Below are 72,089 nucleotides of genomic sequence, written 5' to 3' on the forward strand. Positions count from 1 at the left end.
AAACATTTAAATTAGGGATATAAAATTGATGACCCTATTCATGATATGAAAAGATCAGTGTCTAAAAATTACCACACATTATTTAATTTCTGAACTTAAACATACTTGGGAAGATAAATGAGGATATAGTGTGCCAGAAAACCTCTCTGATCATACACAAAAAAAGTAAACATAGAACACATAGTAATATCACACATAGTGCTTTATATTTAGACCATAGTAGTGACTACCAAGGAAAATACAAATTAAAAATATATTGAAATATAGCTACACACACACAAATACACACAATTCCAAACTTCTGAAAGGTCAAACTCTTTACTGAAAGGTATTATGATAACTCTTAACTCAGTTGGTCAGTAAATTTTAAATACTATTTCACACAAAGACAAAGAACATTGTGTTTTTGAAAAAGCATATACAACTGGGTGTTTGGGGGAACTACAAGAGTCCTAATGTAGTATATTGAGCTAGAGCTAATGGATCTCTTTTCTTTAATACTCCACTGCATTCAATATGGTGCTCTCAGTTTTAATACAGTGCTGCTTCAGCTGTGGTATACTGGGAATGAATGCCCCTACTTGTGATCTCAGGCAAATTATTTAGACTGTCCTAATCTCTGATAAATGGTAATACTGTAATTACCAGTTATAGATATACTTTTTGAGGACAGAATTAAATATAAATGGTGAAAACATGTTACGTAAAGCCTATCATCAAGTAAGTGATGGCCAAAAAATTCACTGAGTTTAAACCTATTGTACTTTCCTGTGAAATCCAAAGGTAAAATGAGAAGGTAACATGTACAGGTCCAACAATAGACTAGTAATGAGGAAGCAGTCAACAAACTTATAGTCTTCACTATAATATTTATCATAGTTTTAAAAACTTGATCACTGCCTTCAATTAATGCAGAACAGAAAACGCTCATGCTTGGAAAATTAATGACCAAAAAAATATCATTTTAAACCTACACATGCAATAGAAATTCAGAGAAAAATCTCAGTTTGAGTCAGAATAATTAAACCAGGTTTCACAAAGACATGCAACTCCAGTACAGTAACTATCAATCCCAGAGCATTTATTGTTCTCCAAATGTAGGTTCTTTCACTAACCAAAGTAGCCAGACTAAAATCCTGAATTTTAGAAAGACATTTCCATACAGAAAAGTTATATCTGATCCTATGAAACTGGCAGCAACTGAGTGGTTTCTATGTGGTTTCTATGAGAAACATATGATGTTTCTCAAAACTTTTAAATGAGTTATTTCATTTGATGTTACTTCACAAGGGAAACCAAATAGAAATCAAAACTGAGTATGGGCAGATGGCGTAAATGCAGAGAAGCTAAGCAAAGAAGGCATTTCTGGCTTATAAGCCAGGCGGAGAAAGACAAGTACCAAATGATCTCACTCATATGTGGAGTATAACAACAAAAGAAAACTGAAGGAACAAAACAGCAGCAGAAGCACAGAACCCAAGAATGGACTAATAGTTACCAAAGGGAAAGGGACTGGGGAAGATGGGTGGGAAGGGAGGGATAAGGGTGGGAAGAAAAGAAAGGGGGCATTATGATTAGCATGTATAGTGTTGGGGGGGACACGGGGAGGGCTGTGCAACACAGAGAAGACAAGTAGTGATTCTACAGCATCTTACTATGTTGATGGACAGTGACTGTGAACGGGGATGTGGGGGGGACTTGTTGAAGGGGGGAGCCTAGTAAACATAATGTCCTTCATGTAATTGTAGATTAATGATACCAAAATTTAAAAAAATTAAAAAAAAGAAGGCATTTCTGGAATCAAGTTCTGTCAGGAGAAGTGAAAAATGTTTCATTTACTTCCAAATATGAGTTCATCCTTTGAGAATACTGACTCTCGTGTATGATCTTTTGGCTAAGATTTATCTTCAATTCGCCTTTTGTCTGCCTTCAAATATTAATTATTCTTTTCCATAAGAAATATGTTTAAGTTATAAGTGATATCATATTTTAAAATATTGACTGCTAATACTTCTTCCTAATATTTATGATTTCTAATAGTCAGTAAACTTCTATGTGTGACAAATTTGTGTTCACTGAAAGAAAACAAAGTTATTTCTTTATGCAAAATCTTAATCTATTGAACTCTCAGGATCAATACAAAAATAAATAAGGTAAAAATGCTGTTATAGCTTGTGTAAACATTTTCAGGAGTTGGTATATTACTAACTCTTAGTTCAGGAACCTAATCAAATGACTCCCTTTTTGATCAATTTTCAGGTAACATGGATATAAAAGAAAATGTTTGATCTACTCTTAGGACTCAGATGTGCTAAGCGTACATTTTTCAGGATTAGAAAAGTCTCTATGGAGTCAGGAGAGATAAGGAAGATGTGATTAGAAGCACCTCCATAGTTCACCATTTCTCTGTTCTTTGCTGTGCAGGAAAGATTCCTACATTGCTAGCCTGTGCTGTCTCCATCTCTAGAGATTTGTCCAGTAAGGACTGTAGGAAAAGTCACTCTACTTGTATAAAGTTCTGCTTGTATGCCAAAGACCTGTTTCTACTTGTTCTTAATATCCTGCAGCTATCTGATGGAAAGAAAGCTTGTAGTGAAGCATTCCTTAAAAAAAAAGGCCCACCAAGCCAACTAAACTCCAGAATCATATGTCATACCCCTATCCAGAGAAATGTAATCTTAAAAGCTACCACAGGAGAATTTATAAACTCTGGTTCTGAAATCATACCAAAATGGATATGGTAGAATTCCAAGTTGACCTACTGACCATGTTACATGATCACTATGTACCATTCCTCCGTGTTTTTATCCATAAGTACAATGATAAAATGCACCTGATAAAGTTACTATGAGGATTGAGAAAATGCATGTAAAGTACTTAATGTAGGATACTTCACATAGAACTCAATATTAGCATTTATTTTAATATTGTTGTTAATAACATTATAGTATAATCTCATCATTCTCACAGTTATGCATTATAAAAATTCCCTTCAAAACATTTGCAGTAAAGTATGCTCCTGGTAACTAACATAAGAAATATCACTATCCCCCTCTCTCAGACTTAGAAAGGTAAAATTTGATTACAGTCTCTTCTTCACTAATTCTTAGTACAGAAAATTGATTTAATGGAGTCCTATCAACAATTTTTTTTCCTCTGATAAATTAGAGAGATTGAGTTCTCTTGGTATTTTACCTTGGCGGTCATGAAGTGCAAATTCAAGAAAGATGTTGTAGAGATAAACCTTAAAGATGTATGACTAGAAAGAAAGAAAAGGAAACAAAGGAGCCTAATTTTAAAAAGCATTAGAAATGAGGAAAAAAGGAAAATTTTGTGTTGTAAAAGAAGACTTTGTACTAAAAGCTAAAATAACTGCAGCATGGCAGTTGCTGAAAAGGAATTGGAATACCTTGTCACATATGTATAGCTACATATGTACATTTACCACTTTAAATTTTGACCAAGTATTAGTTTTATGTTGATAAATAGCATTAAAAAGTTATATTATCATGAAATCTGTAAAATAGTGTACTTTTGCAAATGAAAGAAGAGGATTAATTATATAATTATGTCACATTTTACAACTGAATGTTATAGAATATAAATGTATGTAAATATATATATGTACATATTAAATTAGGTCCAGTCTTTCCAATTTCATCAATACTCCCATATGACAAAAACATTAAATCAGTGTAACATAATACTTCAGTATTCAGATTGTGTACATTTATATATGATTACACCATTCCTCTTGGGGACATTCTCATGGACTAACTTTATTAAAGTAAGCAAATACTAGTGATTAAAAGTAGAGGATATAGGGAAAATTTCCTAATTGCTAGTATTATGACTTTAGATAAATCACTTACATTCTCTGATCCTTGTTCCTTTAAGATTTAAATGCTAAGTATTTCCAAATAATTTAAATTTATATCCAATACAAATTAAATATTTTTATATTAAAAAATGCCAACTTAAGATATATTAAATCATATATTTTGAAATTAATGTAAATCAAGTTTCATATTATGAGGACATATTGATTAAAGGGAAATATAATTTGTTTTATACACATTCTTCAGGATTACATGAATGTATTCAACAAATATTCATTATCACCTATTTTTTATTATATGCTACATACTATGCTAAGAAGTTGGGAAAATATTTTTTTATAGTAAAATAAAGAACTAAAACAAACAATAATATAGTTCAAAATAAATTAGCAAATAATATGTGGCACACTTTTTACTTATTAGTATTATAGTAAAAGCTTGTTAATCAATTCCTCCTCAATTTTTCTTCATATGGATTTAAGAAACTCTAACATTAGAAGACTTAGCATAATGAATTATGCCAGCAGGAAAGGAATGCTCTCCGTAATGTTCTATTGCTGGGCCATTAACATTTCTGTGCCATTAAAAGCCTTGTACTGTAATATTGAACATTTTTAAAATATGAGTGATATATAATGTAAAGGTTAAGAACAGGTCCAGTAATTATAATAATAAGAATAATATCAATATCAATATCAACATTTACCAAGTGCCCTTTTAGTGCAAAGAATGATCTAATGAAAATACAGGAATTATCTTATTTAATCTACATGATAACCTAGCTTCTCATGTCATACTTAGAAACTAATTTTACACCTGGCTCACTCACATACAGGGATATAAAAAGAACATGTTTATTGTCCTCCCCATTTGACATATCACAACAATTTCTTTCTTTATATACAGTTTCTCACAGGTGTACAATAGTTGAATCACTATATTGTATACCTGTAATCAATATAATATTGTATATCATCTCTATGTAAATAAAAAATAAAAATTATCATAAAAAATGAAATTACATTTTAAAGCAACTTAAATATCACATTTTCTAAATATCTCTGGCTCATACTTAGACATTAATAATTCAGTATGCATAGAGAAATCAGGTGGCATTTGATCAAATCTCTCTCTTGAAAGTACTGATGGTGGTGACAACAGCTAAAGGAAAAAGATCTCATCAGTAAAAAAGAATTTCTAATTTGGCATTTCTACTGCTAATAGCATAAGCTGAAAGAATAACAGAATAGTAACTTTATTCTTACAGAATGATTACAAAAATACACCAGGGTACAGGTTATAGGAAAATGCTATAATTTTGATAGTTACTATTATTTATTTGTTTTAAAAAGAATAATTATATAAGCACTAAAAGTCAGAATACCAATTCCATTTAGGAGAGAAGAGAAAAAGCAAGAGTTTGTGGGAAGTTGTGCTGTGAATTTTTCTGAAAAAATTTTAAATAAACTCCAAACTCATTTTGTTTTATGTTAATCAGCATAGACATGCTCATGAATACTTTTTGTCCATTTATGCAGTTTGTTCATTCAATAAATAGTTATTGGGGACCAAATATTTGCCCAATTACCATGGCAAGGAATACATACTTTGGTGAGCAAAACAGAACTGTCCTTAATCAAAAGGCCTATTGTCTAATGAAAACAGATAGGCATTAATTAATACCAAAATAAACATAAAATTACAAATATAATAAATGCTATGAGTGAGAGGCACATGGAACTGTGAAAAGTATAAAATAGGAGAATGTTTCCTGGTCTGGATGGTTAGGGAAGACTTCCCTAAAGAAATGGTTTTTGAATTGAGATTAACAGATTGTGTTTTCTAGGTAAAAAGAAAAGTTAAAATTTTTATCTGAAGAACAAATAGAATATGAAAAGGCCTATAACTCCAGGGACTAGATGATTAGAAGTAATACAAGGAAGACAATTATATCTTAAGCAAAGCAAAGAAAGTCATCAAAGTATGATTTAGATGAACCAGAAGAATAGAGAAATAGCCTTCTATTCAGGACCCTGTTGGCCACATTAACAACTGATTATTAAAAGCAATGGGAAACAATGGAAGTGCTTTATGAAATGAAATAATCATATTTTTTATTTGATAAAAGCCACTCTGAAGGAGTCAAGACTGAAGAAGGTAGAACAGTTATGAAATTAAAGTCTAGATGGTGGGTATGGATTTCAAGAGAAGGAGACAGAATCAAGAAAATACTGAAAGTAAAATTCACAAGGTGATGGGGCTTGGATATGCAGTGACTATGACTGAAATGTCAGAGTTGACTCCTAGGGGTTTTCCAGCCACTGAACACAGAGTGGTTTTATTTGTCCAAGAGGAATATTTCATAATGATGAAAAGGCAGAGAAATCCTAAATGTGTGCACACATAGTAACAGAGCTTCAAAATATATAAAGCCAACATTTAATTAAAATAGAGACATCCACAATGATATGAAAGGTAGAAAGTCTAACATTGCTTTTCAGTAATTGAACAAGTAGGTAAAGAGTCAGGAAAGATAAACAATCTAGTGATAGATGATAATCCCTGATGATAAGGTGAGTATTTTTGGTGTAGTTATGTTGGCAGAAATCAGCATATGGCTTCTTTAAATAATTTAGTGATACCCTGATTATCCAAATGATTTCCACATGTTTTAATATTCTGTGTTCTAAACTTCTGCTATTTTGCTACATTTAATACAGAAGCCAAATCTGAAAATTCAGAGCAAATGGAATCACAGTAGCACTAGTTAACCCTGGGACACAAAAAAGCTAATCAGAAAATCAGCCCCAAAACCAGACTCAAGGAAATCATCCAAAAAGGTTAAAAAACAAGCATTATCTTATCAAATCAGTGTAACTCTCTGGGGATGTCTTCAATGAGCTAATATTTTCAAAAGAATTTGAATAAAACATGAATGAATGTTTCTAATGTGATAATGATGTTTCAAATAAGCAATTGAGAAATACCATGGGCAACCTAGAAAGGTTAGACAAAGAATAACTCTCTAGCCCACAAAATAACAATGTAGTCATAATTTCCAGTATTAGTACGTGTAAACAAGGGAGAAAGGCACTGTGAGAAAGGACCATGATCCTTAACAGAAATAGAAAATCTGTCAGCCATGAGGTAGAACAGGTAGGTTATGTTAAGAATTGAACAGACACAAGGGATCAAAAGTGTCAGAAAGGATTAATTAGGCTTCAACATGACTTAGGAAAATTATCATTCAATACTATCAATTCATCTCTTTTTGTTCCAAATCACGACCCACACTCTGCTTACTTACTCAGCTTCTCCAATATCATAATGCTAGGAAAACAGATGCCATGTATACTAAACAATACAGTCACTAGCAAGGATTACCTATCTGCCTTGGACATTTAACAAATTCGTATTCTGTTTGCAGTAGCGGTCTCACATAAATTATGCTAACAGTGATCTTTCTTTGTATGACAGCTCACATATGAGTACTCCAATTAACCTTTTTTACCTATACAAGTACTAAAACCTTAAAAAATCAGAACCTTAGAAAATTCCATAAGAGATGCTGACACAAGAGATATCCTAGTAGCCAGACTTTCTTAATGACATTTTGATGATTCAACATACATCCCCCCTTAAATTGTCTATAGATAAATGTCTAAGAACTAATACAGATGAGCAGCAAAAATTTCTCAAGAAACATTCAACAATACAAATATACAAATGGCCAAAATTATTAGCCTTGATTTTCAAAGAGACAAGGTGGGGTACAAATGGAGGAGGAGTAAAAAAAAAAATGCAGTCCCTATTTATATGTTGTCTTCTTCCCTGGGGACATTATTATGCAGACTAAAATGTGTAAGAAAAATACTGATAAAAACAAATGGAAGAAAGTGTCTAAGATATTATAAACAAATTCAACTTTTAGGGACTTAATTATAACTCAGGGTACTGAGAAAATTCTCAATATCTCTGAAATGCGATGAGTAATTTTTGAAAACTCATGGAAAGCATGTAAAGAAGCAAGAAATATAAATGAAACTTCAATAAAAATGGTGTGATGCTAAAAAATATACTATGGTAAGCATGAAAATAAGAAGGAAAGAAATTCATTGAGTGGGGCTTATGAACATACAAAGAAAATTTGTATCAAAAATTATAATGAAGTTGCTAAGTCAATTATAAGAAAACATTTTCTTCTTATGCACTGTTACTAGACTTGGATATTAGAAAAATTAGGTATATTTTTCATTTATAAATATCAGCAGGATGCTCAAAAATTCTGGAAACTCATACCCCTTCGTTAACATCAAGCTCACTGAACAATTGTCTGATTATAGTTTAGATTGCTGAGTAGACTACTATACTGAAAAAGAATATGTGGATCAGAAATTTCAAGTATTTGGGCATTTTGTGTATAATTCTTGTTGCCAGTTGTTCTGTACATCAGTGGTGTGAGACCCTGGTTCATGAGAGCTCATTCTTGGGAAGCAGACCTAATCTCATGTACGTTCAGAAAGGGAAAAAAAAAATCTGAGCCTATAATGCTGAGTACTAATGTGAAAACCAACATGAATTCTAAGACAAAAACTGTCGTATATTCTACAGGCAGTCAGTCATCTGACTTTTCCTGTCTGCTTGTTGAATATTAACTTATGTTGGGTAGCCTTATAAGACTGTCTCGTTACTCTTTAAATTAAGGTCTTTAAAATAAAAGGAGCCTAATTCTTGGATGAGTAGACAAAAAAAAAAAAAAAAAGAGGTAGGAATGGATCCAATTCTATTGTATCCTTGAAATGAAGGTAGAAAATTCATTGCTCTGGGCTTGCTTTGCTGTCTGTTGGATATGGCTTGCTTCTCTTTCCCTATGGCATCACTACTTACTGCCTCTCTCCAACCCCAGATAGAGCTGGAAGACTAGAGCCACAGCCAAGTCCCCATCTATTGATGGTTGTAGTCAAATAGCAGCAGTTTAAAGATTGCCAGGACTCAGAAATTTATAGTGACTCTCACTGCTCTCCGCCACATTAGAACTGATTTCTTCTGTTGTCTCTTCACCAAGCAGTCACTTCAGGCAGGTGGGTGGATGCATGCAAGAGACAGAGAGAGACCAGGGTGGGGCAAGGAGGTGCGGAGGTATTTCAAAAGAGGGAGTTTTTCTGAATTGTCTTATTTCCTTTCAAGTACAAGATGACAGGATAGAAGTCTTAATACCATTAGCTCAAATACTTGATCTTCCACTACTTTAAGCTCAATATTAGTATAGCCTTAGTCTCCATTTATACAAATAGAACACCCAATACAAAGTATCTTACTATTTCCCCAAATCTCGATATTAAATAAGCACAAGAAATTTTAAGTTTCTAAATTTCTAACATCAATTGACATTTGTGCATTTAAGTAAACTGACTACTTAACTGTCCCATACTCAAAAGTTGATATGGAATCACTGCCCATTTTAATAATGGTGGAAAGTCACGGAGCCTCATCTTCTTCTATTTTATTAATGACTTTCATTAAAATATTCAAGGCAAGCTCAGAAAATGTGTGTGATATGAATTTGGGAGGCCTGATGACAGAATCATGCTCCAAGATCCTGACAGGCTCAAGTGATGGGCCAAATTTAACAAGACGGATTTAATCAAAATAATTATAAGGTTACACAAGGGATATCTTTTGTCCAAAAATCTAATTGCACAAAAAATGATTGGAAAGAAATGTGATTTAGCAGCAAAAAGGGTGGTAGAAAATTATAAGCAGTTTAAGAGTTTCAATATTAATTGTCAATGTTATGAGGTAGACATATTCATCTTTTTCTTTATGGTTTAAAAAAAACATCTATAACTTGACTTTACTATGGTAAACCATACCTAGGTTGTTTTTTTTAGTTATACAACGTGTCTTTCAAAAAATATGTAAGTCAAAAGGAAATCCATCCAAATATCAGCTATTAAGACAACAGGTTTGAAAAATGTTATAAAAATAGTTGATGATCTCTTAATCTTTATCTTAAATGAACGTATTCCTGCGGATAAGGTATTAATATTGTACAACCATGAAAGGAACTAATAGTTAAACACTGAAAAGAAATTGATTTTAACTTCTTAAAGTAAAAAAGGTGGTAAGTCAATATTTGTAGATTGCTTGCTTATGTGCCAGGTGTTATGTAATTGAATCGCAGAATAATTGTTACTTTATTTGATACCGAGATTGAGGGCTCAATTTAGTTTTCATACTCAGATATGACCATATCCAAAGTCTTTGATAATTCCAATTAACCTTTTTCTTATTATAGAAAATTTTTCTAACTCTCAGATGGGCCCACAGGTGAAATGAGCCGGCTCAAAAGGCAATGTTTCCAAACACTGGAAATGTTCAATCATGGGGTGAAAAACTATTTGCTACTTAATGAATTCTACTAAAAATATCTTTCTCTGAACTTAACATCTTTACAAATGCAGTACTTTCTCTACTAAGTGTGCTTAAAACATCTCCATTAAGCCATGGTTCCTTGAAGATTCTATGAATGTCATAACTAAACAATAATTCTATTCAACCAGAGCAGGTATTCAGTGTCAAGCCATACACTAATGTTGATTCACTACTAACTGAAAATAGAAATTAAGAAAATACAATTTAAGCTCATAGACTTCAGAACCTTGGTTAGAGAAACTTTATAGCACATGACATGTGTGTGTATGTGTATAAATCTCACACATATATATACATATGTGTGCATTCCTTAGGATTGCCTGATGCTTCCTAATTTTAGATGATAATAATTACAATGCTTATAGATTATCTAATATGTGCCAGGCATTATAATTCTACTTATATTAACATGTTTAATCCTCACAATTCCATGAGGCAGGTTTTAAAGATGAAGTAACTGTGAGATAGGAACATTGAATTACTTGCCCAAGACCACACAAATAGAAAATGTCCAAACATATTTAAACAAAGAAGTCTTAGTGCCCTTAACCACTAAGGATATTGCCTCTCATAATTACCTGTCACGGTAATCAAAATAAAAATACTTAAATATAAGTGTCTTAATTTTTGAATTTTACTTTTCATTGGGTAAGCATGTAAAAAGCCTAAGTATTTAACAGATACATATATTTTAATAATATAATTAATTTTAGGTAAGTTCCAATTATTTTGTTTTATATTTTCAACTTATCTTTTAACACCTTTATTTATTTAGCCATATGATATGGATCCCTCATGTATATAATGGGTATAATTTTTACTAACCTATCTTACAAAAATCCAATGAGGTGATATATGCTTACATAAAATACACAAGTACTTACAGTATGTTAGTCACTCCACTATATGCTCAAAGATTTTCAACAAGATTGCAGGGTCACTGCATGCAAGGACCATATTGTCTACTTGGGTAGATAAAACTTGTAAAATATTGCACATCAATATTATATATCCCATAATTATATAAAAGTACAGTAACAGAACAGTGTTTGGTGATGGGCATGTCAGGCACTGCACTGGGAAATGGTCCAGTGAAACCTCAGCAGTGTGTCGGCTGAGTAAGGCTTTGAAAAATAGATGTGGGTTTAGCAACCAAGAGAGACTTCTTGGACATTAGGAGAAGGGAATTGTATTTATAAAACTCTGAAGGAATGAAACAGCTGAGTAAGCAGTGGAATTACATATAGTTCAGCATGAGAGTAAAGAATGAGGGTCAGAGTGTTGTGGAGCACTAGCCTACAAAGACTTGCATACTTTTGGGACGCCATAAGGAGGTACTAGTACTCTGCCCTACAGGTAAAGATCCATACAGTGTCCCAAACGGGAGAATGATATATGGTTACTCTGCTGGCAGTAGGGACTATAAGACTGAGGTGGGGAGAGGGAGCAGACAGCTGTAGTAAGAAGTCTTTGGAGGCTATGCTATTTATAGTTTGTGTGAAGTATTTTGAGGGCCTGAACTTAAATACTTGTAGGAAAGATGAATAGAATGGGCATTGAGGAAATTTAAGGAAGTCTGGAAGACCTAGTTTGGATAATTAATGAGATGGTAGTACCACAAAATAAGATCTCTGCTTGGGTAACTGAGGGGATAGTGGTGTTACTAAATAGAATTCTAAACACAGAGCAAATAAATGTTCTGTTGTTGGGGGGTGGTGGGAATGAAAATACAAGCTCAGAAGTAGAATTTGAGATAACTTGGGTCATCTATTAGAAATTTGAATATATGAATCTGTCATTCAGGGGTTTGGCAAAACAGTACTTTTAAACTTGTGGTTGACAATTTAAAACTATGCAAGTTATTGCAATCACTCAAGGAAAGTAGATGAAAAAATGAAAGCCATCCAACAAATACAAACTTATACACCAAGGCTAGTTGATGATATCATCATTTGCCCAGTGGGACTGATAACAGAACTAACTAACCCTTGGCTCCTCTGGCAGAGACAACGCTATTGTAAAAATGATAATAAAGTGGAAGTATTTAAGTTGCAGATTGAAGCAGATGACAAGACAGGTGATTTGTTTTGCCCAAATTTGGGTTTACCCTAGGGTTACCATGGAAGAAATTGGCACTAAATTACTATCAGATTTAGGTCAAAGAAATATCATGAGCTGTTTTAGGGCAGAAATTCACTGAATTTTGTGGACAGCCTACAGAATCTTTTTTTTTTTTTTCACTTTCCAGAACAGACATGGGGAGAGCAGATATTTTTCTGTTAGAGCTAATTTATCCTGTCACTTTCCCCATTAAGTTAATACTTCAGAAACATTTCATTTCAATCTACAATGATTAATTAGAAAGTGTCCAACTGCTAGATACTTGGTCTCAGACTGTGCAAGCTGACATCACAGTAGGAGACTAGCCATTACTATCTCATAGAATAAAGCTGTTCATTTAAAAAATAATAATAATCTCTGGACTGCTTAGAAAAATCCTTTGATGGATTTATATAACCACATTTCCACGAGGTTTCCTTACTTACACAGAGCAAATGCTGTGATCATTACAGAGAATTTCTTTGGTTCCTTCCTACAATTGTGGTGACAGGAGCCCCCATTTAATTAAACAACCTCATAGGTGTAGCCGAAAGTTCTTCACCAATCAATGAGTAAAAGTAGCTAGCTATCCTTTGTACTTTGTGCTTAGTACCATTTTGCCTCTTTCAGCAATTGTGGAGCATACACATACTGCAATCTTATGTGGGAAATGTCTAAAATTCAGTATTATAAAAAAATAAGTCTGTATATGAATACAGATGATAGGTAAAATCAGTTCCATGTAAGTTCAGTGGAGAAACTTCAAAAGACAATTAGAAGAGCCAGAGAAAGCTTAGTGGTACAGACATTGGGAAATGTTTATATAATGTAAAAGGAGAGCAAAAAAAGAAAAAAATCTCAGGTAAAAACTTGATCAAAGGTTGGTTCAAATTATCAGATTATGGTGGATTTTGAAAGCCACTTTAAGAGATTTATAGTTGATGCAGTAAAATATTTACTTCTCTCAGATTAATTTTTCTGAAAATTTTATTACATCTCTGAAGAACTTCATTTGATTTCCCCTAAAGCAATGCAAACTCCACTCCATGGCATACAAGTTCCTCAGAGACATAAATTTTGTTTATCTCTAAACTATCATTCATATACACTCTAGAACAGTCAATAAGTAATTTACTCATAGCTTCATTAAACACAATATGCCCTAAATATCTTTGTTTTCCCAAGATATTGGGAAATATCTTTCTGAGGGCACTGATAGCATCTACTACACACACTCTGTATGGAATATTTTTCTTGAAATGTTCAATCTATACAAATAATATTTCCTGAAAAGGTTCAGTTCTAATGCCACCTATATATTATAAAAATTTTGTTTCCCATAAGTTATATTTACTTCCTTTGATAGAATATATTCATTTACATATTTGTGTATATGTAAAATACTCATGTATATATCTAAAATGTTTATTCAACTCAGAAATTCACTTGTTAATTCAGCTTATTAATTCAGCTCAGCAATTCAACTGGGAGTTTGTGTGTTGATTTCCTCTCCTATATCACAAATGAAGAGACTCATAATATTTTTAAATTATTTTCTGTAGCCCATATACCTAACACAATTTCTCCACATGAAGCACTCAAAAAATGTATGTTAAACAAACACATACACACACACACACACACACACACACATTAAGAGCAGACTTTAATTCATGATGTTTTCCAAAACAGACTTAAAAACAAGCAAACATAGGCTTTACCAGTAGGACTGTTTATGATGATTACTGATACAGATAAATCTATGGTGTTCAGATAGAGAGGAAGACACCACAGTCCATGGTCCCCTTCCATAGTAGAGAGTTAATACTAGGAAGTAGTTTCCTGAAAAAGTACTGTATTTCCCAGCTCTTTAACATTTAGGTCTGACTTTGTGACTGGTTCTTGTCAATGTAGTACAAATGGAATTGATATGTGTTAGTTCCTGATTTTAGAGGCAGGTGTTCCTTCTCTATGATTTCCTTCTTTTTTCCTTCTACATGCTTGAAACTGAGGTCAATAAAGCCTTGTGAGCAGCAAAGCTGGGTCCAGAGAATGCTCTCATGGAGAAAGGCTAAGGCTTACTTTGATCCTTCAGTGAAGTGTAGAGTGTAAATTATACTTTGCTGTGTAATTCTGGCCTGTTACATTCCCATATAGTCCACCAGCCAGCCATAGGTTCAGGGCAACCCATGGGTGATCTAGCTCCGTCAGACACTTCTGACTCCCTGTATATGTAGGCAAAGTGGTTCATTTACAGCCCTTGGAAGCAGAAGAACATAAAATGTAGGGGAGGAGTGCATATAAACAGTAAAAGAGACCTGAGGGCATTGATAGCATCTGCTACACACACTATGTAGCCAAAATTCACATGGCCATAACTAACGTGACTAAGCACTGGTAGTATCTCTTTACTAGGATATTCTAACCAGGTATCAAGGGTCATCTATTATACCAATCTCAGAGCTATCAGGAGGAACAGAAATAATAACTGAAAATGATAAAAGGCATGATTTTTCACATTCACAAACATCCTTATAGATATACACAGGAACAGGTCATGTGAATCTACCCTAAAAGTAGCACAAGCAGAATTCATTATTTAGGGATTACTCCTAGTAATGGGACCTCTCCTGTGTCAGAGACCTGAAGAGGGGAGGGTGACTATTAAAACCAACAGTGATTTCAGAAAGCCCTGTTAGACTTCTGGTTGCACTTCCACCAAAAATAAAATCTAGCCTCAAAAATTCAGACATATCAAAATGTAGAGGGTGAGATGGTTCAAAATTAGTCTACAGAAAAGGACAATAAGAAGGCGTTCCCTAATCTACTCTAAGACAGACAAAAGTCTGGCCTTCTTTAACAATGACACGATCAGAGAGTGACTACATCAGTACGAATGATAGTGACCTTAAGTGAAGATGCACATAAGCCACAGATACAACATCAACAATAGCAGAATTAATGACCAGGACTCCCTTCAATACTGAAGACTGGGACACAGCTGGGACTCTGGGAAGGGATGGTGCCAAGCCAGCAGCACCAGCAGCTTCAGAGACTGAGGGAGTGTCATTAAGCATCTAGATGTGTTTTTCAGGAGCCAGTTGATCAGAATCCCAGTCACATACACACGGATATTCAGAGACTTTTTGAATGATGATAGAGGCCTCTAAAATAATGTCATTGACAAAATCTCTTCATCAACTTTAGGAGCCATGAAGGTAGAGACAGAGAGTTATTGACTGTGAAAATAATGTAGCAGGACAAGAGTAGAACAGAAGCAAGGAAGAGTAAGTGCTTCCTGACAGTGACAATAAAATAGCATTGGACCGAAAAAGAAAGTTTCACAAGGGTGGCCAGAAAGGGCAGATATCTAAGAAAAGGGTAATATTCTGGTGGGATAGAATTGCCTTGCTTTCAACTAAAATCACTGATCAGATCACAAGGGAGCCATTAGATTTCCTTCCAACTCTTTAAATATGGGGTTTTACACAAAGAATTAATGAGAACCAAGAACATACGAAAATCTCAAAAATATATATGAACGTCTGGGGCAAAATATAGCTGTAATGGCTTGTTAGTAAAATAAGCCAGATGAAAATCTCTGTTTTCTAACTTATAAAACGGTGCTTTTTCATGTTTATGATACTATTCATTATTTTCCTTAATTTTGGTTCTGAGGAGATGTTTTACTTAAAGGAAGTGAAATAAAATAAAGACTGGCAGAATCCAGTGAGAGAAACATGCAAAAATTTTTAACCCATAGCTTGCCTTCCTTTTTCACATTAACTTTGCAGAAGGAAAAGTTAGAACAAAGTATTTTTTATTAAAAAAACTATGCATATTCATACAGTATACCATGTTTACCAAAGAGAAATCTAATTGCAATTTTCTTAGCTGAATTTTTCAGATTGCAATACTATTAAGTATTATTAATACTTTAATTAACATTTAATAAATATTAAGTATTATTTTAACTTTTCCTATTGAGCAAAACTGGAAGACAGAGTCATATATGAAAACAGTTATTTTGTCACTTAAATTCTTTGGACTTAATCCTCCATACTTATTTTTTACATTTCCTAGAATTTATCATTAAAATTCTTCTCTATATTGTTTTCACATGTATTTACCCAATAATTTTAGGTTTTATTTATGTCTTCATTGTTGTATATTCTCATATTATACATTCATGAACTCTCACAGACTTTATTTTCCTATTCTATTCTACAAATCTTGTAACTCATTTATTACTCAGTGGTTAGATGGAATTAACCTCTTCATGAGCAAAGCCTTCATAAATTAGAAAATCATTTTTCAAAACTGATAGTCATTTGAATTTTTAAATCAAACACAATAGGCAGATTATCTTAATATACAATTGTTTACATCAGTTTTGTTAAAAATTATATACATATTTATGTAATGTAATACCACCATCACTCTTCTATATCACAAAAAATTTCATCTACATCCCTACTTACTTATGCTCCTTCTTAACAGCACATGTGTTCCAGAGAACACAAGATTAGGTAATGAACAGTTATCTCAAAGAGCTAGCAACTATTAAAGTTCTACTTTAAACCAACTCAGGAGACAGTGAAATAAATGAATTAAAGATCAAAAGAAAATGCTATTACATACCTGTGAGTGTACTGGAAAAGCTCATTTTATTAAAACTATTTAAAATATCCACTCTGAAAGTTGCAATGGCCCTGAGTTATATATATATTGGCTCACCTACTCCAAGCACGATAGACTGAATTGAGCATGAGATTGGTTGTTTGAATGAAGAAAGAGACTTCATTTCTTTTTCTGAACCTAAGATACCTTAGGCAAACTAATTCACCTTTTTCTAATATGAATTTCTACAACCACTATCTTTAATTTTATATGTGTAAGAATTTATTTAAAAACATTATTCAGAAACAAGTTATGAGATAGAACATGCTGACAGCATTTTTTAATCTTGCAATATTGCCTTTTGTCTTGAGCGTTTCTGGTCCACCCTTTTTTCATCTCTCTCACATTTGCATAATGTTTGGCAAGTATCCAAAAATTTCAGAATTCAGGCTTTATTAGATATGTTGGATCCTCTGATAAGATTTGAAGAATCCACATTTTTTTAGTTTAAATAGAGTAAGGACACCTGCTTTATCCTCATTTCCCTAGCCATGTTTAAAGTGTGATTCTGGAGTCGAGTCTAAAGTCTAGAAAGGAGATGTGTTTCTCAAATAGGATACTCTTATTAATAAGCTGCGAAGTAAAGGAAAGAAAGGAGAGGTCATTTTACAAATTAGTCAGAGTTTGCTGTCTTCAAAACATAACATGTCTACCTTTTCTATATTCTATTTGCTACATGTGGTTAAGGTACAGTTGGAAAGAGAATGAGGACATGGGAGAGATTTTAGTAAAATTTGCACATACTAGAGCTCAAAAGTCTTTGTGAATTCCTCACTGTCTGAATTATGTTTGGACCAGGATATTATCTCTTATGTCATAGGCTAGGATTATGTGGCCAATTAAACCTATGAAGATTCTTCCAGTGAAATCTTCTTTGTCTTAATTTTCTTTAATATAGAACATAGTATACTTTCTCTAAAGAAGTCAAAATATATATTCTTGCATAAAATAAAAGTGCTTTAGACAACTAGGCTCTTATAGACATCGAGGTGACTTGAACTGACTTTTCATGTTTGCGGTTCTTGCATTCTCCTTTTCAACAGAGCTTCTGTCTCTAAGCAAAAGACTGAAATGGGAATATGGAATGAAAAGCTATCATGGGGATCTCAGATACAAGCCCTTACTTATTCTTCCTATTGACTAGAAAGTGTCATCTAATATTTATTCTTTACAAAGGGGTTGGTATGTGAGTGTAGTAGTGAAATATTATGAAACTGAATACACCCAAATAATATTTTGTCAGAGTCACGGAAGATCCCCTGATTTCTAAGAATAATATATTTGGGCTTAGAGCTTATAATTAGTTCAGGTGGATTTGCTAGTAGTGTGTGTGTTTGTTTGTGTGTAAATACACATTTTCTGTTGTCTTGCCTTTCTGTTTACAAACAATATCAGAAATCACAATAAAAGGAAGTTTAGCAAACACACAGAGAGGTAGAAAAATCCTCAAGTTGACCAAGAATATTAAAATTAAACTATCCACCTCTTTGGCTTCTTTTAAGCTTATTTTATAGCTCTACAGAGGAAAGCTTTTCTTGGATACCTTTCATTTGTTTGAGAGGTGATACTCTCACATGTTTTCCTGATCTTTCAAATACTTTTTTTTCCTGAATTTACTTTTTCCTTTATGTATTAACATATATATATATCTTTATAACCAATATAATATTTTATGCACTTATTAAACTATTTATTTTTAAAGTGATTATATCTAAACATGCAATTCAATGATAATGTTACATCTTAATGTCTATTCTGTGCAAAGACATAAACATATTCAACGTCAATCTCTAATGTTACTGTACTTATGAACCTGTTTCATGATGTTCCACTCAATTCTTTCTTTATCCTTCATTAAAGCACTATAAACTACAGTGTGTAGTGATCAGCTAAGATAATGCCTATTTATTACATCATTGGCAATGGCACTAATTATTCGTCACATTGCTAACCTTGTATTCATTAGTATCTCTATCTTTCATTTGATCAGATAAAAGAGACTAAAATTTAGACTGGTTAGAATAATATTTCTGTAGCTTAAATTAAAGTGCTATTACAAACTAAAAAGGGAACATAGGCAAATATATGGATAAGAGAAAGCTCATAGTGATTTAGAATGAAAGCAATATAAATAAATGATCTGAGGTTAAGGAATACAGAGGTACATGCTTATATAGACATTTTAGGTGAGTGGATTCTAAATAATTTAAAACTTTTAAATTCAGGATAATTCACTTGAAGTTGTACAGATAGAGAATTGTACCAATGAAGAAGATTTCAGGTTTTTCTTTTTGAGAAATAAAAATCACATGTCAGCTCTATGAAAGATGGGCTAGAGATACAACAGAGATGTAACAGCAAGATCCCTTAGAAAACTTTTACTTTTGTAGGGGAGATAAGTTTTTACCTCTACTTTCTTAGGGTCTTTAGCTGGGACTGAGAATTAAATTGACATATGACAAATTAAAGGGAGAAAAGCATAAACATTTATTTAATATAAGTTTTTAGTGACAGAGGAGCCTCACAAAGAAATAAAGTTCCAAAGAAGTGGCAAAACCTATGTGCTTTCATATTAGGTTGAACAAAGGGAGGCAATTGTGGAAAACTAAAATACATGAGGAGGGTAAAGGAAGGGAAGAGTTATTTTAACAAGATCTATTTGTACAAAATTCTTTGGCCTCGACTCCCTGTCTCTGGTAATGAGAATGTTTCTTTCATCCTCATACAGGGAGGACATCTTTCACTTGGGAGTTTGATTTCCTGCTTTCAGGAAGAAAAGGAGAGGTCAGGAACACTCTCCTTATACCTGCTATTTTTCAAGTGCCTTTAGCTCAAAATAATCCTTATGCCAAAGGAGCATATTTTGAGGTGGTATATTTTGACACCCTTCACTTTAGTAGGACACTTTACAGAAGCTCAAGTTAAGAAAAACAGGGGGTCTGGCTTAGGGCAGCAGCAATGCAAGTGAAAGGGGGAGAGACATGTGAGACAGGTCACAGCTGTAAATACGGTTATTACTGAAAAAATAAGGGTGATTAAGATTATACATAGCAAACGATTACAAAGGTTCTAATCCAAATAAAGGAGATTGGATGCTGCACTACAAGTTAAGATAGGGAACACAGAAAGAGAGAACAACTATTTGTAAATGTGTCCTGCCTCAGTATGCTACCTTTAAGAGTAAGAAAGTTTTGTGGATTTATACAAGTTGCAGAGATTGTCAACTAGTTATTCCAGTTAAAAAGCACAGGTGCTGAAAGTCTTAAGTAATTTACCCAGTAAAAGTTTATCCTCCTAACTTTTAAGAATGGCAAAATCAAGCCATATCACAAAGTAATGTCCCCTTAATATCTAATAAATGAAGGAACGCTATTGTTTAGGGACAGAAGTTCTGTTGAAAAGGAGAATGCAAGACCTGCAAACATGAAAAGTCAGTTCAAGTCACCTTGATGTCTATAAGGGCCTATTTGACTAAAGCACTTTCATTTTTTGAAAGAATATATATTTTCACTTCTTTAGAGAAAGTATACTCTGTTCTGTATTAAAGGAAATTATAACAAAGAAGGTTTCACTGAAAGAATCTTCATAGGTTTAATTTGCCACATAATCCTAGCCTATGACATAAGAAACACCAGAAAAAATTTTAACAGGAGAAAGCAAACAAGAAAGTTGATAAAAATCTTCATTCAAAACCTTCATAAGACAGATGCAAAAGAAACACAGAAAGTTCTGATAAGTGAGATTCAGTGTGGCTCCAAACCCTACCTGCAACCTGCAGAAGCAGGATGTGTAAGTCAGTAATTACCTATAAACATGGGTTTGGAAATCAGTTCTCAGAAATAGCACCAAAAGCATAATCCATGAAAGTAAAAAGTTTGTTAGACTTTATCAAATTACAAACTTTTTTTCTGTGAAATAACATAAATGAAAATATAAGTCACAAACTGGGAAAAAACATGAAATTCATATATCTGACAGAAAATTTGCATCTGAAATATACAAAGAATATCAAAATATATAAAGAATCTTATCATTCAACAATAAAGAAACAAAAATCCAATTTATTAGGCAGAAAATCTGAACTGATATTTTCAACAAAGGGAATAAGCAAGTACCAAATAAACATTTGAAAACACACTCAACACATTTTGTCATTGTCATTGCAAATTATAACAACAGTGAAATATGACTACACATCTATTACAATGGCTGAAATCCAAAAGTATAATACCAATTATTGACAAGAATGCACAGCAACAGATCCCTCATCAATTGCTGTTGGGAATACAAAATGATACAGACACTTAGACACAATTTAGAAGTTTATTACAAAGCTAAATGTAGTCTTATATAAATTATCCAGCAATTGTGCTCCTGGGCATTTACTCTACTGATGTGAAAACTTATACCCACAAGAAGACATGTACATAAATACTTAGAGCACATTTATTTGTAGTCAGCAAAAATTGGAGGCAAACAAGATGTCTTTTAGGAGGTGGATGGTTAAACAAAGGTGGTATATCCATACAATGGAAAACTACTCAGTGATAAAAAGGAATGAGTTATCAAGCCATGCCAATACACAGATGATTCTTAAATGCATATTGTTAAGAGAAATTAGTCTAAAAAGGCTACAAATTATAGCATTTCATTTAGCTGACATTCTGGAAAATACAAAAGTATAGAAATGATAAACAAATGGTTATCAGGGTTTGGGGGAGAAGGAGGTTTGAATAGGTGGAGCACTGTGAATATTTCAGAGCAGAAACTTATTTATAACACTGTAATCATGAATATTGACTATGCTATTGTCAAAACCTACAGAACTATAGAGCACAAAGAATAAAACCAAATATATGAAAACATTTTAAAATCATTTAGGAGAATAGGAAGTCACAAGATAGAATATAGAATATGACAAAACAACTAACTGTATTACAAATAAATGAAATAACTTCACTGAAATGGATGGGGGAAATATACTGACCCAATTAACTTTGAAAACAAGTAGTAATGGTAAAATTACAAGCTAACAGAACTGTACATAACCACCATATTCTAATTGATAAAGATGTTCACCATGGGGGAACAGTTTAACAATTCTGAAACCACTATACATGTACCCTATAATTTAAAAATTAAATCATTGGCAGATGGTTACAGCCAGGTTTCTCACTGCTGGGGTTCAAAGATACAGACAAGCAAGAGAAGAAGGCTAGAATGATTCATGTAATAAATTAAAGCTGATTAATTCAGTATGAATTCATGCTTAGGTTGACATAGAAAGAGGTGCTAACATATAGAAATATTTATAGATATGTGTATATATTAGTATACACACATATATTTACTTACCCTGTCTGCTGAGAGGGCCTAAAACCAGCAACACCCTAGTAGACTTGAGCATATCTAGTACCTAGACCTTGGTTACTAATACCATTCTCCAACAAAAGGAGCATACACACATACAAATGGGCAGGATACAGGAGAAAATCACCAATGGACAATATGGAAAAAAAATGAAAATTTTAAAGTACCAGTATATATTATATACTAAGTATATATGAGTCACACAATTATAAGTAAATAATTAAGGTGGTGAATTAACAAAACTCTTGTGCAGAAGAATTCTAAATATTTTGTATGATATTCTGACCTCAAGAAGGTGGAGCATGATTCCCCTGCTCCTCATGTGCGGGTTGTACAGTAACTCCCTTTGAAAGAGTACAGCATGGGGAAGGGGCACAAGTTATGATGGCAGTGGATACCATGATATGATGTGATGAGAAGGACACCTTGCCTCTGTGACCATCTTCCCAAAAATATAACCTTCTCTCATCATGAGGAAAACATCAAACAAATCCCTAATGAGGACTATTTTACAAAATGCCTAATACTTTACAAAACTGTCAAAGCCATTAAAAATAAGAAATAGTCTGATAAAATGCCAAAGAAACTAGGAGCCTAAAATCTAATTGTGATGTGATAGGATCCTGGAACAGAGGACATTTGGTAAAAGCTAGGGAAATTTGATGAAGTTTGGATTTTTCTTAATGAGCATTGGTTCATTTGTTGTAACAAACTCACCTTACTAATGTAACATGTTAACAATAGAGGAAGTTGGATGTGGAGAATATGAAAACTCTCCATAATATCCTTGCAACTTTTTTGTAAATCTAAAACTATTCTAAAATGAAATACCTATTTAAAATGAAGAAAACATTATACCAAATTTATCCCCTCCTAATGAAGCATACAATCAAAGGTTCTATGCTGAAGTGAGGATGTACCCAGTTCTCAAAGGATCTTCACACTGAAATAGGATTCATCCTCCATGAGGCTGAATGAACACTGATGCCAAATATTTAAAACACATATGAGACAGCAAGGTCAACTCTCCCTACCAAGTTACGTATAACTTACACCTGCTTCTTCCCCCAGTATGATTGTAACCAGTAAAGCCAGCAACCTGTCCTCAAACTAGGGCTTCAGAAATATTCCTTCAAAATACACCTTCCGATATAGAGTCTGAATAAAGTAAACGAGTCATAAAAACTGTCAGTATGTCTTAGCCAATAGAAAAGATGGACAAAGCTACCCAAATTAAATATCAAAATACAGACTGTCCTCAACATATGATGGTTCTTTAATGATAGAAAATATGGACAAAGCTACCCAAACTAAATATCAAAATACGGACTGTCCTCAACATATGATGGTTCTTTTACGATCTTTCTACCTTATAATAGTGAAAAAGTGATATGCAGTTGGTAGAAACCATACTTCAAATTCTGAATTTTAATCTTTTCCCAGACTAGTGTTATATGGTAGCAGAGTCTCTAGTGATGCTGGGCAGCGACCAAGAGCCACAGTGAACAGTCAGCCACACAGTCCCTGAGGGAAACAACTGATACATGTAGAGTCATTCTGTACCCATATGACCCGTCTTATTTTTTCCTTTCAATAAATTACATGAAATACTCAGCACTTTATTTTTAAATAGGCTTTGTGTTAGATGATTTTGCCCAACTGTAGGCTAATGTAAGTGTTCCAAGCACTTTAAGTAGACAACGTTAAGCTATGATGTTCTGCAGGTTAGGTGTATTAAATGCATTTTCATCTTAGGATATTGTTGACTTACCACAGGTTTACCAGAGACATAATCCTGTGGTAAATTGAGCAAATTCTGTATATAAACAAACAGAGTAAACTTCCATTATAAGGATACATAGGGAATTAGATATCCTAAAATCCTTGGGCTATAACATAACTAAACTTGCTTCATAAAATAAAACAATGTCATTTTAAATGATTGGACAATACTCCAAAACTGTAACAGAGTTCTTCTAAGACTAGGAATACAAAAACAGCTGTCATAAACCAAAAGTGCCTCTGGCACATGTCATGAGGATATCCAGAGATATGAAAGGTCTAAACATTCTATGCTCCATATAGAGTACAAATCCTAATGTAGAATGTGGAAAAATTTACCCAGCTATGCCAAACCAAGGAAAAAATTTTCTTCCTCAGGCTTAGTTTTGCTGGAGGTAAAAAACAGAGAAAAAGAAATGCCTCCTTTGAGATTATAAACATAGGTAAGCTAACATACAGATTTTTAGAATTAAAAATCAAATTACGTGTGCAGACTGAATCCTTTAAAAAATTCTATTTTAAAGAGAATGAATTTAACATGTAAACATCTGGTTAGATGTTTAGCAGAGGCAAAACACAAATCCTCCATGGAAGAACTCCCTCTAAAACATGCCTCTCAGAGTACTCATGCAGGAATTGTAACACAATTGGACACACTATTAAAATAAAAAAAAAACTACTAATGAATTTTTCAAGAAAGAATTAGCAGACACTTCAAATAAACCCACCTCCACCTAATTCAGCTAATAAAATTTTCATATACAAATGTAAAATAAGCACATTTAGTACGGTTAAGGAACTAGAAAAGAGAATATGCAAGCAAAAAGCAACAATCAGCAATTTTTTTTAATAAAACCTATAAAAGAAATTAAAATTCTAAGGAAATACTAATAGACTAGACACAAAAGTTACAAATATTGTACAGGCATATTTAACTACACAAAATTCAGAAATAATGGAAACATGAGGGTAAAGAAATGGAAATTTGAAAATAAAAGTTAACATATTTCAGAGTTCCTGAATGAGATCATGAGGTAGAAAGTGGGAGAAAATATCCTGAGAGAGACAATGGTGAGAATTATTCAGAATGGATTCAATAGCAGAAATCTTATTTTCTTGAATCTAAGAAATCCAAGCAGAAAATAAAAATAAACCCATCACAGCAGGACTGCAGAACAGCATAGTAATAGCTAAGAGTCTTAAAGTAAGTATAGGAAGAAAAACAATAGATTACTTCAAAGGAACTGTATTGAGAGTTGTAGCCACCCTGACAGCCACAGGGGCAGACAGAGGCAATTTCTTTAATGTTGTATGAGAAAATGTCAAACTGGAATTCTTAGGCCAAGTAAATTATTTTTCAAGGATGATTGTGAAATAAAAACATTTTAGATAAATAAAACAGAAACAGAATACTATCAAGAAACTCTCACTAATGAAATTTCCTAGGAATGTATTAAAAAATAAAGTTCTGAGAAGCAAAAAGGACAAATAAATGAAGTTTAACATAAAGTTAAATATAAGTAATCCTTTACTGTACATATCAATAATAATATGTAATTTATAGACTAAAAAATAAACAGAAAGATATAAAGGTGGTCAAAATTAAAATGTAATGTATTATAAATTAATGAAACAAAAAGATATCTGTAACAATTATAATAAAATAAATAAATACAAGTAAAGTCTCTGCTTTGTGTAAAAGCAATTTTCCAATATCTCCCTAGCACTGAGTAACATAACACAGAATAGGAATGCTATTTTACATTTTATCAATGTCAAATTTGTGGCAATTGATTCTGCCAAATTCATCTGTGGCAAAGCAAAGTACAATATTCATGAAGTCTAAAATGATCTAATATATATCATAGGCCTAATATGAGTAGCCTGTTGTTTGCTATTCCAATCTAATACAAGAAACTGTATTCTGTTGGTGTATTGCATATGGACTGAATGCTCTAGTTTATGTATGGGACTGGAAAATATTTCCTCCCTAGTAACATAGGAAGTTAGCTGTGAATACAATTTGATATCTTTAGATTGCATAGCAACACATTTCCCAAGTATTTCCTGATAAGAAGTTTAACTTGGAAGTTACATTTGTATGCTTCAGCTCATGAACTTGACACTATTCTGACCAGCACCATGGGCAACTTACTCTCTACATGATATGGAATTTTTGGAAGTTAATTAGAGATGCTACACGATTTCAGCTACTTGTGAAATGCTAAAATGGAGATATGATAATCCTCAGGAGAATGTTGTTCCAACAGAGAAAAAGAATAGATATGTAGTTGATTTGAATTTAAGTGTATGATGTAAGGATGACTGCTTTAAAGAAAATTGCAAAATTGTCATTAGCTTATCATTTGCTTATACGTTCTGTGTCTGCTGTGACATTCCTCTAGTGACTATACAATTGATCAGGAAGTTGCAGGACCAGAAATTTTGATGTTAATGATAATTAAGAGTAAAGGCAATGGGAGAGAAGGGATAGGAGACTGAACAACTAATTTTTAAATAAAAAGGGCACTCTTACAAATCATACAATGTATTAAGAATGTATAGTACCTGCTTTATCTATATCCACCATAAACCCCTAAATTCCATAAAAACAAGAACTCTATCCAAACCAAACTCAGTGCCTGTTACATGGTTGGCACTGAAATATTTGCTGAATGAATAACTAAATGATTAACTGAAACAATCCTTAAGAACCACAGAAGACCCAAATATCCAAAGCAACCTGGAGAAAGAAGAACAATGCAGGGGGTTTCATGCTCCCTGACTTCAAGCTATACTATAAAGCTAAAGTAATCAAAACAGTATGGTACTGACACAAGGACAGACCCATAGATAAGAGGCAGGAATAAACTGATACACATATGTTCAATTAATATATGATAAAGGATCCATGAATATACAATGGGGAAAAGACAGTCTCTTCAATAAATTGTGTTGGGAAAACTGGACAGCTACATACAAGAGAATGAAATTGGATTACTGTCTAACTCCACACAGAAAGTAAACTTGAAATGGAGTAATGACCTAAATATAAGACATGAAACTAAAAATACTTAAAAGAAAATACAGGCAAAAATCTCTTGAGCACAGATAGGATTAAAGATGGCAGCATGAGAGGAGAGACAAAGGCTTCCTCCTAAAACTGGATACAATTAGAAAATTTAATTGGTGAAACTAATCCTGGGAGAGCAACAGAAAGAGGACAGTGTCATACTGCACACACCTGGAAAAAAGAGCAGACCTCAGTGAACAGGGTAACGTACCAGAGCTGTGACTCCGCAGGATCCGAGCCCTTCCCCCACCCCAGCTCACTGGCAGGAAGAAGAGAAATAGAGAAGGGAGGGAGTGGAAGGCCTGGGACTGCTGAATACCTAGCTCTGGAGATCTGCTCTGGGAGCACAAACCTACATTTCATGGGGCTTTCATGAGACTCACATGACTACCAGGTTGGAAAGTTAATACAGGCAGAGTTCCTGGGGAGACTGGGATTTCAGCTACCTGTGGAAAGCAGGGATCCATATCTGGCTGCTCTGGGACAAAAACATACCTGTGTGACCAGCCCACTGGCTCAGGCAGTGGAGACAGGCACAGGAGCTAGGAGGCGGGGAACAGCTCTTTCCTACCCCCAGGTACCAATACTGCTTGCTCTCCTGTGACCCCCGACATTGCTTCAAGGGCTGAGTAGCTCCAGAATAGAGCTTCTGGACACTAGAGGGCACCATATACAAACATGAAACACCAAAGGAACCTTGTCCAGAGTAAAATTAGTAATGCAACTCCTGAGAAAGACTTAAATGATATGGACCTCGTGACTCTTCCTGGAAGGAGTTCAAAATAAAAATCGTCAACATTCTAATGGAGGTATGGAAAGACATCCAAGAACTCAGGAATGAATTCAGGTCAGAGATCCAACCATTGAAGAGCACAATGGAGGGTATGAAAAGCAGGTTGGATACAGTGGAGGAGATGATAAATGAAATAGAAACTAGAGAAGAGGAATACAAAGAAGCTGAAGCACAGAGAGAAAAAAGGATCTCTAAAAATGAAAGAACATTGAGAGAACTGTGTAACCAATCCAAGCGGAACAATATTAGCATTATAGGGATACCAGAACAAGAAGAGAGAGAGAAATGGATAGAAAGTGTCTTTGAGGAGGTAGTTGCTGAAAACTTCCCCAATCTGGGGAAGGGCATACTCTCTCAGGCCATGGAGATACACAGATCTCCCAACACAAGGGACCCAAGGAAGACAACACCAAGACACATAGTAATTAAAATGGGAAAGATCAAGGATAAAGACAGACTGTTAAAAGCAGGCAGAGGCAGAAATAACATCACATACAAAGGAAAGCCCATGAGGCTAACATCAGACCTCTGAGCAGAAACCTTACAGGCCAGAAGGGAGTGGCATGATGTATTTAATGTCATGAAGCAGAACGGCCTGGAAACAAGATTACTTTATCCAGCAAGATTATTCTTTAAGTTTGAAGGAGGGATTAAAAAATTTCCAGATAAGCAAAAGCTGAGACAGTTTACCGCCCACAAACTATCTCTGCAGTCTCTTTTGGAGGGACTGCTATAGGTGGAAGTGCTCCTAGGGTTGGATAGCTGTCACCAGAGGTAGTAAAACCACAATAGGGAGGGTAGAGCAGCTGATTGTGAGACAAATGCAAAACTAAATTGACTATCTCCAAAGTCAATCAAGGGATAGACAAAAAGTACAGAATTTGATACCTAATATATAAGAATGAAGGAGGAGGTAAAAGGAGGGGAAATAGAAAAGTACCATTAGATTGTGTTTGTAACAGCAAAGTAAGTGAGTTAAGTTAGACTCTTAGATAGTAAGGAAAGTAACCTGGAACCTTTGGTAACCAAGAATCTAAAGCCTGAAATGGCAATAAGTACATACCTATCGATAATCACCCTAAATGTAAATGATTGAATGCACCAATCAAAAGATATAGAGTCACTGAATGAATGAAAAAACAAGACATATCTACATGCTGCTTACAAGGGACACAACTCAAACCCGAAGACATACACAGACTAAAAGTCAAGGGATGGAAAAACATATTTCATGCAAACAATAGGGAGAAAAAAGCAGGTGTTGCAGTACTAGTATCACACAAAATAGACTTCAAAACAAAGAAAGTAACAAGAGATAAAGACATTACATAATGAAAAAGGGCTCAGACCAACAAGAGGATATAACCATTATAAATATATATGCACCCAACACAGGAGCACCAGCATATGTGAAACAAATACTAACAGAACTAAAGGAGGAAATAGAATGCAACGCATTTATTTTAGGAGACTTCAACACACCATTCACTCCAAAGGACAGATTCACCAGACAGAAAATAAGTAAGGACACAGACGCACTGAACCACACACTAAAAGAGATGGACCTAATACACATCTATAGAACTCTACATTAAAAGCAACAGGATACACATTCTTCTCAAGTGCACATGGAACATTCTCCAGAATAGACCACATACTAGGCCACAAAGAGAGCCTGAGTAAATACAAAAAGATTGAAATTTTATCAACCAACTTTACAGACCACAAAGGTATAAAACTAGAAATAAATTGTACAAAGAAAGCAAAAAGGCTCACAAATACATGGAGGCTTAACAACATGCTCCTAAATAATCAATGGATCAATGACCAAATTAAAATGGAGATCCAGCAATATGTGGAAATAAATGACAACAACAACACAAAGCCCCAACTACTGTGGGATACAGCAAAAGTAGTCTTAGGAGGAAAGTATATAGCAATCCAGGCATATTTAAAGAAGGAAGAACAAACCCAAATGAATAGTCTAATGTCACAATTATCAAAATTGGAAAAAGAAGAACAAATGAGGTCTAAAATCAGCAGAAGGAGTTACATAATATAGATCAGAGAAGAAATAAATAAAACTGGAAAGAATAAAACAATAGAAAAAAATCAATGAAACCAAGAGCTGATTCTTTGAGAAAATAAACAGAATAGATAAGCCTCTGGCCAGACTTATTAAGAGAAAAGGGGAATCAACACACATCAACACAATCAGAAACGAGAAAGGAAATATCACGACGGTCCCAACAGAAATAGAAAGAATTATTAGAGAAAGAATTATTATGAAATTAATATGAAAACCTATATGCTAAGAAGCTGGAAAACCTAGAAGAAATTGGCAACTTCCTAGAAAAATACAATCTTCCAAGACTGACCAAAGAAGAAACACAAAATCTAAACAAACCATTTACCAGCAAAGAAATTGAGGCGGTAATCAAAAAATTACCCAAGAAAAAGCCCCTGGGCCAGACTGATTAACCTCGGAATTTTATCAGACATACAGAGAAGATATAATACCCATTCTCCTTAAATTTCTCCAAAAAATAGAAGAGGAGGGACTACTCCCAAACTCATTCTATGAAGCCAACATCACTCTAATACCAAAACCAGGCAAAGACTCCCCCCCCCAAAAAAAATTACAGACCAATATTCCTGATGAACGTACATGCAGAAATACTCAATACAATATTAGCAAACCAAATTCAAAAATATATCAAAAGGATCATACACCATGACAAAGTGGGATTCATCCCCGGGATGCAAGGATGGTACAACATCCAAAAATCCATCAACATCATCCACCACATCAACAAAAAGAAAGACAAAACCACACAATCGATAGGGGCGGAAGATGGCGGCGTGAGTAGAGCAGCGGAAATCTCCTCCCAAAACCACATATATCTATGAAAATATAACAAAGACAACCCTTCCTAGAATAAAGACCAGAGGACACAGGACAATATCCAGACCACATCCGCACCTGAGAGAACCCAGCGCCTCGTGACGGGGGTAAGATACAAGCCCTGGCCCGGCGGGAGCCGAGCACCCATCCCCCCAACTCGAGGCGGGAGAAGAATAGGCAGAATGGGAGGGAGACCTGAGCCCAGGACTGCCGAACACCCAGCCCAGCCATCCGGGCCAGAGGGCAGGGCTCTGGATACTAGGAAGACAGGGCAGCAAGAACAGTGAGCAGGCACTGGAGGCCATAAGAAAAGCAAGCAACCAATTTTTTTTTTTTTTTTGCTGTTTTGTTTTGGCGAGCGCTTTTTGGAAGTCTTAAAGGGATAGGGCCCCCAATACTAGGGAAACAGGGCAGCAGGAACAGTGAGTGGGCACCGGTGGCCTGGCACTGGAGGACACCAGAAAAGCGAGCGACCAATTTTTTTTTTTTGCTGTTTTGCTTTGGCGAGCGCTTTTTGGAAGTCTTAAAGGGATAGGGACCCCAAAACTAAGGAAACAGGGCAGGAACACCGGTGAGCAGATGCCTGAGGCTGGTGCAGGAGAATAAAGAAAAATGAGCGGCCACCTTTTTTTTTTTTTTTAATTAAAAAAAAAATTTTTTTTTAATTTAAATTATTATTATTATTTTTTTTTTGTGGTCGTTGTTTTGTTTTGGTGGGTGCTTTTTGGAAGTCTTAAAGGGGCAGGGCGGGACAATTAATCCAGAGGTAGGGAATCCAGGGATCTCTGGGCACCCTAACCCCTGGGCTGTAGGGAGTAGGGAGGCCCTTTACAGAGATAAATAGCCTCTGGCAGCTCCCCCTCCAACAGGGCTCCACCACATTGAAGCAGAGGCCCGAACCAGGCCACACCCACAGCAACAGCGGAGATTAACTCCATAGCAGCCGGGCAGGAAGCAGAAACCCTGTCTGCGCACAGCTGCGCAGCACAAGCCACTAGAGGTCGCTGTTCTCCCAGGAGAGGAGGGCCACAAACCAACAAGAAGGGAAGTTCTTCCAGCCGTCACTCGTCCCAGCTCAGCAAACAATTCCTATCACCATGAAAAGGCAAAGCTACAGGCAGACAAAGATCACAGAGACAACACCAGAGAAGGAGACAGACCTAACCAGTCTACCTGACAAAGAATTCAAAATAAGAATCATAAACATGCTGACAGAGATGCAGAGAAATAAGCAAGAGAAATGAGATGAACACCGGAGGGAGATCACAGATGCCAGAAAGGAGATTGCAGAAATGAAACAAACTCTGGAAGGGTTTATAAGCAGAATAGATAGGATGCAAGAGGCAATTGATGGAATTGAAACCAGAGAACAGGAACACATAGAAGCTGACATAGAGAGAGATAAAAGGATCTCCAGGAATGAAACAATGTTAAGAGAACTGTGTGACCAATACAAAAGGAACATTATCCGTATTATAGGGGTCCCAGAAGAAGAAGAGAGAGGAAAAGAGATATAAAGTATCTTAGAAGAAATAATTGCTGAACACTTCCACAACCTGGGGGAGGAAATAATCAAACAGACCACGGAAATACACAGAACCCCCAACAGAAAGGATCCAAAGAGGACAACACCAAGACACATAATAATTAAAATGGCAAAGATCAAGGACAAAGAAAGAGTTTTAAAGGCAGCTAGAGAGAAAAAGGTCACCTATAAAGGAAAACCCATCAGGCTAACATCAGACTTCTCGACAGAAACCCTACGGGCCAGAAGAGAATGGCATGATATATTTAATACAATGAAACAGAAGGGCCTTGAACCAAGGATACTGTATCCAGCACGAATATCATTCAAATATGATGGTGGGATTAAACAATTCCCAGACAAACAAAAGCTGAGGGAATTTGCTTCCCACAAACCACCTCTACAGGACATCTTACAGGGACTGCTCTAGATGGGAGCACTCCTAGAAAGAGCACAGAACAAAACAGCCAACATATGAAGAATGGAGGAGGAGGAATAAGAAGGGAGAGAAGAAAAGAATCTCCAGACAGTGTATATAACAGCTCAGTAAGCGAGCTAAGTTAGGCAGTAAGATACTAAAGAGGCTAACCTTGAAACTTTGGTAACCACGAATTTAAAGCCTGCAATGGCAATAAGTACATATCTCTCAATAGTCACTCTAAATGTTAATGGACTGAATGCACGAACCAAAAGACACAGAGTAATAGAATGGAGAAAAAAGCAAGAGCCTTCTATATGCTGCTTACAAGAAACTCACATCAAACCCAAAGACATGTACAGACTAAAAGTCAAGGGATGGAAAAACATATTTCAAGCTAAAAACAGCGAGAAGAAAGCAGGGGATGCATACTAATATCAGACAAAATAGACTTCAAAACAAAGAAAGTAACAAGAGATAAAGAAGGACACTACATAATGATAAAGGGCTCAGTCCAACAAGAGGATATAACCATTCTAAATATATATGCACCCAACACAGGAGCACCAGCATATGTGAAACAAATACTAACAGAACTAAAGGGGGAAATAGACTGCAACGCATTCATTCTAGGAGACTTCAACACACCACTCACCCCAAAGGAGAGATCCACTGGGCAGAAAATAAGTAAGGACACGGAAGCACTGAACAACACAGTAGAGCAGATGGACCTAATAGACATCTATAGAACTCTACATCCAAAAGCAACAGGATATACACTCTTCTCAAGTGCACATGGAACATTCTCCAGAATAGACCACATACTAGGCCACAAAAAGAGCCTCAGAAAATTCCAAAAGATTGAAATCCTACCAACCAACTTTTCAGACCACAAAGGCGTAAAACTAGAAATAAACTGTACAAAGAAAGCAAACAGGCTCACAAACACATGGAGGCTTAACAACACGCTCCTAAATAATCCATGGTTCAATGAACAAATCAAAATGGAGATCCAGCAATATATGGAAACAATTGACAACAACAACACTAAGCCCCAACTTCTGTGGGACGCAGCAAAATCAGTCTTAAGAGGAAAGTATATAGCAATCCAAGCATATTTAAAAAGGAAGAACAATCCCAAATGAATGGTCTATTGTCACAATTATCGAAATTGGAAAAAGAAGAAGAAATGAGACCTAAGGTCAGCAGAAGGAGGGACATAATAAAGATCAGAGAAGAAATAAATAAAATTGAGAAGAATAAAACAATAGCAAAAATCAATGAAACCAAGAGCTGGTTCTTCGAGAAATAAACAAAATAGATAAGCCTCTAGCAAGACTTATTAAGAAGAAAAGAGAGTCAACAGAAATCAACAGAATCAGAAACGAGAAAGGAAAAATCACGACGGACCCCACAGAAATAGAAAGAATTACTAGAGAATACTATGGAAATCTATTTACTAACAAGCTGGGAAACCTAGGAGAAATGGACAACTTCCTAGAAAAATACAACCTTCCACGACTGACCCAGAAAGAAACAGAAAATCTAAACAGACCAACTACCAGCAATGAAATTGAAGCGGTAATAAAAAAACTACCAAAGAGCAGAACCCCCGGGCCAGATGAATTTACCTCGGAATTTTATCAGACATACAGGGAAGACATAATACCCATTCTCCTTAAAGTTTTCCAAAAAAAAGAGGAGGAGGGGATACTCCCAAACTCTTCGATGAAGCCAACATCACCCTAATACCAAAACCTGGCAAAGACCCCACCAAAAAAGAAAACTACAGACCAATATCCCTGATGAACATAGATGCAAAAATACTCAACAAAATATTAGCAAACCGAATTCAAAAATACATCAAAAGGATCATACAACATAACCAAGTCGAATTCATCCCAGGGATGCAAGGATGGTACAACATTCAAAAGTCCATCAACATCATCCACCACATCAACAAAAAGAAAGACAAAAACGACATGATCATCTCCATAGATGCTGAAAAAGCATTTGACAAAGTTCAACATCCATTCATGATAAAAACTCTCAGCAAAATGGGAATAGAGGGCAAGTACCTCAACATAATAAAGGCCATTTATGATAAACTCACAGCCAACACTATATTGAATAGAGAGAAGCTGAAAGCATTTCCTCTGAAATCAGGAACTAGACAGGGATGCCCACTCTCTCCACTGTTATTTAACATAGTATTGGAGGTCTTATCCACGGCAATCAGACAAAACAAAGAAATTCAAGGAATCCAGATTGGTAAAGAAGAAGTTAAACTGTCACTATTTGCAGATGACATGATACTGTACATAAAAAACCCTAAAGAATCCACCCCAAAACTACTAGAACTGATAACGGAATACAGCAAAGTTGCAGGATACAAAATCAACACACAGAAATCTATGGCTTTCCTATACACTAACAATGAACCAACAGAAAGAGAAATCAGGAAAACAACTCCATTCACAATTGCATCAAAAAAAATAAAATACCTAGGAATAAACCTAACCAAATGAGTGAAAGACTTATACTCTGAAAACTACAAGTCACTCTTAAGAGAAATTAAAGGGGACACTAACAGAAGGAAACTCTTCCCATGCTCGTGGCTAGGAATAATTAATATCGTCAAAATGGCCATCCTGCCCAAAGCAATATACAGATTTGATGCAATCCCTATGAAAATACCAGCAACATTCTTCAATGAACTGGAACAAATAATTCAAAAATTCATATGGAAACACCAAAGACCCGAATATCCAAAGCAATCCTGAGAAAGAAGAATAAAGTAGGGGGGATCTCACTCCCCAACTTCAAGCTCTACTATAAAGCCATAGTAATCAAGACAATTTGGTACTGGCACAAGAGCAGAGCCACAGACCAATGGAACAGACTAGAGAATCCAGACATTAACCCAGACATATATGGTCACTTAATATTTGATAAAGGAGCCATGGACATACAATGGTGAAATGACAGTGTCTTCAACAGATGGTGCTGGCAAAACTGGACAGCTACATGTAGGAGAATGAAACTGGACTATTGTCTAACCCCATATACAAAAGTAAACTCAAAATGGATCAAAGACCTATATGTAAGTCATGAAACCATTAAACTCTTGGAAGAAAACATAGGCAAAAACGTCTTAGACATAAACATGAGTGACCTCTTCTTGAGCATATCTCCCCGGGCAAGGAAAACAACAGCAAAAATGAACAAGTGGGACTATATTAAGCTGAAAAGCTTCTGTACAGCAAAAGACACCATCAATAGAACAAAAAGGAACCCTACAGTATGGGAGAATATATTTGAAAATGACACATCCGATAAAGGCTTGACGTCCAGAATATATAAAGAGCTCACACACCTCAACAAACAAAAAACAAATAACCCAATTAAAAAATTGGCAGAGGAACTGAACAGACAGTTCTCCAAAAAAGAAATACAGATGGCCAACAGACACATGAAAAGATGCTCCACATCGCTAATTATCAGAGAAATGCAAATTAAAACTACAATCAGGTATCACCTCACACCAGTAAGGATGGCTGCCTTCCAAAAGACAAACAACAACAAATGTTGGAGAGGCTGTGGAGAAAGGGAAACCCTCCTACACTGCTGGTGGGAAAGTAAGTTAGTTCAACCATTGTGGAAAGCAGTATGGAGGTACATCAAAATGCTAAAAACAGACCTACCATTTGACCCAGAAATTGCACTCCTAGGAATTTACCCTAAGAATGCAGCAATCAAGTATGAGAAAGATCAGTGCACCCCTATGTTTATCGCGGCACTATTTACAATAGCCAAGAATTGGAAGCAACCTAAATGTCCATCGATAGATGAATGGATAAAGAAGAAGTGGTACATATACACAATGGAGTACTACTCAGCCATAAGAAAAGGCCAAATCCAATGATCTGCAGCAACATGGATGGAGCTTGAAGGTATTATGCTCATTGAAACAAGCCAAGCAGAGAAACAGAAATACCAAATGATTTCACTTATCTGTGGAATATAAGAACAAAGGAAAAACTGAAGGAACAAAACAGCAGCAGAATCACAGAACTCAAGAATGGACTAACAGGTACCAAAGGGAAAGGGACTGGGGAGGATGGGTGGGTAGGGAGGGATAAGGGGGGAGAAGTAGGGGGGTATTAAGATTAGCATGCAGGGGGGGTTGGAGAAAAAGGAGGACTGTACAACACAGAGAAGGCAAGTAGTGATTCTACAACATTTTGCTATGCTGATGGACTGTGACTGTAAAGGGGTTTCTGGGGGGACCTGATATAGGGGAGAGCCTAGTAAATATAGTATTTGTCATGTAAGTGTGGATTAGTGATACCAAAAAAGAGAAAAAAAAAAGGGACAGTTCCTGTGTGGTAGGCTCCAATGAGTTCTACACAAGAGTATAAAGGGCATATAAAAGTGTAGGCAAAGGGTCTGTTTGTGTTTATACAGAGGATCAAAGCCTAATAGGGCTACCCCGAAAATGAACTAAGATACGATATGAAAAAGAACTTCCAACATCAGCACTCTCTGCAAGACTCATGCCAGAAGATGATCATCAAAAAGGGAAAGATCCACACACTCCTACAGCTGTAGATGCACTCATCCCACCAGTTCCTGGACTTGCCATGGGAATGAGGAAGGAGATATCTAAGGTGGCCTGTGCATACAGTAAAACAACAAATTTGACTGGATCTATACTGTTGGAACTCAACCAACAATTAGAAGAAGTGCATATTGTAGCGCTCCAAATTCTTACAACTACAGACTATTTACTGTTAAAAGAACATAAGGGATGTGAACAATCCCCAGGAATGGGTTGTTTTAATTTGTCTGATTTCTCTCAGACTGTTCAAGTTCAGTTGGACAATATCCACCATATCATAGATAAGTTTTCACAAATGCCTAAGGTGCCTAACTGGTTTTCTTGGTTTCACTGGAGATGGCTGGTAATTACAGGTATGCTTTGGTTATGTAACTATACTCCTATTATGTTAATGTGTGTGTACAATTTAAGTAGTAGTTTAAAACCTCTACATGCTGAAGTTACTCTACAAGAAGATATGTCAAAGAAATAATCAATCTTCCCATGTTTTCTTCCGCCTGCTACTTCTATAGCTTTTCTTCTTCCTTCCTAATTACAACCCTTAAATAGAATTCATGCCTCATATCAAATTTAGCAAGTATCATAATTCTTCCAAGTGGTAAAGATACCTCAAGACAAATGCTGGGCATAGAAGCTACATGGCATAAATATGCAAAGAAATAAAAAGCTAACCATTTCAAACAATAAGGCTTCTCTCTCACTTACCAACTTTACATTTCCCTGTATGGCCCCAGAAGATGACTGGTTAGCCAGAGATGGGTAAGATTCCTCAAGGGAGGAAAAACCTAAGACAGGCACAGTCGCAGATGGGGTCATCAGGTGAGAAATTGGGGATCAACAGAGGTGAGGCTTAGAACCTTACCCCCCCTGTTCTGAGAGAAATCTTCTGCATACGTGGATGTTTTATTGCCCTTGTCTAGCTTGGATTAACACATAGTCTACAGGCACACACCTGATCATCTACATTTGCTCTCTTACAACACTAAACTATGTTTTCTACCTTTATCTCGTATCTACCTACCACTTCAGCATTTTATTAAAAATAATAATAATAAAGAGAGAAATGTGGTATCCACATATAAATCAAGTATAAAAATCAAATGAGTATTCATATTTGAACTGACTGTTTATAGTTCATAATGCATGAGAAAAACTGAAGGTTTCTGTGATGGCTGCCCTTGTAGTGTTCACCATGTAAGAACTTATTCACTATGTAAGAATTTGTTCTCCATGTAAGAACTTGTTATGCCTCAGAAGATTGGAGACTGACGAAAATTAGGCTTGGGGTGGATTAATGATTTTGCATTGAGCATTGACTCCCCTATACAGAATTTTATTGTTGTTCACAACCATTTGATCAACAAATATGAGAGATGCCCTCACAAAAAAAAAAAAAAAAGTACACACTTCCAGTGGTAAAATAATAAGTAACCGGGATGTAATGAATAAAGTCAAGATATTGTAACAGCTTGGTATGGTGATAGCTGGTACCTAGAATTATCATGTATATAAATGTTGAATCACTATGTTGTACACCTGAAACTAATGTAATGTAATACTGTGTGTCAACTACCCTTCAATATAAAATAATTATCTACAAAAAAAAAAAACACATGATCATCTCCATAGATGCTGAAAAAGCATTCAACAAAATTCAACATCCATTCATGATAAAAAATCTCAGCAAATGGGTATAGAAGGCAGGTACCTCACCATAATAAAGGCCATTTGCAATAAACCCACAGCCAACATCATACTGAACAGCGAGAGGCTGAAAGCTTTTCCTCTGAGATCGGGAACAAGACAGGGATGCCCACTCTCCCCACTGTTATTTAACATAGTACTGGAGGTCCTAGTCATGGCAATCAGACAAAACAAAAAAATACAAGGAATCCAGTTTGTTAAAGAAGAAGTTAAACTGTCACTATTCGCAGATGACATGATATTGCACATAAAAAACCCTAAAGACTGATCACGGGAAGATGGCGGCATGAGTAGTTCAGAAGGAAATCTGCTCCCCAAAACATATATATTTATGAAAATACAATAAATACAACTATTCCTAAAAGAGACACCAGTGGATGCAGTACCACAGCCAGGATACATCTACATCTGCGAGAACTCAGCATCACATGAAGGGGGTAAGATACAAGCTGTGGCCAGACTGGACCCGAATGCTCCCGCACCCCAAAACCTGGCGGAATGAAAGGAGTCAGGACGGGAAGGGAGTGAAAGCCCAGGACTGCTAAACCAGCTCTAGAAATCCACACCCAGAACACAGACACAAGGTGCTTGGGGTGCTGGATATTAGAGAAACGGAAAAGCAAAACCTGGGGGCAGGTCCCCGCAACCGGCACCCCTGAGACAAAAGAAAAGTGAGTGCTTTCCACAAGTCTTAAAGAGACAGGGACCCCATAGCTGGATGAAGTTGTCCCAGCAGCTGGGAGTACTGGGGAAACTTAGGTGCCCTAAAGGGAGGCAGTGCAGCTCTGCAGCCCCTCACAGGACTAGGCAGCCTGCCAGTCGTTCCTCCAACTGGCGTGAACCCCAATACACGGGCCCAGTAGCAGGAGAGCGGGAGTGCGCGCCGCGGGCAGAAGTCCTAGAAGAATCCAATAGCAGATCCGTGTGCCGCAGGGCTGGCCCGCAGTGGCGTGACCAAACAGCCCAGGCGTGGCTCACGTGCACCGGCAACAGTGAAGCCAGAGCCCGGTAGAAGCCTGCACAGAAAAGCCCCGTGCGCACCAGCAGTGGAGCCAGAGGGAGCAGGCACGCTCCTAGGAGCCGACCATAATTCCAGCCCAACACACAGCCACAAGGGGCCAGACCGAAAGGCTGCTGCTGCAACACAGCTGCCCGGCAGGGTCACCACTACCATAGAGGAGTGCACCTGGCATGCCTGCCACTCCCCGCAGGGCTCCGTGATGCTCTGATGGACACCCCACCCACAGCAGCTTAAGAGATTAACCCGGTGGCGGCTCCAGGAGAGCAGGTAGCTGTCACAGGCAGCGGAGAAGGGCAAGGCATCCAGCAAGCAGGAAAGGACTTTCTTCTCCCAGCTGACACACCCACAGTCTGCCTACAGCCACTGCAATCACCATGAAAAGGCAAAAAATCTGGTCCAGACCAAGATAGTTACACCTGAGAAAGGATCTGCAGAGGCAGACCTAACCAGTCTCCATGAAAAAGAATTCAAAATAAAAATCATAAACGTACTGACAGAGCTGCAGAGAAATATGCAGGAGCTAAGGGATGAAGTCCGGAGGGAGATTACAGATGTCCAGAGGGAGATCACAGATGTCCGGAGGGAGATTACAGAAGTGAAACAAACTCTGGAAGAATTTATAAGCAGAATGGATAAGATGCAAGAGGCCATTGATGGAATAGAAATCAGAGAACAGGAATGCATAGAAGCTGACATAGAGAGAGATAAAAGGATCTCCAGGAATGAAACAACATTAAGAGAACTGTGCGAACAACCCAAAAGGAACAATATCAGCATTATAGGGATACTAGAGGAAGAAGAGAGAGAAAAAGGGATAGAAAGTGTCTTTGAAGAAATAACTGCTGAGAAATTCCCCAAATTGGGGGAGGAAATAGTTGCTCAGACTATGGAGGCACACAAACTCCTGAGAGACGGGATCCAAAGAGGTCAACAACAAGACACATAATAATTAAAATGGCAAAGATCAAGGACAGGGACAGAGTATTAAAGGCAGCCAGAGAGAGTAAAAAGGTCACCTACAAAGGAAAACCCATCAGGCTATCATCAGGCTTCTCGACAGAAACCTTACAGGCCAGAAGAGAATGGCATGATATATTTAATGCAATGAAACAGAAGGGCCTTGAACCAAGGACACTGTATCCACCACGATTATCATTTAAATATGAAGGAGGGATTGAACAATTCTCAGACAAGCAAATGTTGAGGGAATTTGCCTCCCACAAACAACCTCTATAGGGTATTTTAGAGGGACTGTTCTAGATGGGAGCACTCCTAAAAAGAGCACAAAACAAAACACTCAACATATGAAGAATGGAGGAGGAGGAATAAGAAGGGAGAGAAATAAACATCAGACTGTGTTTATAATAGATCAATAAGTGAGTTAAGTTAGACAATAAGGTAGTAAAGAAGCTAACCTTGAACCTTTGGTAACCTAAAGCCTGCAATGGCAATAAGTACATATCTTTCAACAATCACCCTAAATGTAAATGGACTGAATGCACCAATCAAAAGACACAGAGTAATAGAATGGAGAAAAAAGCAAGACCCATCTATATGCTGCTTACAAGAGACTCACCTCAAACCCAAAGACATGCACAGATTAAAAGTCAAGGGTTGGAGAAAGATATTTCATGGAAACAACAGGGAGAAAAAAGCAGCTGTTGCAATACTAGTATCAGACAAAATAGACTTCAAAATAAAGAAAGTAACAAGAGATAAAGAAGGACATTGCATAATGATAAAGGGCTCAGTCCAACAAGAGGATATAACCATTATAAACATATATGCACCCAATACAGGAGCACCAATATATGTGAAACAAATACTAACAGAATTAAAAGAGGAAATAGAATGCAATGCCTTCATTTTGGGAGACTTTAACACACCACTCACAGCAAAGGACAGATCCACCAGACAGAAAATAAGTAAGGACACAGACGCACTGAACAACACACTGGAACAGATGGACCTAAGAGACATCTATAGAACTCTACATGCAAAAGCAACAGGATACACATTCTTCTCAAGTGCACATGGAACATTCTCCAGAATAGACCACATACTACACCACAAAAAGAACCTTAGTAAATTTCGAAAGATTGAAATCCTAACAGCCAACGTTTCAGACCACGAAGGTATAAAACTAGAAATAAATTGTACAAAGAAAGCAAAAAGGCTCACAAACACATGGAGGCTTAACAACATGCTCCTAAATAATCAATGGATCAATGACCAAATTAAAATGGAGATCCACCAATATATGGAAACAAATGACAACAATAACACAAAGCCCCAAATTCTGTGGGAAGCAGCAAAAGCAGTCTTAAGAGGAAAGTATATAGCAATCCAGGCATATTTAAAGAAGGAAGAAAAATCCAAAATGAATAGTCTAATGACACAATTATCGAAATTGGAAAAAGAAGAACAAGTGAGACCTAAGATCAGCAGACGGAGGGACATAATAAAGATCAGAGAAGAAATAAATAAAATTGGGAAGAATAAAACAATAGAAAAAAATCAATGAAACCAAGAGCTGGTTCTTCCAGAAAATAAACAAAATAGATAAGCCTCTAGCCAGACTTATTAAGAGAAAAAGAGAGTCAACACACATCAAAAGAATTAGAAACAAGAAAGGAAAAATCACGACGGACCCAACAGAAATACAAAGAATTATCAGAGAATACTATGAAAACCTATATGCGAGCAAGCTGGAAAACCTAGGAGAAATGGACAAATTCTTAGAAAAATACAACCTACCAAGACTGACCCAGAAAGAAACAGAAAATCTAAACAGACCAATTACCAGCAATGAAATTGAATCGGTAATCAAAAAATTACCCAAAAAAAACCCCCAGGCCAGATGAATTTACCTCGGAATTTTATCAAACATACAGAGGAGACATAACACCCATTCTCCTTGAGGTTTTCCAAAAAATAGAAGAGGAGGGAATATTTCCAAACTCATTCTATGAAGCCAACATCACCCTAATACCAAAACCAGGCAAAGACCCCACCAAAAAAAGAAAACTACCGACCAATATCCCTGATGAACGTAGATGCAAAAATACTCAAAAAAATATTAGCAAACCGAATTCAAAAATACATCAAGAGGATCTTACACCATGACCAAGTGGGATTCATCCCAGGGATGCAAGGATGGTACAACATTCGAAAATCCATCAACATCATCCACCACATCAACAAAAAGAAAGACAAAAACCACATGATCATCTCCAAAGATGCTGAAAAAGCATTCAACAAAATTCAACATCCATTAATGATAAAAACTCTCAAAAAAATGGGCATAGACGGCAAGTACCTCAACATAATAAATGCCATATACGATAAACCCACAGTGAACATCACACTGAACAGCGAGAGGCTGAAAGCTTTTCCTCTGAGATCGGGAACAAGACAGGGATGCCCACTCTCCCCAATGTTATTCAATGTCATATTGGAGGTCCTAGCCATGGCAATCAGACAAAACGAAGAAATTCAAGGAATCCAGATTGGTAAAGAAGAAGTTAAACTGTCACTATTTGTAGATGACATGATATTCTACATAAAAAACCCTAAAGACTCCACTGCAAAACTACTAGAACTACTATCGGAAATCAGCAAAGTTGCAGGATACAAAATTAACACAAAGAAATCTGTAGCTTTCCCATACACTAACAATGAACTAATAGAAAGAGAAATCAGGAAAACAATTCCATTCACAATTGCATCAAAAAGAATAAAATACCTACGAATAAACCTAACCAAGGAAGTGAAAGACCTATACCCTGAAAACTACAAGACATTCTTAAGAGAAATTAAAAGGTCACTAACAAATGGAAACTCATCCCATGCTCGTGGCTAGGAAGAATTAATATCGTCAAAATGGCCATCCTGCCAAAAGCAATATACAGATTCGATGCAATCCCTATCAAATTACCAACAGCATTCTTCAATGAACTGGAACAAATATTTCAAAAATTCATATGGAACCGTCAATGACCCTGAATAGCCAATGCAATCCTGAGAAGGAAGAATAGAGTGGTGGGGGATCTCGCTCCCCAACTTCAAGCTCTACTACAGGGCCACAGTAATCAAGACAATTAGGTACTGGCACAAGAACAGAGCCACAGACCAGTGGAACAAAATAGAGAGTCCAGACATTAACCCAAACATATATGGCCAATTAATATTTGATAAAGGAAACATGGACATACAATGGGGAAATGACAGTCTCTTCAACCAATGGTGCTGGCAAAACTGGACAGCTACATGTAAGAATGAAACTGGATCACTGTCTAATCCCATACACAAAAGTAAACTCCAAATGGATCAAAGACCTAAATGTAAGTCATGAAACCATAAAACTCTTAGAAAAATACATAGACAAAAATCTCATGGACATAAACATGAGTGACTTCTTCATGAACATGTTTCCCCGGACAAGGGAAAAAAAGGCAAAAATGAAGAAGTGGGACTATCTCAAGCTAAAAAGTTTCTGTACAGCAAAGGACACCAGCAATAGAACAAAAAGGCATCCTATAGTATGGGAGAACATATTCATAAATGACAGACCTGATATCTGATAAAGGATTGACATCCAAAATATATAAAGAGCTCACATGCCTCAACAAACAACAGCAAATAATCCAATTAAAAAATGGGCAGAGGAGCTGAATAGACAGTTCTCTAAAGAAGAAATCCAGAAGGCCAACAGACACATGAAAAGATGCTCCACATTGCTAATCATCAGAGAGATGCAAATTAAACCAAAATGAGATATCACGTCACACCAGTAAGGATCTCAACCATCAAAAAGACAAACAACAACAAATGTTGGCGAGGTTGTGGAGAAAGGGGAACCCTTCTAAACTGCTGGTGGGAATGTAAACTAGTTCAACCATTGTGGAAAGTAGTATGGAGGTTCCTCAGAATGCTCAAAATAGAAATACCATTTGATGTAGGAATTCCACGTCTAAGAATTTACCCTAAGAATGCAGCACTCTAGTTTGAAAAAGACAGATGCACCCCTATGTTTATCACTGCACTCTTTACAATAGCCAAGATATGGAAGCAACCTAAATGTCCATCAGTAAATGAATGGATAAAGAAGATGTGGTACATATACACAATGGAATATTATGCAGCCATAAGAAGAAAACAGATCCTACCATTCATAACAACATGGATGGAGCTAGAGGGTATTATGCTCAGTGAAATAAGCCAGGTGGAGAAAGACAAGTACCAAGTGATTTCACTCATATGTGGAGTATAAGAACAAAAGAAAACTGAAGGAACAAAACAGCAGCAGAATCACAGAACCCAAGAATGGACTAATAGTTACCAAAGGCAAAGGGACTGGGGACGATGGGTGGGAAGGGAGGGATAAGGGGGGGAAAAAGAAAGGGGGCATTACAATTAGCATGTATAGTGTGGGGGGGGCACGGGGAGGGCTGCACAACACAGAGAAGACAAGTCATGATTTTACAGCATCTTACTACACAGATGGACAGTGACTGTGAAGGGGTATGTGGGGGGGAATTGGTGAAGGGGGGAACCTAGTAAACATAATGTTCTTTCTCTAATTGTAGATTAATGATACCAAAATTAAAAAAGATAAAAAAAATAAAAACCCTAAAGACTCCACTCCAAAACTACTAGAACTGATATTGGAATACAGCAAAGTTGCAGGATACAAAATTAACACAGAGAAATCTGTGGCTTTCCTATACACTAACAATGAACTAATAAAAAGAGAAATCAGGAAGACAATTCCATTCACAATAGCATCAAAAAGAATAAAATACTTAGGAATAAATCTAACCAAATAAGTGAAAGACCTATACCCTGAAAACTATAAGACACTCTTAAGAGAAACTAAAGAGGACACTAACAAATGGAAACTCATCCCATGCTCATGGCTAGGAAGAATTAATATCGTCAAAATGGCCATCCTGCCAAAAGCAATATACAGATTTGATGCAATCCCTATCAAATTACCAACCACATTCTTCAACAAACTGGAACAAATAGTTTAAAAATTCATATGAAGCACCAAAGACCCCGAATAGCCAAAGCAATCCTGAGAGAGAAGATTAATGTGGGGGGCATCTCACCCCCCAACTTCAAGCTCTACTACAAAGTAATGGTAATCAAGACAGTTTGGTACTGGCACAAGAACAGAACCACAGACCAGTGAAACAGATTAGAGACTCCAGACATTAACCCAAACATATATGGTCAATTAATATTCGATAAAGAGCCATGGACATACAATGGGGAAATGACAGTCTCTTCAACCAATGGTGCTGGCAAAACTGGACAGCTACATGTAAGAGAATGAAACTGGATCACTGTCTAACTCCATACACAAAAGTAAATTCAAAATGGATCAAAGACCTGAATGTAAGTCATGAAACCATAAAACTCTTAGAAAAAAACATAGGCAAAAATCTCTTGGACATAAACATTAGCGACTTCTTCATGAACATATCTCCCCAGGCAAGGGAAACAAAAGCAAAAATGAACAAGTGGGACTATGTCAAGCTGAAAAGCTTCTGTACAGCAAAGGACACCATCAATAGAACTAAAAGGTACCCTACAGTACGGGAGAATATATTTGTAAATGACAGATCCGATAGAGGCTTGACATCCAAAATATATACAGAGCTCACCCACCTCAACAAACAAGAAGCAAATAATCCAATTAAAACATGGGCAGAGGAGCTGAACAGACAGTTCTCCAAAGAAGTAATTCAGATGGCCAACAGACACATGAAAAGATGCTCCACATCGCTAGTTATCAGAGAAATGCAAATTAAAACCACAATGATATATCATCTCCCACCAGTAAGGATGACTAGCATCCAAAAGACAAACAACAACAAATGTTGGTGAGGTTGTAGAGAAAGGGGAACCCTCCTACACTCCTGGTGGTAATGTAAATTAGGTCAAACATTGTCGAAAGCAGTATGGAGGTTCCTCAAAATGCTCAGAAGAGACTTTCCATTTGATTCTGGAACTCCACTTCTAGGAATTTACCCTAAGAATGCAACACTCCAGTTTGAAAAAGACAGATGCACCCCTATGTTTATCGCAGCACTATTTACAATAGCCAAGAAATGGAAACAACCTAAGTGTCCATCAGTAGATGAATGGATAAAGAAGAAGTGGTACATATACACAATGGAATATTATTCATCCATAAGAAGAAAACAAACCCTACAATTTGCAACAACATGGATGGAGCTAGAAGGTATTATGCTCAGTGAAATATGCCGAGCAGAGAAAGACAAATACCAAATGATTTCAGTCATCTGTGGAGTATAAGAACAAAGGAAAAACTGAAGGAACAAAACAGCAGCAGAATCACAGAACCCAAGAATGGACTAACAGTTACCAAAGGGAAAGGGACTGGGAAGAATGGGGGGTAGGGAAGGACAAGGGTGGGGAAGAAGAAAGGGGGAATTATGATTAGCGTGTATAATGTGGGGGGTGGGGGAAAGGGGAGGGCTGTGCAACACAGAGAAGACAAGTAGTGATTCTACAACATCTTACTATGCTGATGGACCTTGACTTTAATGGGGTTTGTGCGGGTGACTTGGGTTAGGGGAAAGCCTAGTAAATATAATGTTCTTCATGTAATTGTAGATTAATGATAACAAAATAAAAAATAAAAAAAATCTCTTGAGCATAAGCATGAGCAATTTTTTTCTAGACATGTCTCCTCAGGCAAGGGAAACGAAAGCAAGAATGAAAGAACTAAAATGCTTCTGTACAGCAAAGAACACCATCAACAACAAAAAACTACCTACAGTGTGGGAGAAAATATTTGTAAATGATGTATCCCATAAGGGGTTAACATCCAAAATATATAAAAAACTCATGCATGTCAACACCCCAAAAACAAATAACCCCACTTAAAAAATGGGCAGAGGATCTTAACAGACACTTGTTCAAGGAAGAAATACAGTGGCCAACAGTTACATAAATAGATGCTCCCACATAGCTAATCATCAGGGAAATGTAAATCAAAACCACAATAAGATATCACCTGACACCAGTTAGAATGGCCATTATCCAAAAGACAAGAAATAACAAGTGTTCACAAGGATTTGGAGTATAGGGAAATCTCCTACACTGTTGGCAGAATGAAAATTGGTGTAGCCTTTATGGAAAGCGGTATGGAGGATCCTCGAAAAACTGAAAATAGAAATATCGTATGACCCAGTAACTTTATTCCTAGGAATTTGCCTGAAAAAAACAAAATCTCTGATTTGAAAGATATATGCACTCCTACGTTTATTCCCATATTATTTACAATAGCCAAGATATGGAAGCAACAAAATTATCCATCAATAGATGAGTAGACAAAGATATGGTACATATAGACAATGGAAAATTATTCAGCCATACATAAAAAGAAAGAAATACTGCCATTTGTGACAACATGGAAGGACCTAGAGAGTATTATGCTAACTGAAATAAGTCAGGTAGAGAAAAACAAACACCATATGATTTCACTTATATGTGAAATCTATAAAAAGAAACAAATAAAAATTAATAAAATAGTAGTAGACTAATAGTCACTGAGAAGGGACTGGTGGTTACCATGGGGGAGGGGACGGGATGGGAGGATGGGAGTGGGTAAGCCGGACAAAGAGGCACAAAATCTCAATCCTCCATTAGTTGCAGGGATGGAAGTACAGCATGGAGACTATAGGGAATGGTTCTATAACATTTTCTATGTCAGCAGTAAGTGCACTAGTTGGGATGAAGATTTAACAATGTGTGTGACTATTGAACCACTGTTTCATATATTTGAAACTAACATTGTGTATCAACTATACAATAAAAAATAAATTAAGTAAAAATAAATGAAATGATCCTTTTCTCCCTGATGAACAGATTATACAGAAACAAATATAAACTTATCCAGATTAAATAAAAAGATTATTTTTTTCAGGGTTCTGTGGTAGATATGTCATAATCTAGCAAATCTACATTCTTAGAAAAGCATCAAACCACATGCTGTGGTTGGGGACAGGTATTTAGAGTAGAATTAATTTTTAAATGATGCAGTTTCAAAATGTTCTAAGCATAAGTGCTGTGAAAAAAGTGAATTATTATTATGGCACTTTCAGGCCTTTCTTTACATTGTAGTTTAAATGAGGTCAGATTAGTGCAAATTAATTATACAAATTTTAGAAAGTATTCTTCAAATATTGGTGTTTTCCTTTTAAATCACATTATAAAATGTGCTCATATAAAGTAGAGCTTTGTAAATTTGTTATTTCCCAAAGAACATGGTATAATTATGTTATTGACCAGAAAATAGTGTATATTATGAAACCACCCAATAAAAGGTAATTTGGTATAACCTTCTGCAATAAAAATAGTAAAAATAGACTAGATCTTAGATGAAGCATATAAATGTGTTTTACACATGCACCTCTTAAAATAATAGACACAAAAGTATATACACAGCACATTAAGCAATTTGTATGTTAAAGATTGACCCAAAAGAACATATGCATAGGTAACAATTATGATTTTAATATTAAGACTTCACAATGTTTATGAGAATGTTCTAGATTGTATATGATGAATTAGGTATACTTAGATTTATTTTTTCCAAGGAATAACCTCTATTAATCAGAAGTATTCAAAATATTTCCATAAATTTCATGGTGCCCTCAAAAGAGTATAATGCTCAAAGTGTATTTTTTTGTTATTAGTGGTAGTCATAATGATGACAAACTTTTAACACCAGAGTAGAATAATCAAATATTTCCTTTCTTTATTCTTTTCTGTCAATCTATTTTATTCCAAAGAATTTTTAAATAATATATAATGGATATCAAAACTTCAGTCTTCACTGGAAAAACATAAAAGGAAAATTATTATCAATTTATTTGTAACTTTTAAAAAAGATTCTAAACCTCTTTACCAGATTTACTAAAATATGCATAAGTATTCCAACAAGATATGCTTAATTGTCATTTTCTTCCTACTTTTATAGGTGAAATTTATGTTGATAACTTCAGGAAAAGGCAGATTAATTGAATAAAAATGGCTAATATTTGTAAAGTCTTTAACATGCTCTAGGAGGCACTCTTTTATATGATTTACATTAACCTCACTTCAACTAAGTGAAGTACCACTATGCTTCCACAAATGAGGACACTGAGGCACGGAGATATTAAGCAATTTGCCCAAAGTTACATGTATTCTAAATGGGAAAACTGAGATTCAGACCCATGCAATCTGGTCAGAGCCCAGGCTTTAAATAACTAAGCATGCTGCTTTTGCATTAAATTAGATGGATTTGAATTGAAACAATTTGGGGGGCCAGCCACTAGTGTTATACTTTAAAGGGGGCAAAAATGAATATGAATAACAGAAGCTTCGGCTCTGAGGCAGCTTTCAATCTCATAGAGGTTCATAAATATTGAACACTTAGAAATGCATTCACAGAATTTTGTCATGCAAAACTTTTATAGATTTTTAAATTACACCTCTACATGTTTTTATCTCCTCTGAATTCCCTAGTACTAAGTGGCTGGGATCACTTATTTTATCACATAATGCATCTATTTTCTTGTCACTACAAATTATGTGCAGAGTCACTCAATTGAGCTGCTAATTAAATGCCTATATTGTTTAAGAGCCTTTAGCATTATTTTTTTCTTTTCTCACCCAGAGATCTTCAACCCAAGGTTCTGGGATATATAAGATTTTAAAAGACGATGGTATACATAGTTCCACTGAAATTGATTTCTAAATTCTCATATTCTTATGTGCCTTTCTTAATATGGATCTTAGAACAAATCTAAATTCACATGGTCTGTTCCCACTTTATATAATTACAGGCACACCTCTCTCCCACCCCTAAGATTAAAAAAAACTCTAGGATGCTAAACAAAGGGATACATTTAAATATTGATTACAGAAAATTCTCCTTTAGTCAGTAATCAAAACTCTTAAGCCTTAAAATCTTTATTTTCCTTATTCACAAGACACACACACATAAGCATATAATATTAATACACACAATTTTATATGAGAAATGGACATTTTGACCTATGTTTAAAGAGTTCATTCAGAATAGCCAAAGCATGAATTTATGCTAACATAAAGCTCCTTTAAAATGTTCTTATTTTATATATTTTGCAGGACTACTGAATTCTGCAAGTTTTATTAGACAAAATAATCTTTTTAGGTTTGTTTTATTCAGTTACATAGATAAAACTGACTTTATAAATACATGAAATGCTTATTACTATTTTAATGGATTTTCAAGTTTTTCATATTTTAAATGAAATGTATATTTTCTCTTTAATAGTAAGAAATATGCTGTTTCCCCTTAGAATGTACTAAAAGGAAAAATTTAAGGCATGAGCCTAAAATATGAAAGTACACAGTTTTCCTAAATTAATTCATAGATAAATAGTAAAAAATGTGAACATAAAATTGAAGAGAACCTAGAAAAGACTACTACTACAGAATTAAAGCTCTTAAAGAACAGGGTTCCTATGAACCTACAGTAAAATTTTATAAGTGAATCTCCACTTTTTAAGCTGATCATATGCTTGAAAGGCATATGAAATACTAGAAATAAAAAAAAAAAAGAACAGTCTACTACTCCACTGTAAGCATTCCAAAGCAATTCAGTTTTGCTGGGAGCTAAAAAAAATAACATCCCCTCAGATGGCAATGGATGATACAAGTCTTTCACTATAGCACTGAAATAATATTCTTTGCCACAACAATGTTGTATAATATTCACAAAAGCCCTGGGTAATAGATCCATAAGCATGTGTTTAGCTCATGAGTCTGCTGGTTAGCAATTAAGGCAATTAAGGATAGGCATGGATGGAAGGTCTATTTGGTCTTAGCTGAGGTGGCAGGTACTTGAGTATTGGCTGGGAAAATGGGGCACTCATCTTTGCTCCATGTATCTCTCATGTTCTAGAAGCCAGCAAGGGCATTCCTCATGGCAATGTGAGAAATACAGGACAGTAAGTAGAGACACTCAAGGCTTCTTGAGGTCTTGGCCTAGAACTGGCAGGAAAATACCCCCACCTCATTTCACTCCTCAAAGCCATTCAAAAGACCAAGCCCCATAGAGAGTGGGCACTATAAAGTGACATGGCAAAGATTATGATTATAAGGAGTGAAAAATTATAATCAGAGCCATTTTTGCCATCCATCTCAAAGGTATAATGGATTGAACTGTTTTTCCTTATTATTTTTACAAAACAGTGAATTTCAGTTTGTTTAGATGTGAGCTTGGACGCACATAACAGTTTGAGTTGAAGTGACCATTTTCTGAATGTTCTTTTATTCAGAAATAAAAGGGGGGAATATCCAATTTGCACAGAATCAGGAATTTTCTAAGTTATACAATTCAAAATACAGGACAATTAAAATTATTCTATCATGCTTAGAAGAGAGGAAAAAGACCTCACAGTATAGTTAGGGTCAAGGGCGGTTCTGACCATTTTTACTTTTCATATTTGCTGTATTTGGAACCTCCCTATACATTTATAGTGCTTTATACCTACTTTTCTATTAAAATATGAGTATGTATGTATTGCACCTAGAATTGATAGAAAACGTCTGGGAAAATAATCAGGAGATGAAAATCAGTAAATTTTAACACTGAACCTAAGTCTTCATTTCCCTGAGTGAACTTCTTTCATTTTGTCATCTCTGTCCTTAAATATATTAATTCACATAGCATATTAGCAGTCTAAGAGGTAACAAATCTTATGACTGAATAGTAATGTTAACAGAAAATTGTGAGGAAAATTCTGAAGGAGTGAGGAGTTTTACATGTATTTGTGGCTGTCACAGTAATTTCACTGTTTAACAAACAGAAAAAATTAAATTACTACATTTTAATCTATGGATAAGAAAAGCTTTATATAAGCTTGTTTGACATTAGAAACATCAACAAAACAAGGGATATGATGTACTTACGTGGGGCATCAATAGTCAGATTTACTAAGTGGTCTAGTAAGAGTCAGGTGGAGCTATAACCTTTGTCAATTCAAATATTTAAGGCCATTTTAAGAAAAATCATTGGCATTGATCAAGAAACTATTTCACAAAACATGCTATTGAAATATAAGAGTCCTGATTATGATGATGACAACAGTATATTTTTCCTCCAATAGAGAAATAATTGGCTAGTTAAAGAACCAAACTCAAGCTTTGCTCTACCATAAAACAAAACATGGTAAAGATTGTTTCACACAGAAAACATACTTTCTTTGAGCTTCAATGTCTGATTTTAAATTCCATTAACATTATACCATTCTATGAACACATATTTGATGCCTTCTACATGGAAAGCACTGGTCTAGACATTAGGAATAAAAAAGGGAGGTAACAGACAAGCAATGGCCTCCCCTCCCCTTAAAGTTGCTTACAAAATATTAAGAGAAATAAGATGTGTATGCAAATGTCTATTCTTTACAAAAGAAAAATATATAAAGTGGTCTGGAACTTAAGAGGAGAGGCAATCATACTACACCACATCAAAGACCTTATTGGACACCTTGGAAAATACGGAACACTATTCAGTGAGATAAGCAACAAGTGTTTTTAAGTAACCTCTATGGCCCTTGTACTAGCAACTGTGATAAAAAATAAAAAAGAATGACAAACAGACAAGCACAGTGACTGCCCTCATAATTTGTCCATAGTCACCTAGAGAAAGACTCAGTGCAGTACAGATGTAAATGCACTTGGGTCAGGGAAAAAGGGATCAGTGAAGCCTGGCAGGAATTACTTCATGAAAGAAATGAAACCCAAAGTGAGGTTGAAAAGACAAGGGAAGACAATGCCTGTGAGGTCAGGGCAAGCACATGAGCAGAGATGGAGCGTCCCCAAGGAGCATTCGTGTTTCAGGAATAGTGAGCAAAGAGATTAATTTTTATAAGCTTCTTTTTTGAAAGAAAGAGCAATGGGATAAAAAGTTACCAGGGAAAGGGCATAAAAAGACAATGGTGTTTGAACAGTAAAATTTGGTTCAAAATGTAATTGGGAGAACTTGTAGTTTCATAAACAATTCAAGATTTGTCTGTCAGCTACATGAAGGATGGATTGGAAGAGGCAGAGGAGAAACAGATGTCAGGAAAAATTCAAATGCTTTTGCCAATATAAAACTATATTCCATTCCTTGTCCCTCTTGAGCAATGAAGGATTTATTTTCCCATCTGCTAGAAGTGCCGCCAGCAGACAACTCTCCGTTGTCAGTCCCCTTTGGGGATTCCTCCAGTGAGAGGGAGAGCACCAAACATCACACCCCCTTCCCAAGGTGGCCCACATGCAGGCTTCTTGCTGAAAGCGGGGAGATCTTCAGGACCCCCATCTTCAGACCACCCTGGCCAACTGAGGCTTGCTTTAGACTACACTGAAGCCTAACTTCTCCCTCAGCCCAATCCTGCTTCCTTCATTTCCCTTCCCCAGTAGACCTCCTGCACAGTAACCTCCAGCTTGGAGTCAGCTTCGCAGGGAACCCAAGTTGTGAACATTCTGTTTTGTTTTTCTTTACAGAACTATAAAACTGTTGCCGGAGTTATACAGCACTGCCGGAACGGATGTAATAACAGCGCTCCGGCGGCGGCTATGTTCCTAATGCCTGCCTCTGTTCTTGCCTGGGGGAGCTACTGTTACACTGACATCTACACTAAGTACTTCCACAGGGCACAGAATCACTGAAAACACAATGGCAACAGCTACAGCAAATGTTAAGAAAAACAGAATTTCTTTCCCATTTCTTAACAGTGATGAGTAGCTTTATCTTAAAATATTTGCCTCACTCCATTTACCCTTAAGCCATCTTTCCTTGCCGAGAGGATATTATTTATGAGAAATGTAAGGACCATATGGTCTGTCCCCTCTCCTCTCTTCAGTGCACCGCCCCTCCGCCACCTGGGGTAATCATGTGTGCTGAATTATGACCCAACTCTGCTTCCTCAGCAGTGAGAGATTAGGCCTGTAAGAATCGTGATGAAAAAAGACAGGTGTTCACTGGTAAGTGGGTTTTCTCTGTAAAAAGTTCAGAGGACATACCACTTCTGTTGTGAGCACTGGTAGCAAGCTTTAACAAGGAGAACAAAACCTTTAATTGTTCTATTTATCTACCCATGTTTACTTAAAAAAACAAAAAAACATGTGGTAGAAACCTGCTTTAAAATATTTAAAATGCTGTAGTTTTCAAAATGTGTTTGTACTGAGAGAAAAAAAAAAAGCTTAATCATTTTGACCATTAAGGAACCAATATGAGTTTTAATTAAGATACTGGAGAGACCAAGGTGATACTTAAGGAGGGAGAGAGCAAGCAAACCTGGTGTAACTTAACTCTACATATGGAAGCAGCAGAGCTTTCAAGGAGCTAAAAAACATTGTCTCAAACATTATTTTCTCATTGGCTCGTAATAGAAGAAAAAGCCACATTATTTGGATTACTGCAAATTCACAAGCAAAGCTAAAAAGGTCACAAGGTGAGTGTGTGGTGGTTCCTAAAAAATGCGGTCCCGGGGCATCTGTCCCAGGAAGCTTTGTTTCTCATTAATAATAACAGCGGGTCAAGGGCCTGGCCACGCAGGTTGCTTCTCCATCAGAGGAGCAAGGCCTCTGCTGGCTGCCGAAACTGCGACTCGTTCCGGCACCTTAACGCAGAGGCAGCTGGCCCTACCCTCGTCAAAGGACACCCCAGCACCCCCGCCCCAGCCCTAGGGATAGTGGGGTCTTGGGGAGACCTTGACCTAGGCAAGTGGCGACCTGCTGAAGCCCCACAAATTGGAGGACTCATTGGTGGGAACAGAGAGGCAGTGACAGGAGAGGGATTCGGTGTCTGCCTGCCTCCAGTGGGGCCGCATCTCTTAGGGGACACCTCGCCCCGAGCTGGGGAGGAGTCAGGATACCCCCGAGGCCGAGGCCTCAGGGGCTGGGGTGCAGAAGAGTCCCTGAGGCCCAGCCCAGTGAGGCGAAAGTGCTATTTCTCTCAGCCCGTTTTTCCCCAGCACTTCTGTTCTGTAGCTTCCAGTGCAGTACCTGGACTAAGACCCAAGTTTTCAGCAGCCCTACACCTACCCAGGCCCCAGTACACACCCTTACCCACAGTTTTCTGCCTCTTTTTCCCCCTGGAGTGAATTGGAACCGACCTGATGAGGAAAAAGGAAAAAAAGATTTTCTTTCCTCAAGGACGGAAGACATTTTGATGAGATTAGATCGTGCACCTGAACAACGAATTTGTAAAATTGAATTTTGTGTTTAGATGGAAACTTATTTTAACTCTACTCTTATTTGCGTCTATAGTAGTTCATCTTTATCCTCAAGGGATCCTTCCAAACCCCCCCACCCCAGCGGATGCACAAAACCAGAGAGAGTACTGAACCCTGTATTTACTGTATCTTTTTTTGTATACAAACATACCTATGATTAAGTTTAATAAATTAGGCACAATGAGAGATCAACAATATTATAAAATAGGAGAATTATAATATACTATAATAAAAGGTACATGAATGTGATCGTTCTCAAGTATCTTATGGTGTACTCACCCCTCTTCCTGTGGTGAAGTGAGATGAACTGCCTGCAGAAAAGATGAAGGAGGCGAATGAAACAGGCATTGTGACGTGTCAGGCTGCTATTGGCCATTTTACCTTGAATCAGAAAGAGGTTAATCTGCTTCCAGAGGGGGTTTGACTCTGGGTAACTGTCTTGCCAATGGGTTTCAACCCTGGGCAAGTTCACTATGGATTCAATGAGACTTAAAAATGAAAATGGAACGTTCTTGGGGTGAAAGAGTTTATACCCAACTTTATTCCCACGGTGGCAGGTCAGTCACTAGAATCCCGTCCACTCAGAGCGAGTCTGCATGCAGCAAGCCGGTCTCTACCTCTGGGCCTCTCTACTCGCGCAGCTGTCTCAGTCTGTTGTCGGTGCTGCCACCACTCCAGCCTCTGCTCTCCTGCAGTCCTGCTGCCCAGAGCACTGGGGGTGCTCCTTATACAGAGTCAATAGCAACATATTGCCCACACATGTGTAGTGAGCTAGCCGACCAGGGCCAGGTGAGAATCCTGGCCAGAGGAACCTTCACTTTACCACAGCGACTGAAACCTCAGAAAGCAAAACCGTGGTAAGGGCGGACTACTGTGTTATCTGTCTTCAACTTACAGAAATACAGATGAAGTAAATCTCACGTAAGTACCGCACATCTGTGCATGCTCACGCACACATACACTCCCCCAAACAAAACAAAATGAAAAACAATAGTCTGAGACCCATACAACAGATTAAGCGCGGAGACCATAGTAATCCAGGGAAGCACCCATATGAAGTCAGAAAATGAGGAAAGGCTATTCAATAGACTGTTCTCTATTAGACATTACAAGTTGATTTAATAGTTCTGAGTTCATGCAGGGAGACTTCCAGAAGAAATGCATTTTGAATTTAATTGAATTTTAAGCTACATCATATTACTGAATTTGTTTCTAAATAAATCTAAACCTAAATGAGTTGCTCTTATATATGCAGAAATTTACCTAAAGAATATGTATTTGTTAAATTAAGTAAAAAGTAGTACTATTTTTATCATCCCAAATGTTACAATGCTAAATCACTCACACAATATTAAGCAACATTATCAGCTTTAGGATACAAGCAATTCCTAGTTAATAGAAACTGAAGTAAGTACAAATGCCAATAAAATGCAAATCGAATACAATTTTTATGAGACTATCATGTAGATATAAAAAATTCACTGTTATGTCTCTTTTCTGAAATTTTCAAGTGATTAAAAAACATCAATAGTTACTGTTTCAAAATATTTACCCTGAACGACAAACACTGTTTTCTGTCTGATGTTGCCTTTCCCCAACAGACCCATCAGCTTCTCTTTCTGAACCTCTGTGACGAAAATGATTAGTTGACGACTGATCAATGTATCTCAGTCATCACCTTACGATTTCTTGAATTGTTACCATCTTTTAATGTTATTTCTATTTATTCCCCTAAAGCTCATTAATGCCCTGATACATACTTTTTACCGGTATGGCTTATTATTACCATGGGCAATGCAAGTTTGACCAGTTCTCCCCACATTTGAACCTGCATATTTACATTCTTCCAAAAAGAGTAAAATATTGCAGAAGTATAGCGAAAAGATTAGGATCATAGGATAATGACTGAAAATTCTAATATATTATCTTGTTTTCTAATATCTTCATTCCCTCACATAAATTGACTCACATTTACATAGATTTTATTCTCAAAATAGCTTCTTCTATGTATTAGTTTATACAGCACTTGAGTTTATTAATTAGACTGAATAAAAATATACAGCAACTTTATAACTACTGACTATAGCCTGCTAAAATTGTCAAATAGTAGATAATAACACATTCTTTGAAAAAGATATTACATTTGCATTACCTGTGTAGATTCATTTTGCAGAAAGGGTAACATAAATTCAAGTGATTTATTGCACAAGCACTTGTTTAATACTCCCAGAGAAGTTCAAGAAACGTCAGAAAAGTTTATGAGAAAACCATAAGCAAAATGGCTTTTAATTTAAAATGTACAAAACCCTAAACATTTTCATTTAAAGATACCCATTTTTATGTGAGTTTTCCTCTCCTTAGAGTGCTTACAAACTAAAAATTGGCATTGATTTTTTAAGTGTGTGTTTCTTCTGGATATTGCCTATTTCCTAGTAGAAGTTCAATACATATTCATTTACAATGATAAGAACTACTCAAGTTTCTTGAAGTACTTGAATTTTGATACCCACTTCTCTGGATGCACACTTGATATAATGCAGTTTTGCAAAGATCAGATAATTCTGGGAAGGTTCAGAGTCAATCTCCCAGATCCCTGGAGCAGCAAAGGGCCTAACAGCAGAAAGAGTAAGGAACAAGAAAGCCACCTGGGGAGCAATGCCGTTTGTTAGGTTGTGTAGTTACAGTCTGAGTAATTGCAGGGTGCTTGCTATGAGAGCCATTTAGATTTCCAGGTCTCTGGAGCCCTGCAACAAGCAATAGATCAGACTAAGCACCAAGGAAAGAGCTCATGTTACACAGCCCTACATATGGCAAGGAGGCAAAAACAACCAAGGATAGGAATCAATCTCTTTTATGACTGCCATTGGAAAACCAAAGTAACATCATATGGTACAAGACTAAGTGACCCACCTTGGGAGAAACGCAATTGTACCAATTCTCTGAAGCATGAAAACAGCTCAATGGATCTTTGGTTGAATGATATGTGGATCATAAGTATACTGTTGGGAAAAGATGCCTCATCCAAGAGTGAAATGTTTTGCACCATTATTTTCTAGGTTGGGTTGTAGAAACAAGGCTATTCTAGTTTATTCTCTCTGTGGTGGATTTAAAAAGAATATGTTCTGGTTTACTAATGTGTAGTATTCAGTCAGTGTTCTTTCCAAAGGACACTCTTTTCATTTGAGGAATTATTTTTTATTATAAGGAATTGAGTCTATCCCATACTTAGCACTGACTTAGCTTAATGGGGGAATCATTCATCTAAAATTCATGTTCTTTATAGAGAATGACTATGTTGTAAGTGCTCAGAATGAAAGTCATATATCCCATCAAAAAATAAAACAAGTGAAAAATGGATAAGATAAAATTGATTTTCATCTGAAATTGGTCCCAATTATTATGTTTTGGATTGCATAACCAGATGTACTTGTAATACAATTATGGTAGGAGTATTATGAGGAATTCCAAGGAATCAAAAGGGCAAAATTCTCTTGGATAAGCAAAGTGAACAACAATGACTTTAAAAAGCCTAGGATAGTAGATGGAAAATAGAAAGGATGGGAATGAAAGAGACAGTTTTCAGAGCAGTAGAAACATCTGCTGTACAAACATCTCTGGTATGTGGGGTCAGTAAGTAACACAGTGTTATTCTCTTAGTTGTAACATATGGTCAGGTTATAATGACAGAAGGAACACCCCTTAGGGGAAAAGGAATCACCAAAGTCAGGTAACTTGATTCTATGAGGTGGGATACTTCCACCTTGCTGATAAAGAGAGACGTCAAAGGAAGGGCTGATGGTATGTATATTCTTAAGTTATTTTACAAAAGCTTTGAGCAGCTTGATCTTTGAGAACTGTTTAGTCATTTATACCAGATTTTCTGGCCTGGGAGACAGAGCTACTCAAGGAAGCTGACCTAGTAACCTCTGTCTTGAACTGTGTAACTCTAGCGGGGAAATCCTGGGGCAAAATACCTTTGAAACCAAAATTAGTCAAAGGGAGAAATAAAGTGGTAGATACCCACTTATTTCTTACAGTAGTCGTCGGCTTCTGCTCTCCCATGTCTCTCACAACCTGGCTGCAGAAGGGGCCCCATCCAACCTCTCAGGTCCAGATATGTCCTCACTTGCTCTTTTAATCATCTATTTATATGGAGATGGCCACTCCTCTCCACACCTTGGAAACACCTATTGATATGGAGATGCATTAAGGCCAGGAGAGAGATTCTGGAAATATTGCAATTTTACCCACAAACTGTGTCTCAGATAGATATTCTGGAAGGGGTCCCAAGCCCAGTATCATTTTATTTTCTGAGCTTCACAACTAGACTTTTATGTTATACCCTTTTAAATTATTGGAAAATAAGCAATAAAATCCTGGTGAGGCTGCAGGTAGATACTATCTGCCTCTGTGAAATACTTGGACTCTAGGCACCATGTTAATCTAAGTAGTTTCAGAATGATGGGGTCATCTGTTACCAGTAACAATCCAACCAAAGATTATTTTACCATGGATAAAACTAGGAGTCCATCCTTTCCATCCATAGTCACAAGAATTTTTTTTTTTCTGTTAAGAGGCTTACACAGAAATATTTCAGTAGTAGTTTGAGGCATCAACATTGGAAAAGCATGCATGAGCCTAAGTAAATTGGAATTAGTCTCACATCTAGCATTTTGGTATACATCTGGAATGGAACAGTGACAAAAAAAGATAAAAAATGTCAATTACAATATAGTTGAATTACTTTAAAGACTGAAGTTCAGTCTCACAAAGACACTAACGCCTTACTACATGTCTGCTTTCCATAGCAGTAGGAGGAGCATCAAGAAGAAGACAAATAATGATATAATATAATAATAATAATTAACATTTATTTAGCACTTTTGATAATCCAGATATTTTACACCACATGTATTAATCATTTAATTCTCTACCAGGACTACAGGAACTTCCACATTTCCAAATAGGAAAACTTGGACAGAGAGAATAAGTAACCTGCTTAGTATGACACAGTTCCAGAGTATCAGAGTTGGGATATGGACCCTGGCATTCTGATTCCAGTGCCTATCTGAAAGTGAACAATCAGACTCACATGTGACTAAATGAGCATAGAATAAGGACTTCAAGTGGAATAAAAACAGATCTCAGGATGTTGCATAACTGGCTGATACCCTAAAGTTATTAGCAACAGTGTAGTTGGACTGAAAGTTAACAGTAGGTCGCATTGTAGTGATAGTTATTACTTCATATTGCCACCAATGTGATACCTATTTCCATACCTTATAAATAGTATATAGTACACCCTGTGTTTACTTAAACCATGTTGTTCCCTACATAACATCTAAAAATAAAGACCCACATCAGACAACAGTTATGATGAGATATCTGAATTTGTGAGGTTTAAACTATATCTGCAATTTCTATTTTTATATCTGAAATTGAATGTCAGATAAGATACACCTCCACACATGACTTTGACGATGACTCGTTCTTAGAACAAATTTGTATCTACCTACTGCAACTATTTGTTGCTTACTATTCTTTGCCACTATCCACTGAGCTTTTGGACTAAGAAAGAAGAAAATAGAAACAAAACTAAAACTTGACTAGCTGTGACATCACACAGTGGTTTAATTTACTATAACAAAAGGGTGACAACTCTTTTTTTCCTGGTGGCTTACTGCAGCTCCTTAAAACATACTTTGAAAAGTATACTTTTAAATCATATTCTGGAATTTCATAAGTATGGCTTTCATTGACGTCAATGGAAACTGCCCTGCTGAAACCAAATGATGCTTTTGCATAATGCGCCCTTCAGTCTCTAGTGACCAATATGGCCTGCAATGTGTTGAGTCACTCATTACGGTATGAAGCTGCATAAGATGTGACAACTAAAGCACTATTTTGCCTAGTTATATCAATATGTTCCTTAAAAAAAAAAAGCAAATATCCCTTCTAACTATTAAAATTACAACCTATAACCTAGGAATTACAAATAAAAGCAATTATATCACAACTCATGTCAAAAGTCCAATATTGAATTTTTTCTTATTGAACTAAGTCTTGCTGTAGCGATGTTGAGGACACTGTATATTAGCCATGATTTCATGGTCATAGAGTAAATATTGTACTGCTACAAAATAGAATTCTGAAGTATAAAGCTACTGACATGAAATTTCATCTTCTTTTAGGTTTACAGATCTAAGAAGCATTCCTTAAGCAATTCTACCTTGCTTAAGAATTGCTCAGATTTCTGTATTGTCTCTTTCTGTTCTTAGCACTTGTAAAATTGTATTCATTATAACACAAAATGACTTGCAATACATTAACAGTGATTCAAGAAATCTGATTCTTCCTTTTTTTTCTTTTACTCTATTCCATTTTTAAGAGGAAATGTAATTAATTCCTTCTGAGGGGTGTTAAATCTAAATGCATATATATATATAATCATTTAAAAACTAGGATTGCGTCAAGCACACCAACTAGTATATAGGTTGAATGTCTTAGTTGAGAGAGTTAAAGGAGTTGGAAAAAGTAAAGTTAGGCAATTTGACTAAATATAGCTCTAAAGAGAAAATCATTTTAATGTAAAATGCAATCTATATGAGTTTCCTAGGAGTTCTATGAATGTCAAGAACATTCAGTATAGCATGAGAAGAGATAAGTGAAAGAGGAAAGAGATGAGTGGAATAGAGAAGAGATAGGGTCATAAATTCTGTATTGCTTAGAGCCTACCCAAAGCCATGACACTGTTCCACAGACATGTGATTGATTTTAAGGACATCTGCTCAAAGAGACCAAGGACTGTAGTCTGTTAAGTCTCATTTATGTCTTATTCCAAGGTTCTTCTGTCTCCCAGCAAGTGAATTCATGCATCTGAAGATTATATAAGGAACTCTGTAAATTACTATCTTTATGTCATATGTAGACGTTTTCCTGGTTATATGTAAATGCCTGTCTTCCTTAATGTGACTTTACAAGCCTTTGTCTTAGAGGAAGTAGAGGAAATTAATAGGAATTAGAAGAAAACAATATATATCATGTAACTTTGTGTGTCATGCTATGAATTAAATGAAGTGCACAATATACTCTCGTTCTAATCCAATAATCCAAGGAGTCAAATTACTATTCACAATTGAAAATCTGGTTTCTAGAAACTTTCTTTTCAGCAGTTCCCACCTCTTTGCCAACGTTTCTCACTTGGAGGTCTCAACCCTTACTAGTTTTCTTTCTCTCATAAATAAGTAATTATATAGTTTCTAGCATATGTTTCTAGGATGACCTTGTAATTATAAATAAATAAATAAGAGTATTATCTCCTTTATAATTGCTATGGCACAAATCCTTTAAACCTTGGAGTTGGGGTTATTGCTTACCAGGCTTGAAAGGAAGTGTTATTTTGCCAGTCTCCATATGACCTGCTAGCATCTTTTCCCCAGCAGCCTCAAGTACAAATCAGTGTGTGAGTGTGAGCGACACAAGCTGGAGGTTTACACGAGGTATGGTCAGGAACAAACAGGGTTCTCTGCACCAATTACTTACATTATATTAGGCTCTTAATGAAAACCTTAAGGTTTCTTGTGAAGAACTTCAAAGATGAGAGATTCTGGAGTGATAACAGTAAGTGCTAGAAAGCAAAGTAAGGGAAAAGAACGTGTCTTTTTGTTGTCGTAGTTCCCTTTTCTAAATGGGAAACAAATGGCAGTAAATAAAATGCAAGGCAACAAATAGCAGGTTTATTCTGAGATATTTTTTTACGACTGTACTTGGCTTTCCTGTTACATAACACCACTAACACTGATGAATCACCTGGATTCTACCTTTCCCATCATGGAAATCATGATTGAGGTCCATGGATCATTCACACCACTCTTTACGATCTTCCTGGGAATCTTACCACCAAGAAGGCCTTACTTTTGCATCTACTCAGTCATTGCTTCACGTATATACTCAGTATCATCCAGAATATATGAGGATAGGAAAAGGTACAGAAAAAGAGGTACAGATTTATTTTAAATGCATTAATTTCAGCAGCGACTCAAAATGTTTTCATTCTGAGGAGTCACAATTTACATCCCAAAATGGAAGGTGCCTAAAGCTTTAAACTGAACTTTTAATAAGTGTTCTGAGGTCTTAAGATTGTTTTTATTATTAAAGTTACAGTATTAGTGACAACAATAATATTCTTAATTTTCTGATGAAAGAATACTTGTTGAAAGATATCATTTGTACATAGAATTTTCAACTTCACATTTTGAATAGCTAAGATAATTGATTTTGTTATTACAACAAACATGAAAGATTTAGATGTGCTACGTATGAATATAGATAGATGATTTCTTGGATATATGTGCATTCACATGTATGGATGTAGATAGAAACTTTTGTAGAAAGAAAACATTTGTTTGAAAATCTGAAAGGTAATAATCATGGGATTTCCTTCATTATCACAGAATGGAGCTGCAGGCAAGTTATGATTATCATAAGAAGCCACATCGTTGCGTTTCTTGACTGTAATGGTTTTCCAATTTTCATCTAATACCATTAAAAACCTCATCCCCTTCTACAGTAAGTCATGCCTGATTGCTCAATACCAAGCTTTATAATTTGAATCTCTGGGCCAAAACATTTACTAATGATTACTCTTCCAAACAGGAATAATCAATGGAGCCTGCAATTGCAGCACCGGTCTTTCTGGTTTTAAAAGCAAACTGCTTTTCTGCAGCCAATTACATTCCATGTTAAGCAAATACAATTTTTTTTGGCCTTTCTCTCTATAAATAAATCTTTGCCAATATAATACAGTCACAATTAATTTATTTATAAAAAGACATGCTCTTAAAAGACAAAATTAATTGAAATCCCAAGACGGCATGTTAATACTGAATAAAAAACTCAAAGTAAAATCCTGAGCATCACAAAAAGATAAGAGTCTCTACATTTTTCTTTGCCTATTGTTTCCATTCAGTCAAATATTTTTCTTCCTTTTAAATGTTTTTCCAAACTTTTTCCTATTTTCTTCTGTAAATTTTACCTTTTCTTCAAAAATATATCAAGTTTCTTTTGGGATATAGCATATAATCAAAGGACTATCAACCATCTGAAATACTCTAAGATATATCTAATTTGAAGTTTCTGTCCTCTTTGTAAGGGTCCATTCAATTAAAAGACAGTTGCTATCACTAAAATGACAGCAAGCTGGGTCAAATGCCTGTTGATCCTGATAAGATATAAGGAGTTCTGTCCTTCCTTTGTTCCCTGACTTGACCAATGATGACACTGAATGTTCCTGCTGCTTAGAGAACTGTCTTTATAGGGACAATGTACTAATCAGCTGATTGCTAATGAACATCATGAGATAATTCACTGCCACATTTAACATCGGAAAATTCTATTCCCATAATATCTGCTGGAAATTTACTTATCAACCTCTATTTTTATGTGTTTACAGACTGAAAATAATTGTCATACAGATATTAACTTTCTAACTTTTGCCAATTTTCTTTCAAAAAGAAACTTAAAAGACATGAGGAGAAAAGGAGTTAATGTAGAGGCAATACATTTTGTGCAGCACACCATTTTACCATTTCATTTAAAGGTAAATGAACCCACAGTAAACCAAAAATGACCATATCTTTCAAAAAATTGGAATGGAAAATAATTATAATGCCATAAAAATTCCTTTTCTCTCAACAATCCATGTATCTTTTAGTTATCTTTACATTCTAATTTTACCATTTAATCCATCAATAAAACTATATTATAACAATTGAAAAGAATTTTATACTATCAGTTTTTTTCTATAGCCATCTATTGTCATCAAAATTCTTTATTCTGATCTCAAACCATTTCTACATTAATATAATACATCATTCACAATGAGACATGAAAATACAAATTTGTCTTAATGCACATACAAGCATCATTTATACACATGAGCTACTTTGAATTATTTAAAAATTAGAGCTTATGGTAGGCTTATTTTTAATGAGATAGTATCTCTGCCAACTATTATCTTTGATTTTTCAAATTCTTTGTGAAATAGCAATGTCATAAATAATGCTTGAAAGCTGAGAAATTACATCTAGGACTATTTTATATAACTAAAATACAATGAATCGATATACCCTTGTACTTCTTTCTGAGTATTTCAATCACTACTTTGAGGATCAAGTTGCACAAAGAATTTTGAGTTCTTTCAAACATGCTTCCCATTTCAAAAACACAGAATAGCTTTGTACATTATCTTAGTTAATCCATATAATAATCTTAGACAGTTGACATTATTATTCACAGTTTAATAATAAAAATAAGGTTCAGAGTTTAAATTATTTGTCAAAAGACACAGAATCAAAATATCAAATACCAGTCCTACAGTGCGAACTCAGGGCTTTCCAATGCTCAGTGTTTTGACTTTCCTGTTGGCCGGGTTGCATCCCAAATAATATGAAGGGTCAGATTGTCTGCATGAAGTGAGCACTAGTTATAACAGCAAATATCAACCCAGTAAGAATAAATAACACTACTGCACAAGATCCTTTCCACCCACTACCATCTTCACCACAGACACAATAGATCAGCAGGCCCCAAGATGCTAAGGTCAGTTTAGTGACCACACAGAGAAGTGCTTTACTTTCTTCCTCAGGGTTAGAATTATCAGCAAGAATTTTGTGAAATCACCTCCTGTTCTTTCCCTGCAAATTTGTGTTTACTAGAGCTGCCTTGGAAGTACCTAAATCCAGATACAACTTTAGATTTTAGTTTTCTGTAAGTACATGTGTAGCCAAAAAAAACCAATGACTTTTTAGAATTTCCTAGAAAAGAAGTGTTTTGGAAGGATTTAATGTTAAATAATGAAATTAAGACTGTTTTTTGCAGAGTATAACAGTCACTCTTATAGGAACATCAAATGACGTGGCCAGAAAAATTCTAAAGTAATACTGATTTTGCTTTTATTGCTGAAATAAAAGTGTTAATATTAATGTAAGCCTATATATGAAAGACAAACAATATTTTCCCTAACCTGAATGCATTATACTTTGCAACCTGTACTTTCATTATAATCTTATTTCTGAGGTAATATGTTTTACATTTTTATTGATCAGTTAATGATATGATGCATATCTTTATATAGAGCTGTTAAGTCTATTGACATATTTTGATAGTTTAAATAATATATTACTAATGCAAATGTTTTGCAGTTTAAGAGTTTTACTGGGAAAATGAAGTCAAAGTACTCCTCAAACCAATTAATGGAGACTTAAAATATGACATAAGCAAAGAGGAGTATTCAATATGGAACTTCAAAGTGATTTCAATATAGCCATAAATCTTAACCCTGATGAGGAAAAAAGAACAGACTCTAGGACTATAACTACAAAACATTAGAACGCCAGTTAAAAGTTCAACTTGAAACATAGTTAAACTCACCAGTGGCATAGTGGGTTAAAAATTGCTGCAAAAAAAATGATGTTTAAAACTGATGAGGTTTCATTGCAAAACAACATTCATAGAGTTAAGTGTTCTGTACATTTAACAATGGTTAAGGATGGTAAATTTTATATTTTGTGTTTATCACAATAAAGTAACTGATGAGATTTCAATGTTTTGAAATTGATTTTGAAAGTGAAACAATGTAAGAATCTAAGATTAACCCAAATTAGGAAGTAAATTCTAGCTCAAGATTATTATTGGAATGCCTAATGAAAAAAATTATGACATTATTTTAGGAAAATTTACAACTATAAATAAGTTTTATACAGAATTAATTACAAATGTTGGTAATTTTCATGATTTACTTAAAAATATACACCCTAGCTTGAGTTTTATTTTTTGTGGCATTAAATGCAGAATATTTTGTTTGAAAAGCAAGAGCATTAGAATGTAAGTAAGGTTAACATTGTCATAAATAATAACAGAAAAATGTAAAGAAAGATATTTGAATAAATCTTGGTCTAGTTAGAGATTATAGAACAGAATCCTTTCTTGGGATTTTTATACCACTGGGACCCAAACAATGATACTATAGATCTTACCTTTTCAAAGTGTTTAATAATTTTTGATGTTTGTAATATTGTTCTTGTAAACACCAAACTCCAGAACATTAATTATTAGTTGAAACAATGTGCCTTTAGTATGTGTTGAGTTTTCTAGGTGGACAATATATCTGTTAATAATGAAAATGTTGTTTTTGTTCCTTTATTTTTCTTGGCTTGGTGCACTGGCTATAATTTCCAGCACATTGTTTATTACAAAAGGTAACAGTGGGTGTCTGTGTTTGTACACGAGGTGTTAGTTTAAGGATGATGTCCGTTTAGGTTTTTTGTACTATCAGTATTCATAGTTGAAATTGGTCTATAGTTTTCTTCTCTACAGTTTTCTTCTTGTCTGACTTTGCTACTAGTATTATATTCTTAACTTATCTAGTGAGTGCATGAGTTCCCTCTTGTTCCATTATTTGGGACAATTTGTATATAAAGATCATTCATTTCCAGAAAGTTTGGTAGAATCCTCTTAAAAAATCATGTGCAGCATAAGTGTGTTAATAGTTAAAGGTCTGTTTTGTTTTTCTTTTTCTTATCAAGTCAATTTATATAATTGCATTTTTCTGTGGAAATTTTCTTTCAACTTTTTCCTTTTTTCAATTTCAACTTTTTCTTTTTTATTTGAGCCATAATTGACACATGACATACAGTTTCAAATTAATATCATGTAATAGATTTATAATATTGCTTCCTATTTTTAATTTCTACAATTCTGTACATTATTGTAACTTTACTCATCTTTCTTGATCAATCATCCCAAAGGAGATTTTTCTATTGAGTTCCATTTATAAAGAAACAGCTTTGGTTTTCTTGTCACCTATAATTTCTTTCATTTATTTTTTACTTTAAGTTCAAAAATTTCACGTATTAATATACTTTCATACTTTTCTACCAGTTTATCATCTTGTTCTTTTTGTACCTTTTTGAGTTTTATACATTAACATGCAACCTTTATTTATTTCTAATATATGAATCTCTATTTGTAAGTTTCCTTCTAAATGTATCCCAGAAGTACTGAAATGTTATGTTTGTGTATTTATGTGCTAAATCCTTTACATAATTTTTTCTTCAATAAATTATTTTGGTATATATTTTTAAATTCCAAAACTAAGAAACTAAGTCCTATCACTTAATTACTGAGTTCTGATAATTCCATTGAGATAAGAGATCATATTCTAAGTGTCTTAGTACGCCTTCACTGTTTCTAAATATTCCATGTATGGTCAAAGAAAAGTGTTTCCTAATTTTAGACCAAGATACTACTATGTATGTACTTCAGATCAGATTTAATAATTCTGTTACTGAAATATTTTGTATTGTTGCTCATTTTTGTCAGTTTTATCTATCTGTTGTGGATAGTATCTGTTAAAATCCCCAAGTCTGATAGTCAAGTTTTTAATTTCCACCTTTCAATTTTGAAATGTTTGCTTTATGATATCAACATTTTATTTGTAGGGATATACAAGTTCAGAATAGTTTTATCTTTCTGTGAAATCACAGAAGTAATCTAGATAATTCTTATACTTCCCACCAATTGCACACAAATATAAATATAATAGTTTGTATATGTACACACACACAAATTCATATGTGTCTAATTTTATGTATCTAATATTCTATTCTGATTTATTTCTATGTATATATGATATGATTATATTATATAAATAGAATGTGTTGTTTACATATACACAACAATTTCTAGCACCTTAGTTTGAACATTGAATTTGATATACTTTTACTTTTGTTCTTTTCTGCTTGCTACGTTATTCACCATTTTTGTTTCATTTTTCTCTTATTTCTTCTACTACTTTGGCAATTAAACTTTGTATATTTATTTTTATAACAGGTATAGTTATATTTTCACTACTATTTTTGACACTGGGTGTTCCTTAATTGAATTGCTGTCTCTACTAGCATCTTCTTATATAATATAAAATTTGAATATTTTAATTTTAATCAACCCAATCCTATCCTATTTGTTACTACAGCTTTTGACCCCCAAATGGATGGTTATTGTCATTACTGTTTTTCACAGTTTATGATTACTCAGATTTATTAATAGACTTACCAATTAATTTATGCACTATTGCTTCAATCATTCCTCTTAACATCTGGATTTGATTTCACTTTTCTGTCATATATAATGGACAAAACATTTTTCTCTAAAAAAGTTTCATATTTTTTGCTTTTCATTCAAGAGGGTGGCATGAGAGGAGAGACAGAAAACTCCTCCCAAAACCACATATATTATGAAAATATACTTAATACAACTAATCCTAAAAGAGCAACAGGAAAGAAGGCTGCATCAGACTGCATAAAACTGGAGAAAAGAGCAGACCTCATGAAACAGGGTAATGTACCAAAACCTTGATCTGGCAGACCCAAGCTCTTTCCCCACTCCAGCTCACTTGTGGGAGGAAGAGAAATGGAGCAGGGAGGAGGTGAGAGCCTAGAACTGCTGAAAACCCAGCCCGGGAGATCTGCTATGAGAGCACAAATCTACATTGCATGGTGCTCTGGAGATTAGTGGGGCTGGAAAGGTAAGACAGGTGGAATACTTGGAGAGACTGAGATTCCAGCCCTTGTGGAAAACAGGGATCCACATGCAGCTACTCTGAGACAAAAGACAGGTGAGCAGTCTGAGAGGCTTCCTTGCAATGAGAGGGCTACTGAAGGGGAGGGGTTTTCAAGGAGCTTGCTGTGCAGGTAAAGGAATAGGTGTCCATGTTTGTTTGGGCATGCTCTGCCCAGTAGGCTGGGCACTTTCAGGAGTTTCAGGCATTCCATCCCCCTGGTTGGCCACTCAGCTCCAAGGCCCCCCACTTTGATATGCAGCCAGCTGTGCCTTCCTCCTGGACTGCTGGCACCAGTTCACAAATTGGCAGTCCCTGCCCTGGCATCAGGTCAGCCAGAGGGAGGCCCCACCTATGGCAGCTACAGACACAAAGCACAGAGGCTTACACATGTGTGCTGGCTCACTGGTTCTGACAGTGGAGACAGGCACTGCAGCCAAAGCAGGAAACAGCTATTTACTCCCCACAGGCACCAGCGCCATTCCCCTGCGAACCCTGACATCACTCCAGGGACTGAGCAGCTCCAGAGACTGGAGCTTCTGGGCCCTAGAGGGTGCCACATACAAATATGAAATGTCAAAGGAAACTGGTTCAAACAGAAATCTTGCAAACACCAGAAAAAGAGCCAAATGAAACTGAACTCACTAATCTTCCTGGAAGAGAGTTCAAAATAAAAATCATAAACATGCTCTTAGAGGTAGAGAAAAATACTTAAGAACTCATGGAAAAATGTACAATGGAGATTCAATCATTAAGAAATTCCAAATCTGAAATGCAAAATACAATGGAGGGATTTAAAAGCAGATTAGATGTAGTAAAAGAGATGGTAAATGGAATAGAAATTAGAGAAGAGGAATACAAAGAAGCTGAGGCACAGAGAGAAAAAAGGATCTCTAGGGATGAAAGAATAT

Source organism: Manis pentadactyla, chromosome 11, assembly GCF_030020395.1.
Source record: "Manis pentadactyla isolate mManPen7 chromosome 11, mManPen7.hap1, whole genome shotgun sequence".
NCBI lineage: Eukaryota > Metazoa > Chordata > Mammalia > Pholidota > Manidae > Manis > Manis pentadactyla.